Consider the following 72,089-nt stretch of genomic DNA (forward strand, 5'->3'; position numbering starts at 1 on the left):
TTTTCCTGAATATATTCAGGAAAAAACGCATAGGCGCTTTTTGGCCAACTAAGCAAACTTGCAAAGGAAATCTGCACTACAATGAAGTCTCACTTCCCCCCGGTCAAAAGGGCCATCTGAAAAAAGTGTAAAATCAAGAAAGGCAGGACAGGCCATGGAGAACTGGGAGCCTTGTTATGCTGATGGGCGGGATGTAAATTGCCAACAGACACTGGGGAGAATTGTATGGTGTTTCCTAAAACATCTAAAAAACAAAGCAACAGAGCCTAGGGCACTTCCACTTATGGTCCTATAGCTTAGGGAAATTAAAATAAAAAAGACACAGCCACCCAAATGTTTGGGACGCCTCTGTTTACAAGAACCTCGTTTACCTTACAAGTTCAATATCACAGAAAGTGAAAAATGGATAAAGAACTTGTGGTACTTACGTACAATGCAGTATCACTCAGCAATGAAATCTATGTCATTAGGCCCGTAGCAGCATAATGAGTGGATTTAGGTACGATGATTCTAATTGAAATAAGTCACACAGAAAAAGAAACATCATAAGATATCACTAATACACGGAATGTAAACTTGGCTACACAGGAACTGAATTCCAAAACAGAACAGGGTCTCAAATTTAGAAAACCAACTTATGCTTGCTTAAGGGGAAAGGTGAGTTGGGGTGCTGCATAAAACCAGAGATTGAAATGAGCACAGATAAAGTTCCTTAAGCCAAATATGGAATAGACAAGAGCTACTCCTTGCTCAACGAAATGGACTCAACACCGCATATTAAACGCCTAAGAATGTACCTGACTAGTAAGTATCTTAAAACCTATGGATTGCTATGTCTCCAACAGAGAATCAAGCATCTGTTCAGGGGCATAAACGCAGCAGTGATAGGATTGGAGAGGTTCGGTGAGCAAATGAAGACCCTTTGAAGTCATATTGCATGGTATCCAATACACGGGTCTCAACTCTCCAGGTTTAAGCTATTCTTCCTTCAGCTAAAACATGCATGTGGAACCCAGAGTATGATCAACCGTGTGAACGGGAGACGTGTTCTAATATGTCTCAGTTTTGATCCCCTGGTACTCGGGTGCAACATTCCAGACACTTTACTAACACTCTCCCCACTTGGAGAGTCAACGCCTTTAACCTCCTGTTTGGCCCAGTTTGCAATTTCTGCGGAAGATGAACAAGAATAGGGAGAACCAATGAGAGACTAGCTGGAGGTGTCTGGACAGGCAAATTTAACTCTCATTTCCCACCAGGAAGAGGAATTAACCAAAGGCTCAGCATGCCGTGCCGGAACCAGATTAGGGCCTGAAGCCATCCTGCGGTGTTGCGGCCAGCTCAAAAGAAAGCGAGTTGAAGAAAGGAGCTCAGGGGCACTGTAATGCACAAACCTGCAGAGTTATAAATGACAGCTATCGTCCAAAAATATACTGAAGTAAGGCTGCCAAGAGGACTTGAAAGCGGGGCAGAATTGCAGGAAACCGATTTCAGGAGGTAGACTGGAATTGCATTGAAAGCATAGGAAAAGAGGCAGAACGTCCACAATGATGCACTTGGCCAAAAAGGGCGTATGCGTTTTTTCCTGAATATATTCAGGAAAAAACGCATACGCCCTTTTCGGCCAACCAAGCAAGCTTGCAAAGGAAATCTGCACTACAATGAAGTCTCACTTCCCCCTGGTCAAAAGGGCCATCTGAAAAAAGTGTAAAATCCAGAAAGGCAGGACAGGCCATGGAGAACTGGGAGCCTTGTTATGCTGATGGGCGGGATGTAAATTGCCAACAGACACTCGGGAGAAGTGTATGGTGTTTCCTGAAACATCTAAAAAACAAAGCAACAGAGCCTAGGGCACTTCCACTTATGGTCCTATAGCTTAGGGAAATTAAAATCAAAAAGACATAGCCACCCCAATGTTTGGAACGGCTCTGTTTACAAGAACCTCGTTTACAGTACAAGATCAACATCGCAGAAAGTGAAAAATGGATAAAGAAGTTGCGGTATTTACTTACAAAGCAATATCACTCAGCAATGAAATCTATGTCATCAGGTCCTTAGCAGCACAATGAGTGGATTCAGGTATGATGATTCTAACTGAAATAAGTCACACAGAAAAAGAAACAACATAAGATATCAGTAATACACGGAATGTAAACTTGGCTACACAGGAACTGAATTACAGAACAGAACAGGGTCTCAAATTTAGAAAACCAACTTATGCTTGCTTAAGGGGAAAGGTGAGTTGGGGTGCTGCATCAAACCAGAGATAGAAATGAGCACAGATAAAGTTCCTTAAGCCAAATATGGAATAGACAAGAGCTACTCCTTGCTCAACGAAATGGACTCAACACCGCATATTAAACGCCTAAGAATGTACCTGACTAGTAAGTATCTTAAAACCTATGGATTGCTATGTCTCCGAAAGAGAATCAAGCGTGTGTACAGGGGCATAAACGCAGCAGTGCTAGGATTGGAGAGGTTCGGTGAGCAAATGAAGACCCTTTGAAGTCATATTGCATGGTACCCATTCCACGGGTCTCAACTCTCCAGGTTTAAGGTATTCTTCCTTCAGCTAAAACATGCATGTGGAACCTAGAGCATGATCAACCATGAGATCGGGAGACGTGTTCAAATATGTCTCACTTTTCGTACCCTGGTACTCGGGTGCAACATTCCAGACGCTTTACTAACACTCTCCCCACTTGGACAGTCAGCACCTTTAACCTCCTGTTTGGCCCAGTTTGCAATTTCTGCGGAAGATGAACAGGAATAGGGAGAACCAATGAGAGACTAGCTGGAGTTCTCTGGACGAGCAAATTTAACTCTCCTTTCCCACCAGGAAGAGGAAATAACCAAAGGCTCAGCGTGCCGTGCCGGAACCAGATTAGGGCCTGAAGCCATCCTGCGGTGTTGCAGCCAGCTCAAAAGAAAGCGAGTTGAAGAAAGGAGCTCAGGGGCACTGTAAATCACAAACCTGCAGAGTTATAAATGACAGCTACCGTCCAAAAATATACTGAAGTAAGGCTGCCAAGAGGACTTGAAAGCGGGGCAGAATTGCAGGAAACCGATTTCAGGAGGTAGACTGGAATTGCATTGAAAGCATAGGAAAAGAGGCAGAACGTCCACAATGATGCACTTGGCCAAAAAGTGCGTATGCGTTTTTCCCTGAATATATTCAGGAAAAAACGCATACGCCCTTTTTGGCCCACCAAGCAACCTTGCAAAGGAAATCTGCACTACAATGAAGTCTCACTTCCCCCCGGTCAAAAGGGCCATCTGAAAAAAGTGTAAAATCCAGAAAGGCAGGACAGGCCATGGAGAACTGGGAGCCTTGTTATGCTGATGGGCGGGATGTAAATTGCCAACAGACACTCCGGAGAAGTGTATGGTGTTTCGTGAAACATCTAAAAAACAAAGCAACAGAGCCTAGGGCACTTCCACTTATGGTCCTATAGCTTAGGGAAATTAAAATCAAAAAGACACAGCCACCCCAAAGTTTGGGATGGCTCTGTTTACAAGAACCTCGTTTACAGTACAAGTTCAACATCGCAGAAAGTGAAAAATGGATAAAGAAGTTGTGGTATTTACTTACAAAGCAATATCACTCAGCAATAAAATCTATGTCATCAGGCCCTTAGCAGCACAATGAGTGGATTCAGGTATGATGATTCTAACTGAAATAAGTCACACAGAAAAAGAAACATCATAAGATATCAGTAATACACGGAATGTAAACTTGGCTACACAGGAACTGAATTACAGAACAGAACAGGTTCTCAAATTTAGAAAACCAACTTATGCTTGCTTAAGGGTAAAGGTGAGTTGGGGTGCTGCATAAAACCAGAGATTGAAATGAGCACAGATAAAGTTCCTTAAGCCAAATATGGAATAGACAAGAGCTACTCCTTGCTCAACAAAATGGACTCAACACCGCATATTAAACGCCTAAGAATGTACCTGACTAGTAAGTATCTTAAAACCTATGGATTGCTATGTCTCCGAAAGAGAATCAAGCATGTGTACAGGGGCATAAATGCAGCAGTGATAGGATTGGAGAGGTTCGGTGAGCAAATGAAGACCCTTTGAAGTCATATTGCATGGTACCCATTCCACGGGTTTCAACTACCCAGGTTTAAGGTATTCTTCCTTCAGCTAAAACATGCATGTGGAACCTAGAGTATGATCAACCATGTGATCGGGAGACGTGTTCAAATATGTCTCAGTTTTCCTCCCCTGGTACTCGGGTGCAACATTCCAGACGCTTTACTAACACTCTCCCCACTTGGAGAGTCAGCGCCTTTAACCTCCTGTTTGGCCCAGTTTGCAATTTCTGAGGAAGATGAACAGGAATAGCGAGAACCAATGAGAGACTAGCTGGAGGTGTCTGGACGGGCAAATTTAACTCTCATTTCCCACCAGGAAGAGGAATTAACCAAAGGCTCAGCGTGCCGTGCCGGAACCAGATTAGGGCCTGAAGCCATCCTGCGGTGCTGCGGACAGGTCACAAGAAAGCGAGTTGAAGAAAGGAGCTCAGGGGCACTGTAATTCACAAACCTGCAGAGTTATAAATGACAGCTATCGTCCAAAAATATACTGAAGTAAGGCTGCCAAGAGGACTTGAAAGCGGGGCAGAATTGCAGGAAACCGATTTCAGGAGGTAGACTGGAATTGCAATGAAAGCATAGGAAAAGAGGCAGAACGTCCACAATGATGCACTTGGCCAAAAAGGGCGTATGCGTTTTTTCCTGAATATATTCAGGAAAAAACGCATACGCCCTTTTCGGCCAACGAAGCAAGCTTGCAAAGGAAATCTGCACTACAATGAAGTCTCACTTCCCCCTGGTCAAAAGGGCCATCTGAAAAAAGTGTAAAATCCAGAAAGGCAGGACAGGCCATGGAGAACTGGGAGCCTTGTTATGCTGATGGGCGGGATGTAAATTGCCAACAGACACTCGGGAGAAGTGTATGGTGTTTCCTGAAACATCTAAAAAACAAAGCAACAGAGCCTAGGGCACTTCCACTTATGGTCCTATAGCTTAGGGAAATTAAAATCAAAAAGACACAGCCACCCCAAAGTTTGGGACGCCTCTGTTTACAAGAACCTCGTTTACCGTACAAGTTCAGTATCACAGAAAGTGAAAAATGGATAAAGAACTTGTGGTACTTACGTACAATGCAGTATCACTCAGCAATGAAATCTATGTCATCAGGCCCGTAGCAGCATAATGAGTGGATTCAGGTACGATGATTCTAACTGAAATAAGTCACACAGAAAAAGAAACATCATAAGATATCACTAATACAGGGAATGTAAACTTGGCTACACAGGAACTGAATTCCAAAACAGAACAGGGTCTCAAATTTAGAAAACCAACTTATGCTTGCTTATGGGGAAAGGTGAGTTGGGGTGCTGCATAAAACCAGAGATTGAAATGAGCACAGATAAAGTTCCTTAAGCCAAATATGGAATAGACAAGAGCTACTCCTTGCTCAACGAAATGGACTCAACACCGCATATTAAACGCCTAAGAATGTAGCTGACTAGTAAGTATCTTAAAACCTATGGAATGCTATGTCTCCGAAAGAGAATCAAGCATGTGTACAGGGGCATAAACGCAGCAGTGATAGGATTGGAGAGGTTCGGTGAGCAAATGAAGACCCTTTGAAGTCATATTGCATGGTACCCATTCCACGGGTCTCAACTCTGCAGGTTTAAGGTATTCTTCTTTCAGGTAAAACATGCATGTGGAACCCAGAGTATGATCAACGGTGTGAACGGGAGACGTGTTCAAATATGTCTCAGTTTTCCTTCCCTTGTACTCGGGTGCAACATTCCAGACGCTTTACTAACACTCTCCCCACTTGGAGAGTCAACGCCTTTCACCTCCTGTTTGGCCCAGTTTGCAATTTCTGCGGAAGATGAACAAGAATAGGGAGAACCAATGAGAGACTAGCTGGAGGTGTCTGGACAGGCAAATTTAACTCTCATTTCCCACCAGGAAGAGGAATTAACCAAAGGCTCAGCATGCCGTGCCGGAACCAGATTAGGGCCTGAAGCCATCCTGCGGTGTTGCGGCCAGCTCAAAAGAAAGCGAGTTGAAGAAAGGAGCTCAGGGGCACTGTAATGCACAAACCTGCAGAGTTATAAATGACAGCTATCGTCCAAAAATATACTGAAGTAAGGCTGCCAAGAGGACTTGAAAGCGGGGCAGAATTGCAGGAAACCGATTTCAGGAGGTAGACTGGAATTGCATTGAAAGCATAGGAAAAGAGGCAGAACGTCCACAATGATGCACTTGGCCAAAAAGGGCATATGCGTTTTTTCCTGAATATATTCAGGAAAAAACGCATACGCCCTTTTTGGCCAACCAAGCAAGCTTGCAAAGGAAATCTGCACTACAATGAAGTCTCACTTCCCCCCGGTCAAAAGGGCCATCTGAAAAAAGTGTAAAATCCAGAAAGGCAGGACAGGCCATGGAGAACTGGGAACCTTGTTATGCTGATGGGCGGGATGTAAATTGCCAAAAGACACTCGGGAGAAGTGTATGGTGTTTCCTGAAACATCTAAAAAACAAAGCAACAGAGCCTAGGGCACTTCCACTTATGGTCCTATAGCTTACGGAAATTAAAATCAAAAAGACACAGCCACCCCAAAGTTTGGGACGCCTCTGTTTACAAGAACCTCGTTTACCGTACAAGTTCAACATCACAGAAAGTGAAAAATGGATAAAGAACTTGTGGTACTTACGTACAATGCAGTATCAATCAGCAATGAAATCTATGTCAGCAGCCTCGTAGCAGCATAATGAGTGGATTCAGGTACGATGATTCTAACTGAAATAAGTCACACAGAAAAAGAAACATCATAAGATATCACTAATACAGGGAATGTAAACTTGGCTACACAGGAACTGAATTCCAAAACAAAACAGGGTCTCAAATTTAGAAAACCAACTTATGCTTGCTTAAGGGGAAAGGTGAGTTGGGGTGCTGCATAAAACCAGAGATTGAAATGAGCACAGATAAAGTTCCTTAAGCCAAATATGGAATAGACAAGAGCTACTCCTTGCTCAACGAAATGGACTCAACACCCCATATTAAACGCCTAAGAATGTACCTGACTAGTAAGTATCTTAAAACCTATGGAATGCTATGTCTCTGAAAGAGAATCAAGCATGTGTACAGGGGCATAAACGCAGCAGTGATAGGATTGGAGAGGTTCGGTGAGCAAATGAAGACCCTTTGAAGTCATATTGCATGGTACCCATTCCACGGGTCTCAACTCTCCAGGTTTAAGGTATTCTTCCTTCAGCTAAAACATGCATGTGTAACCCAGGGTATGATCAACCATGTGATCGTGAGACGTGTTCAAATATGTCTCAGTTTTCGTACCCTGGTACTCGGGTGCAACATTCCAGACGCTTTACTAACACTCTCCCGACTTGGAGAGTCAGTCTCTTTAACCTCCTGTTTGGCCCAGTTTGCAATTTCTGCGGAAGATGAACAGGAATAGCGAGAACCAATGAGAGACTAGCTGGAGGTGTCTGGACGGGCAAATTTAACTCTCATTTCCCACCAGGAAGAGGAATTAACCAAAGGCTCAGCGTGCCGTGCCGGAACCAGATTAGGGCCTGAAGCCATCCTGAGGTGTTGCGACCAGGTTACAAGAAAGCGAGTTGAAGAAAGGAGCTCAGGGGCACTGTAATTCACAAACCTGCAGAGTTATAAATGACAGCTATCGTCCAAAAATATACTGAAGTAAGGCTGCCAAGAGGACTTGAAAGCGGGGCAGAATTGCAGGAAACCGATTTCAGGAGGTAGACTGGAATTGCATTGAAAGCATAGGAAAAGAGGCAGAACGTCCACAATGATGCACTTGGCCAAAAAGGGCGTATGCGTTTTTTCCTGAATATATTCAGGAAAAAACGCATACGCCCTTTTCGGCCAACCAAGCAAACATGCAAAGGAAATCTGCACTACAATGAAGTCTCACTTCCCCCCGGTCAAAAGGGCCATCTGAAAAAAGTGTAAAATCCAGAAAGGCAGGACAGGCCATGGAGAACTGGGAGCCTTGTTATGCTGATGGACGGGATGTAAATTGCCAAAAGACACTCGGGAGAAGTGTATGGTGTTTCCTGAAACATCTAAAAAACAAAGCAACAGAGCCTAGGGCACTTCCACTTATGGTCCTATAGCTTACGGAAATTAAAATCAAAAAGACACAGCCACCCCAAAGTTTGGGACGCCTCTGTTTACAAAAACCTCGTTTACCGTACAAGTTCAACATCACAGAAAGTGAAAAATGGATAAAGAACTTGTGGTACTTACGTACAATGCAGTATCAATCAGCAATGAAATCTATGTCATCAGCCTCGTAGCAGCATAATGAGTGGATTCAGGTACGATGATTCTAACTGAAATAAGTCACACAGAAAAAGAAACATCATAAGATATCACTAATACAGGGAATGTAAACTTGGCTACACAGGAACTGAATTCCAAAACAAAACAGGGTCTCAAATTTAGAAAACCAACTTATGCTTGCTTAAGGGGAAAGGTGAGTTGGGGTGCTGCATAAAACCAGAGATTGAAATGAGCACAGATAAAGTTCCTTAAGCCAAATATGGAATAGACAAGAGCTACTCCTTGCTCAACGAAATGGACTCAACACCCCATATTAAACGCCTAAGAATGTACCTGACTAGTAAGTATCTTAAAACCTATGGAATGCTATGTCTCTGAAAGAGAATCAAGCATGTGTACAGGGGCATAAACGCAGCAGTGATAGGATTGGAGAGGTTCGGTGAGCAAATGAAGACCCTTTGAAGTCATATTGCATGGTACCCATTCCACGGGTTTCAACTACCCAGGTTTAAGGTATTCTTCCTTCAGCTAAAACATGCATGTGGAACCTAGAGTATGATCAACCATGTGATCGGGAGACGTGTTCAAATATGTCTCAGTTTTCGTACCCTGGTTCTCGGGTGCAACATTCCAGACGCTTTACTAACACTCTCCCCAATTGGAGAGTCAGTCCCTTTAACCTCCTGTTTGGCCCAGTTTGCAATTTCTGCGGAAGATGAACAGGAATAGCGAGAACCAATGAGAGACTAGCTGGAGGTGTCTGGACGGGCAAATTTAACTCTCATTTCCCACCAGGAAGAGGAATTAACCAAAGGCTCAGTGTGCCGTGCCGGAACCAGATTAATGCCTGAAGCCATCCTGCGGTGTTGCGGACAGGTCACAAGAAAGCGAGTTGAAGAAAGGAGCTCAGGGGCACTGTAATTCACAAACCTGCAGAGTTATAAATGACAGCTATCGTCCAAAAATATACTGAAGTAAGGCTGCCAAGAGGACTTGAAAGCGGGGCAGAATTGCAGGAAACCGATTTCAGGAGGTAGACTGGAATTGCATTGAAAGCATAGGAAAAGAGGCAGAACGTCCACAATGATGCACTTGGCCAAAAAGGGCGTATGCGTTTTTTCCTGAATATATTCAGGAAAAAACGCATACGCCCTTTTTGGCCAACCAAGCAAGCTTGCAAAGGAAATCTGCACTACAATGAAGTCTCACTTCCCCCCGGTCAAAAGGGCCATCTGAAAAAAGTGTAAAATCCAGAAAGGCAGGACAGGCCATGGAGAACTGGGAGCCTTGTTATGCTGATGGGCGGGATGTAAATTGCCAACAGACACTCGGGAGAAGTGTATGGTGTTTCCTGAAACATCTAAAAAACAAAGCAACAGAGCCTAGGGCACTTCCACGTATGGTCCTATAGCTTAGGGAAATTAAAATCAAAAAGACACAGCCACCCCAAAGTTTGGGACGCCTCTGTTTACAAGAACCTCATTTACCGTACAAGTTCAGTATCACAGAAAGTGAAAAATGGATAAAGAACTTGTGGTACTTACGTATAATGCAGTATCACTCAGCAATGAAATCTATGTCATCAGGCCCGTAGCAGCATAATGAGTGGATTCAGGTACGATGATTCTAACTGAAATAAGTCACACAGAAAAAGAAACATCATAAGATATCACTAATACACGGAATGTAAACTTGGCTACAGAGGAACTGAATTACAGAACAGAACAGGGTCTCAAATTTAGAAAACCAACATATGCTTGCTTAAGGGGAAAGGTGAGTTGGGGTGCTGCATAAAACCAGAGATTGAAATGAGCACAGATAAAGTTCCTTAAGCCAAATATGGAATAGACAAGAGCTACTCCTTGCTCAACGAAATGGACTCAACACCGCATATTAAACGCCTAAGAATGTACCTGACTAGTAAGTATCTTAAAACCTATGGATTGCTATGTCTCCAAAAGAGAATCAAGCGTGTGTACAGGGGCATAAACGCAGCAGTGATAGGATTGGAGAGGTTCGGTGAGCAAATGAAGACCCTTTGAAGTCATATTGCATGGTACCCATTCCACGGGTCTCAACTCTGCAGGTTTAAGGTATTCTTCTTTCAGGTAAAACATGCATGTGGAACCCAGAGTATGATCAACTGTGTGAACGGGAGACGTGTTCAAATATGTCTCAGTTTTCCTTCCCTGGTACTCGGGTGCAACATTCCAGACGCTTTACTAACACTCTCCCCACTTGGAGAGTCAACGCCTTTAACCTCCTGTTTGGCCCAGTTTGCAATTTCTGCGGAAGATGAACAGGAATAGCGAGAACCAATGAGAGACTAGCTGGAGGTGTCTGGACGGGCAAATTTAACTCTCATTGCCCACTAGGAAGAGGAAATAACCAAAGGCTCAGCGTGCCGTGCCGGAACAAGATTAGGGCCTGAAGCCATCCTGCGGTGTTGCGGCCAGCTCACAAGAAAGCGAGTTGAAGAAAGGAGCTCAGGGGCACTGTAATTCACAAACCTGCAGAGTTATAAATGACAGCTATCGTCCAAAAATATACTGAAGTAAGGCTGCCAAGAGGACTTGAAAGCGGGGCAGAATTGCAGGAAACCGATTTCAGGAGGTAGACTGGAATTGCATTGAAAGCATAGGAAAAGAGGCAGAACGTCCACAATGATGCACTTGGCCAAAAAGGGCGTATGCGTTTTTTCCTGAATATATTCAGGAAAAAACGCATACGCCCTTTTTGGCCAACCAAGCAAGCTTGCAAAGGAAATCTGCACTACAATGAAGTCTCACTTCCCCCCGGTCAAAAGGGCCATCTGAAAAAAGTGTAAAATCCAGAAAGGCAGGACAGGCCATGGAGAACTGGGAGCCTTGTTATGCTGATGGGCGGGATGTAAATTGCCAACAGACACTCGGGAGAAGTGTATGGTGTTTCCTGAAACACCTAAAAAACAAAGCAACAGAGTCTAGGGCACTTCCACTTATGGTCCTATAGCTTAGGGAAATTAAAATCAAAAAGACACAGCCACCCCAAAGTTTGGGACGGCTCTGTTTACAAGAACCTCGTTTACAGTACCAGTTCAACATCGCAGAAAGTGAAAAATGGATAAAGAAGTTGTGGTATTTACTTACAAAGCAATATCACTCAGCCATGAAATCTATGTCATCAGGCCCTTAGCAGCACAATGAGTGGATTCAGGTATGATGATTCTAACTGAAATAAGTCACACAGAAAAAGAAACATCATAAGATATCAGTAATACACGGAATGTAAACTTGGCTACACAGGAACTGAATTACAGAACAGAACAGGGTCTCAAATTTAGAAAACCAACTTATGCTTGCTTAAGGGTAAAGGTGAGTTGGGGTGCTGCATAAAACCAGAGATTGAAATGAGCACAGATAAAGTTCCTTAAGCCAAATATGGAATAGACAAGAGCTACTCCTTGCTCAACGAAATGGACTCAACACCCCATATTAAACGCCTAAGAATGTACCTGACTAGTAAGTATCTTAAAACCTATGGAATGCTATGTCTCTGAAAGAGAATCAAGCATGTGTACAGGGGCATAAACGCAGCAGTGATAGGATTGGAGAGGTTCGGTGAGCAAATGAAGACCCTTTGAAGTCATATTGCATGGTACCCATTCCACGGGTTTCAACTACCCAGGTTTAAGGTATTCTTCCTTCAGCTAAAACATGCATGTGGAACCTAGAGTATGATCAACCATGTGATCGGGAGACGTGTTCAAATATGTCTCAGTTTTCCTTCCCTGGTTCTCGGGTGCAACATTCCAGACGCTTTACTAACACTCTCCCCAATTGGAGAGTCAGTCCCTTTAACCTCCTGTTTGGCCCAGTTTGCAATTTCTGCGCAAGATGAACAGGAATAGCGAGAACCAATGAGAGACTAGCTGGAGGTGTCTGGACGGGCAAATTTAACTCTCATTTCCCACCAGGAAGAGGAATTAACCAAAGGCTCAGCATGCCGTGCCAGAACCAGATTAGAGCCTGAAGCCATCCTGCGGTGTTGCGGCCAGGTTACAAGAAAGCGAGTTGAAGAAAGGAGCTCAGGGGCACTGTAATTCACAAACCTGCAGAGTTATAAATGACAGCTATCGTCCAAAAATATACTGAAGTAAGGCTGCCAAGAGGACTTGAAAGCGGGGCAGAATTGCAGGAAACCGATTTCAGGAGGTAGACTGGAATTGCATTGAAAGCATAGGAAAAGAGGCAGAACGTCCACAATGATGCACTTGGCCAAAAAGGGCGTATGCGTTTTTTCCTGAATATATTCAGGAAAAAACGCATACGCCCTTTTCGGCCAACCAAGCAAACATGCAAAGGAAATCTGCACTACAATGAAGTCTCACTTCCCCCCGGTCAAAAGGGCCATCTGAAAAAAGTGTAAAATCCAGAAAGGCAGGACAGGCCATGGAGAACTGGGAGCCTTGTTATGCTGATGGACGGGATGTAAATTGCCAAAAGACACTCGGGAGAAGTGTATGGTGTTTCCTGAAACATCTAAAAAACAAAGCAACAGAGCCTAGGGCACTTCCACTTATGGTCCTATAGCTTACGGAAATTAAAATCAAAAAGACACAGCCACCCCAAAGTTTGGGACGCCTCTGTTTACAAAAACCTCGTTTACCGTACAAGTTCAACATCACAGAAAGTGAAAAATGGATAAAGAACTTGTGGTACTTACGTACAATGCAGTATCAATCAGCAATGAAATCTATGTCATCAGCCTCGTAGCAGCATAATGAGTGGATTCAGGTACGATGATTCTAACTGAAATAAGTCACACAGAAAAAGAAACATCATAAGATATCACTAATACACGGAATGTAAACTTGGCTACACAGGAACTGAATTCCAAAACAAAACAGGGTCTCAAATTTAGAAAACCAACTTATGCTTGCTTAAGGGGAAAGGTGAGTTGGGGTGCTGCATAAAACCAGAGATTGAAATGAGCACAGATAAAGTTCCTTAAGCCAAATATGGAATAGACAAGAGCTACTCCTTGCTCAACGAAATGGACTCAACACCCCATATTAAACGCCTAAGAATGTACCTGACTAGTAAGTATCTTAAAACCTATGGAATGCTATGTCTCTGAAAGAGAATCAAGCATGTGTACAGGGGCATAAACGCAGCAGTGATAGGATTGGAGAGGTTCGGTGAGCAAATGAAGACCCTTTGAAGTCATATTGCATGGTACCCATTCCACGGGTTTCAACTACCCAGGTTTAAGGTATTCTTCCTTCAGCTAAAACATGCATGTGGAACCTAGAGTATGATCAACCATGTGATCGGGAGACGTGTTCAAATATGTCTCAGTTTTCGTACCCTGGTTCTCGGGTGCAACATTCCAGACGCTTTACTAACACTCTCCCCAATTGGAGAGTCAGTCCCTTTAACCTCCTGTTTGGCCCAGTTTGCAATTTCTGCGGAAGATGAACAGGAATAGCGAGAACCAATGAGAGACTAGCTGGAGGTGTCTGGACGGGCAAATTTAACTCTCATTTCCCACCAGGAAGAGGAATTAACCAAAGGCTCAGCGTGCCGTGCCGGAACCAGATTAGGGCCTGAAGCCATCCTGTGGTGTAGTGGCCAGGTCACAAGAAAGCGAGTTGAAGAAAGGAGCTCAGGAGCACTGTAATTCACAAACCTGCAGAGTTATAAATGACAGCTATCGTCCAAAAATATACTGAAGTAAGGCTGCCAAGAGGACTTGAAAGCGGGGCAGAATTGCAGGAAACCGATTTCAGGAGGTAGACTGGAATTGCATTGAAAGCATAGGAAAAGAGGCAGAACGTCCACAATGATGCACTTGGCCAAAAAGGGCGTATGCGTTTTTTCCTGAATATATTCAGGAAAAAACGCATACGCCCTTTTTGGCCAACCAAGCAAGCTTGCAAAGGAAATCTGCACTACAATGAAGTCTCACTTCCCCCCGGTCAAAAGGGCCATCTGAAAAAAGTGTAAAATCCAGAAAGGCAGGACAGGCCATGGAGAACTGGGAGCCTTGTTATGGTGATGGGCGGGATGTAAATGGCCAACAGGCACTCGGGACAAGTGTATGGTGTTTCCTGAAACATCTAAAAAACAAAGCAACAGAGCCTAGGGCACTTCCACTTATGGTCCTATAGCTTAGGGAAATTAAAATCAAAAAGACACAGCCACCCCAAAGTTTGGAACGGCTCTGTTTACAAGAACCTCGTTTACAGTACAAGTTCAACATCGCAGAAAGTGAAAAATGGATAAAGAAGTTGTGGTATTTACTTACAAAGCAATATCACTCAGCAATGAAATGTATGTCATCAGGCCCTTAGCAGCACAATGAGTGGATTCAGGTACGATGATTCTAACTGAAATAAGTCACACAGAAAAAGAAACATCATAAGATATCAGTAATACACGGAATGTAAACTTGGCTACAGAGGAACTGAATTACAGAACAGAACAGGGTCTCAAATTTAGAAAACCAACTTATGCTTGCTTAAGGGTAAAGGTGAGTTGGGGTGCTGCATAAAACCAGAGATTGAAATGAGCACAGATAAAGTTCCTTAAGCCAAATATGGAATAGACAAGAGCTACTCCTTGCTCAACGAAATGGACTCAACACCGCATATTAAACGCCTAAGAATGTACCTGACTAGTAAGTATCTTAAAACCTATGGATTGCTATGTCTCCGAAAGAGAATCAAGCATGTGTACAGGGGCATAAACGCAGCAGTGATAGGATTGGAGAGGTTCGGTGAGCAAATGAAGCCCCTTTGAAGTCATATTGCATGGTACCCATTCCACGGGTTTCAACTACCCAGGTTTAAGGTATTCTTCCTTCAGCTAAAACATGCATGTGGAACCCAGAGTATGATCAACCGTGTGAACGGGAGACGTGTTCAAATATGTGTCAGTTTTCCTCCCCTGGTACTCGGGTGCAACATTCCAGACGCTTTACTAACACTCTCCCCACTTGGAGAGTCAGCGCCTTTAACCTCCTGTTTGGCCCAGTTTGCAATTTCTGCGGAAGATGAACAGGAATAGCGAGAACCAATGAGAGACTAGCTGGAGGTGTCTGGACGGGCAAATTTAACTCTCATTTCCCACCAGGAAGAGGAATTAACCAAAGGCTCAGCGTGCCGTGCCGGAACCAGATTAAGGCCTGAAGCCATCCTGCGGTGTTGCGGACAGGTCACAAGAAAGCGAGTTGAAGAAAGGAGCTCAGGGGCACTGTAATTCACAAACCTGCAGAGTTATAAATGACAGCTATCGTCCAAAAATATACTGAAGTAAGGCTGCCAAGAGGACTTGAAAGCGGGGCAGAATTGCAGAAAACCGATTTCAGGAGGTAGACTGGAATTGCATTGAAAGCATAGGAAAAGAGGCAGAACGTCCACAATGATGCACTTGGCCAAAAAGGGCGTATGCGTTTTTTCCTGAATATATTCAGGAAAAAACGCATACGCCCTTTTCGGCCAACCAAGCAAGCTTGCAAAGGAAATCTGCACTACAATGAAGTCTCACTTCCCCCCGGTCAAAAGGGCCATCTGAAAAAAGTGTAAAATCCAGAAAGGCAGGACAGGCCATGGAGAACTGGGAGCCTTGTTATGCTGATGGGCGGGATGTAAATTGCCAACAGACACTCGGGAGAAGTGTATGGTGTTTCCTGAAACATCTAAAAAACAAAGCAACAGAGCCTAGGGCACTTCCACGTATGGTCCTATAGCTTAGGGAAATTAAAATCAAAAAGACACAGCCACCCCAAAGTTTGGGACGCCTCTGTTTACAAGAACCTCATTTACCGTACAAGTTCAGTATCACAGAAAGTGAAAAATGGATAAAGAACTTGTGGTACTTACGTATAATGCAGTATCACTCAGCAATGAAATCTATGTCATCAGGCCCGTAGCAGCATAATGAGTGGATTCAGGTACGATGATTCTAACTGAAATAAGTCACACAGAAAAAGAAACATCATAAGATATCACTAATACACGGAATGTAAACTTGGCTACAGAGGAACTGAATTACAGAACAGAACAGGGTCTCAAATTTAGAAAACCAACATATGCTTGCTTAAGGGGAAAGGTGAGTTGGGGTGCTGCATAAAACCAGAGATTGAAATGAGCACAGATAAAGTTCCTTAAGCCAAATATGGAATAGACAAGAGCTACTCCTTGCTCAACGAAATGGACTCAACACCGCATATTAAACGCCTAAGAATGTACCTGACTAGTAAGTATCTTAAAACCTATGGATTGCTATGTCTCCAAAAGAGAATCAAGCGTGTGTACAGGGGCATAAACGCAGCAGTGATAGGATTGGAGAGGTTCGGTGAGCAAATGAAGACCCTTTGAAGTCATATTGCATGGTACCCATTCCACGGGTCTCAACTCCTCAGGTTTAAGGTATTCTTCTTTCAGGTAAAACATGCATGTGGAACCCAGAGTATGATCAACTGTGTGAACGGGAGACGTGTTCAAATATGTCTCAGTTTTCCTTCCCTGGTACTCGGGTGCAACATTCCAGACGCTTTACTAACACTCTCCCCACTTGGAGAGTCAACGCCTTTAACCTCCTGTTTGGCCCAGTTTGCAATTTCTGCGGAAGATGAACAGGAATAGCGAGAACCAATGAGAGACTAGCTGGAGGTGTCTGGACGGGCAAATTTAACTCTCATTGCCCACCAGGAAGAGGAAATAACCAAAGGCTCAGCGTGCCGTGCCGGAACAAGATTAGGGCCTGAAGCCATCCTGCGGTGTTGCGGCCAGCTCACAAGAAAGCGAGTTGAAGAAAGGAGCTCAGGGGCACTGTAATTCACAAACCTGCAGAGTTATAAATGACAGCTATCGTCCAAAAATATACTGAAGTAAGGCTGCCAAGAGGACTTGAAAGCGGGGCAGAATTGCAGGAAACCGATTTCAGGAGGTAGACTGGAATTGCATTGAAAGCATAGGAAAAGAGGCAGAACGTCCACAATGATGCACTTGGCCAAAAAGCGCGTATGCGTTTTTTCCTGAATATATTCAGGAAAAAACGCATACGCCCTTTTTGGCCAACCAAGCAAGCTTGCAAAGGAAATCTGCACTACAATGAAGTCTCACTTCCCCCCGGTCAAAAGGGCCATCTGAAAAAAGTGTAAAATCCAGAAAGGCAGGACAGGCCATGGAGAACTGGGAGCCTTGTTATGCTGATGGACGGGATGTAAATTGCCAAAAGACACTCGGGAGAAGTGTATGGTGTTTCCTGAAACATCTAAAAAACAAAGCAACAGAGCCTAGGGCACTTCCACTTATGGTCCTATAGCTTACGGAAATTAAAATCAAAAAGACACAGCCACCCCAAAGTTTGGGACGCCTCTGTTTACAAAAACCTCGTTTACCGTACAAGTTCAACATCACAGAAAGTGAAAAATGGATAAAGAACTTGTGGTACTTACGTACAATGCAGTATCAATCAGCAATGAAATCTATGTCATCAGCCTCGTAGCAGCATAATGAGTGGATTCAGGTACGATGATTCTAACTGAAATAAGTCACACAGAAAAAGAAACATCATAAGATATCACTAATACAGGGAATGTAAACTTGGCTACACAGGAACTGAATTCCAAAACAAAACAGGGTCTCAAATTTAGAACACCAACTTATGCTTGCTTAAGGGGAAAGGTGAGTTGGGGTGCTGCATAAAACCAGAGATTGAAATGAGCACAGATAAAGTTCCTTAAGCCAAATATGGAATAGACAAGAGCTACTCCTTGCTCAACGAAATGGACTCAACACCCCATATTAAACGCCTAAGAATGTACCTGACTAGTAAGTATCTTAAAACCTATGGAATGCTATGTCTCTGAAAGAGAATCAAGCATGTGTACAGGGGCATAAACGCAGCAGTGATAGGATTGGAGAGGTTCGGTGAGCAAATGAAGACCCTTTGAAGTCATATTGCATGGTACCCATTCCACGGGTTTCAACTACCCAGGTTTAAGGTATTCTTCCTTCAGCTAAAACATGCATGTGGAACCTAGAGTATGATCAACCATGTGATCGGGAGACGTGTTCAAATATGTCTCAGTTTTCGTACCCTGGTTCTCGGGTGCAACATTCCAGACGCTTTACTAACACTCTCCCCAATTGGAGAGTCAGTCCCTTTAACCTCCTGTTTGGCCCAGTTTGCAATTTCTGCGGAAGATGAACAGGAATAGCGAGAACCAATGAGAGACTAGCTGGAGGTGTCTGGACGGGCAAATTTAACTCTCATTTCCCACCAGGAAGAGGAATTAACCAAAGGCTCAGCGTGCCGTGCCGGAACCAGATTAGGGCCTGAAGCCATCCTGTGGTGTAGTGGCCAGGTCACAAGAAAGCGAGTTGAAGAAAGGAGCTCAGGAGCACTGTAATTCACAAACCTGCAGAGTTATAAATGACAGCTATCGTCCAAAAATATACTGAAGTAAGGCTGCCAAGAGGACTTGAAAGCGGGGCAGAATTGCAGGAAACCGATTTCAGGAGGTAGACTGGAATTGCATTGAAAGCATAGGAAAAGAGGCAGAACGTCCACAATGATGCACTTGGCCAAAAAGGGCGTATGCGTTTTTTCCTGAATATATTCAGGAAAAAACGCATACGCCCTTTTTGGCCAACCAAGCAAGCTTGCAAAGGAAATCTGCACTACAATGAAGTCTCACTTCCCCCCGGTCAAAAGGGCCATCTGAAAAAAGTGTAAAATCCAGAAAGGCAGGACAGGCCATGGAGAACTGGGAGCCTTGTTATGGTGATGGGCGGGATGTAAATGGCCAACAGGCACTCGGGACAAGTGTATGGTGTTTCCTGAAACATCTAAAAAACAAAGCAACAGAGCCTAGGGCACTTCCACTTATGGTCCTATAGCTTAGGGAAATTAAAATCAAAAAGACACAGCCACCCCAAAGTTTGGAACGGCTCTGTTTACAAGAACCTCGTTTACAGTACAAGTTCAACATCGCAGAAAGTGAAAAATGGATAAAGAAGTTGTGGTATTTACTTACAAAGCAATATCACTCAGCAATGAAATGTATGTCATCAGGCCCTTAGCAGCACAATGAGTGGATTCAGGTACGATGATTCTAACTGAAATAAGTCACACAGAAAAAGAACCATCATAAGATATCAGTAATACACGGAATGTAAACTTGGCTACAGAGGAACTGAATTACAGAACAGAACAGGGTCTCAAATTTAGAAAACCAACTTATGCTTGCTTAAGGGTAAAGGTGAGTTGGGGTGCTGCATAAAACCAGAGATTGAAATGAGCACAGATAAAGTTCCTTAAGCCAAATATGGAATAGACAAGAGCTACTCCTTGCTCAACGAAATGGACTCAACACCGCATATTAAACGCCTAAGAATGTACCTGACTAGTAAGTATCTTAAAACCTATGGATTGCTATGTCTCCGAAAGAGAATCAAGCATGTGTACAGGGGCATAAACGCAGCAGTGATAGGATTGGAGAGGTTCGGTGAGCAAATGAAGCCCCTTTGAAGTCATATTGCATGGTACCCATTCCACGGGTTTCAACTACCCAGGTTTAAGGTATTCTTCCTTCAGCTAAAACATGCATGTGGAACCCAGAGTATGATCAACCGTGTGAACGGGAGACGTGTTCAAATATGTGTCAGTTTTCCTCCCCTGGTACTCGGGTGCAACATTCCAGACGCTTTACTAACACTCTCCCCACTTGGAGAGTCAGCGCCTTTAACCTCCTGTTTGGCCCAGTTTGCAATTTCTGCGGAAGATGAACAGGAATAGCGAGAACCAATGAGAGACTAGCTGGAGGTGTCTGGACGGGCAAATTTAACTCTCATTTCCCACCAGGAAGAGGAATTAACCAAAGGCTCAGCGTGCCGTGCCGGAACCAGATTAAGGCCTGAAGCCATCCTGCGGTGTTGCGGACAGGTCACAAGAAAGCGAGTTGAAGAAAGGAGCTCAGGGGCACTGTAATTCACAAACCTGCAGAGTTATAAATGACAGCTATCGTCCAAAAATATACTGAAGTAAGGCTGCCAAGAGGACTTGAAAGCGGGGCAGAATTGCAGAAAACCGATTTCAGGAGGTAGACTGGAATTGCATTGAAAGCATAGGAAAAGAGGCAGAACGTCCACAATGATGCACTTGGCCAAAAAGGGCGTATGCGTTTTTTCCTGAATATATTCAGGAAAAAACGCATACGCCCTTTTCGGCCAACCAAGCAAGCTTGCAAAGGAAATCTGCACTACAATGAAGTCTCACTTCCCCCCGGTCAAAAGGGCCATCTGAAAAAAGTGTAAAATCCAGAAAGGCAGGACAGGCCATGGAGAACTGGGAGCCTTGTTATGCTGATGGGCGGGATGTAAATTGCCAACAGACACTCGGGAGAAGTGTATGGTGTTTCCTGAAACATCTAAAAAACAAAGCAACAGAGCCTAGGGCACTTCCACGTATGGTCCTATAGCTTAGGGAAATTAAAATCAAAAAGACACAGCCACCCCAAAGTTTGGGACGCCTCTGTTTACAAGAACCTCATTTACCGTACAAGTTCAGTATCACAGAAAGTGAAAAATGGATAAAGAACTTGTGGTACTTACGTATAATGCAGTATCACTCAGCAATGAAATCTATGTCATCAGGCCCGTAGCAGCATAATGAGTGGATTCAGGTACGATGATTCTAACTGAAATAAGTCACACAGAAAAAGAAACATCATAAGATATCACTAATACACGGAATGTAAACTTGGCTACAGAGGAACTGAATTACAGAACAGAACAGGGTCTCAAATTTAGAAAACCAACATATGCTTGCTTAAGGGGAAAGGTGAGTTGGGGTGCTGCATAAAACCAGAGATTGAAATGAGCACAGATAAAGTTCCTTAAGCCAAATATGGAATAGACAAGAGCTACTCCTTGCTCAACGAAATGGACTCAACACCGCATATTAAACGCCTAAGAATGTACCTGACTAGTAAGTATCTTAAAACCTATGGATTGCTATGTCTCCAAAAGAGAATCAAGCGTGTGTACAGGGGCATAAACGCAGCAGTGATAGGATTGGAGAGGTTCGGTGAGCAAATGAAGACCCTTTGAAGTCATATTGCATGGTACCCATTCCACGGGTCTCAACTCCTCAGGTTTAAGGTATTCTTCTTTCAGGTAAAACATGCATGTGGAACCCAGAGTATGATCAACTGTGTGAACGGGAGACGTGTTCAAATATGTCTCAGTTTTCCTTCCCTGGTACTCGGGTGCAACATTCCAGACGCTTTACTAACACTCTCCCCACTTGGAGAGTCAACGCCTTTAACCTCCTGTTTGGCCCAGTTTGCAATTTCTGCGGAAGATGAACAGGAATAGCGAGAACCAATGAGAGACTAGCTGGAGGTGTCTGGACGGGCAAATTTAACTCTCATTGCCCACCAGGAAGAGGAAATAACCAAAGGCTCAGCGTGCCGTGCCGGAACAAGATTAGGGCCTGAAGCCATCCTGCGGTGTTGCGGCCAGCTCACAAGAAAGCGAGTTGAAGAAAGGAGCTCAGGGGCACTGTAATTCACAAACCTGCAGAGTTATAAATGACAGCTATCGTCCAAAAATATACTGAAGTAAGGCTGCCAAGAGGACTTGAAAGCGGGGCAGAATTGCAGGAAACCGATTTCAGGAGGTAGACTGGAATTGCATTGAAAGCATAGGAAAAGAGGCAGAACGTCCACAATGATGCACTTGGCCAAAAAGGGCGTATGCGTTTTTTCCTGAATATATTCAGGAAAAAACGCATACGCCCTTTTTGGCCAACCAAGCAAGCTTGCAAAGGAAATCTGCACTACAATGAAGTCTCACTTCCCCCCGGTCAAAAGGGCCATCTGAAAAAAGTGTAAAATCCAGAAAGGCAGGACAGGCCATGGAGAACTGGGAGCCTTGTTATGCTGATGGACGGGATGTAAATTGCCAAAAGACACTCGGGAGAAGTGTATGGTGTTTCCTGAAACATCTAAAAAACAAAGCAACAGAGCCTAGTGCACTTCCACTTATGGTCCTATAGCTTAGGGAAATTAAAATCAAAAATACACAGCCACCCCAAAGTATGGAATGGCTCTGTTTACAAGAACCTCGTTTACAGTACAAGTTCAACATCGCAGAAACTGAAAAATGGATAAAGAATTTGTGGTATTTACTTACAAAGCAATATCACTCAGCAATGAAATGTATGTCATCAGGCCCTTAGCAGCACAATGAGTGGATTCAGGTATGATGATTCTAACTGAAATAAGTCACACAAAAAAGGAAACATCATAAGATATCAGTAATACATGGAATGTAAACTTGGCTACAAAGGAACTGAATTACAGAACAGAACAGTGTCTCAAATTGAGAAAACCAACTTATGCTTGCTTAAGGGTAAAGGTGAGTTGGGGTGCTGCATAAAACCAGAGATTGAAATGAGCACAGATAAAGTTCCTTAAGCCAAATATGGAATAGACAAGAGCTACTCCTTGCTCAACGAAATGGACTCAACACCGCATATTAAACGCCTAAGAATGTACCTGACTAGTAAGTATCTTAAAACCTATGGAATGCTATGTCTCCGAAAGAGAATCAAGCATGTGTACAGGGGCATAAACGCAGCAGTGATAGGATTGGAGAGGTTCGGTGAGCAAATGAAGACCCTTTGAAGTCATATTGCATGGTACCCATTACACGGGTTTCAACTACCCAGGTTTAAGGTATTCTTCCTTCAGCTAAAACATGCATGTGGAACCTAGAGTATGATCAACCATTTGATCGGGAGACGTGTTCAAATATGTCTCAGTTTTCGTACCCTGGTACTCGGGTGCAACATTCCAGACGCTTTACTAACACTCTCCCGACTTGGAGAGTCAGTCCCTTTAACCTCCTGTTTGGCCCACTTTGCAATTTCTGCGGAAGATGAACAGGAATAGCGAGAACCAATGAGAGACTAGCTGGAGGTGTCTGGACGGGCAAATTTAACTCTCATTTCCCACCAGGAAGAGGAATTAACCAAAGGCTCAGCGTACCGTGCCGGAACCAGATTAGGGCCTGAAGCCATCCTGCGGTGTTGCGGCCAGGTCAGAAGAAAGCGAGTTGAAGAAAGGAGCTCAGGGGCACTGTAATGCACAAACCTGCAGAGTTATAAATGACAGCTATCGTCCAAAAATATACTGAAGTAAGGCTGCCAAGAGGACTTGAAAGCGGGGCAGAATTGCAGGAAACCGATTTCAGGAGGTAGACTGGAATTGCATTGAAAGCATAGGAAAAGAGGCAGAACGTCCACAATGATGCACTTGGCCAAAAAGGGCGTATGCGTTTCTTCCTGAATATATTCAGGAAAAAACGCATACGCCCTTTTTGGCCAACCAAGCAAGCTTGCAAAGGAAATCTGCACTACAATGAAGTCTCACTTCCCCCCGGTCAAAAGGGCCATCTGAAAAAAGTGTAAAATCCAGAAAGGCAGGACAGGCCATGGAGAACTGGGAGCCTTGTTATGCTAATTGGCAGGATGTAAATTGCCAACAGACACTCGGGAAAACTGTATGGTGTTTCCTGAAACATCTAAAAAACAAAGCAACAGAGCCTAGGGCACTTCCACTTATGGTCCTATAGCTTAGGGAAATTAAAATCAAAAAGACACAGCCACCCCAAAGTTTGGGACGCCTCTGTTTACAAGAACCTCGTTTACCGTACAAGTTCAGTATCACAGAAAGTGAAAAATGGATAAAGAACTTGTGCTACTTACGTACAATGCAGTATCTCTCAGCAATGAAATCTATGTCATCAGGCCCGTAGCAGCATAATGAGTGGATTCAGGTACGATGATTCTAACTGAAATAAGTCACACAGAAAAAGAAACATCATAAGATATCACTAATACACGGAATGTAAACTTGGCTACACAGGAACTGAATTCCAAAACAGAACAGGGTCTCAAATTTAGAAAACCAACTTATGCTTGCTTAAGGGGAAAGGTGAGTTGGGGTGCTGCATAAAACCAGAGATTGAAATGAGCACAGATAAAGTTCCTTAAGCTAAATATGGAATAGACAAGAGCTACTCCTTACTCAACGAAATGGACTCAACACCGCATATTAAACGCCTAAGAATGTACCTGACTAGTAAGTATCTTAAAACCTATGGATTGCTATGTCTCCGAAAGAGAATCAAGCATGTGTACAGGGGCATAAACGCAGCAGTGATAGGATTGGAGAGGTTCGGTGAGCAAATGAAGACCCTTTGAAGTCATATTGCATGGTACCCATTCCAAGGTTTTCAACTACCCAGGTTTAAGGTATTCTTCCTTCAGCTAAAACATGCATGTGGAACCTAGAGTATGATCAACCATGTGATCGGGAGACGTGTTCAAATATGTCTCAGTTTTCGTACCCTGGTACTCGGGTGCAACATTCCAGACGCTTTACTAACACTCTCCCGACTTGGAGAGTCAGCGCCTTTAACCTCCTGTTTGGCGCAGTTTGCAATTTCTGCGGAAGATGAACAGGAATAAGGAGAACCAATGAGAGACTAGCTGGAGGTGTCTGGACGGGCAAATTTAACTCTCATTTCCCACCAGGAAGAGGAATTAACCAAAGGCTCAGCGTGCCGTGTCGGAACCAGATTAGGGCCTGAAGCCATCCTGCGGTGTTGCGGCCAGGTCACAAGAAAGCGAGTTGAAGAAAGGAGCTCAGGGGCACTGTAATGCACAAACCTGCAGAGTTATAAATGACAGCTATCGTCCAAAAATATACGGAAGTAAGGCTGCCAAGAGGACTTGAAACCGGGGCAGAATTGCAGGAAACTGATTTCAGGAGGTAGACAGGAATTGCATTGAAAGCATAGGAAAAGAGGCAGAGCGTCCACAATGATGAACTTGGCCAAAAAGTGCGTATGCATTTTTTCCTGAATATATTCAGGAAAAAACGCATACGCCCTTTTTGGCCAACCAAGCAAGCTTGCAAAGGAAATCTGCACTACAATGAAGTCTCACTTCCCCCCGGTCAAAAGGGCCATCTGAAAAATGTGTAAAATCCAGAAAGGCAGGACAGGCTATGGAGAACTGGGAGCCTTGTTATGCTGATGGGCGGGATATAAATTGCCAACAGACACTCGGGAGGAGTGTATGGTGTTTCCTGAAACATCTAAAAAACAAAGCAACAGAGCCTAGGGCACTTCCACTTATGGTCCTATAGCTTAGGGAAATTAAAATCAAAAAGACACAGCCACCCCAAAGTTTGGAATGGCTCTGTTTACAAGAACCTCGTTTACAGTACAAGTTCAACATCGCAGAAAGTGAAAAATGGATAAAGAAGTTGTGGTATTTACTTACAAAGCAATATCACTCAGCAATGAAATCTATGTCATCAGGTCCTTAGCAGCACAATGAGTGGATTCAGGTATGATGATTCTAACTGAAATAAGTCACACAGAAAAAAAAACATCATAAGATATCAGTAATACACGGAATGTAAACTTGGCTACACAGGAACTGAATTACAGAACAGAACAGGGTCTCAAATTTAGAAAACCAACTTATGCTTGCTTAAGGGGAAAGGTGAGTTGGGGTGCTGCATAAAACCAAAGATTGAAATGAGCACAGATAAAGTTCCTTAAGCCAAATATGGAATAGACAAGAGCTACTCCTTGCTCAACGAAATGGACTCAACACCGCATATTAAACACCTAAGAATATACCTGACTAGTAAGTATCTTAAAACCTATGGATTGCTATGTCTCCAAAAGAGAATCAAGCATGTGTACAGGGGCATAAATGCAGCAGTGATAGGATTGGAGAGGTTCGGTGAGCAAATGAAGACCCTTTGAAGTCATATTGCATGGTACCCATTCCACGGGTTTCAACTACCCAGGTTTAAGGTATTCTTCCTTCAGCTAAAACATGCATGTGGAACCTAGAGTATGATCAACCATGTGATCGGGAGACGTGTTCAAATATGTCTCAGTTTTCGTACCCTGGTTCTCGGGTGCAACATTCCAGACACTTTACTAACACTCTCCCGACTTGGAGAGTCAGTCCCTTTAACCTCCTGTTTGGCCCAGTTTGCAATTTCTGCGGAAGATGAACAGGAATAGCGAGAACCAATGAGAGACTAGCTGGAGGTGTCTGGACGGGCAAATTTAACTCTCATTTCCCACCAGGAAGAGGAATTAACCAAAGGCTCAGCGTGCCGTGCCGGAACCAGATTAGGGCCTGAAGCCATCCTGCGGTGTTGCGGCCAGGTAACAAGAAAGCGAGTTGAAGAAAGGAGCTCAGGGGCACTGTAATGCACAAACCTGCAGAGTTATAAATGACAGCTATCGTCCAAAAATATACTGAAGTAAGGCTGCCAAGAGGACTTGAAAGCGGGGCAGAATTGCAGGAAACCGATTTCAGGAGGTAGACTGGAATTGCATTGAAAGCATAGGAAAAGAGGCAGAGCGTCCACAATGATGCACTTGGCCAAAAAGTGCGTATGCATTTTTTCTGAATATATTCAGGAAAAAACGCATACGCACTTATTGGCCAAACAAGCAAGCTTGCAAAGCAAATCTGCACTACAATGAAGTCTCACTTCCCCCCGGTCAAAAGGGCCATCTGAAAAAAGTGTAAAATCCAGAAAGGCAGGACATGCCATGGAGAACTGGGAGCCTTGTTATGCTGATGGGCGGGATGTAAATTGCCAACAGACACTTGGGACAAGTGTATGGTGTTTCCTGAAACATCTAAAAAACAAAGCAACAGAGCCTAGGGCACTTCCACTTATGGTCCTATAGCTTAGGGAAATTAAAATCAAAAAGACACAGCCACCCCAAAGTTTGGGACGCCTCTGATTACAAGTACCTCGTTTACCGTACAAGTTCAACATCACAGAAAGTGAAAAATGGATAAAGAACTTGTGGTACTTACGTACAATGCAGTATCACTCAGCAATGAAATCTATGTCATCAGGCCCTTAGCAGCACAATGAGTGGATTCAGGTATGATGATTCTAACTGAAATAAGTCACACAGAAAAAGAAACATCATAAGATATCAGTAATACACGGAATGTAAACTTGGCTACACAGGAACTGAATTACAGAACAGAACACGGTCTCAAATTTAGAAAACCGACTTATGCTTGCTTAAGGGGAAAGGTGAGTTGGGGTGCTGCATAAAACCAGAGATTGAAATGAGCACAGATAAAGTTCCTTAAGCCAAATATGGAATAGACAAGAGCTACTCCTTGCTCAACGAAATGGACTCAACACCGCATATTAAACGCCTAAGAATGTACCTGACTAGTAAGTATCTAAAAACCTATGGATTGCTATGTCTCCGAAAGAGAATCAAGCATGTGCACAGGGGCATAAAACGCAGCAGTGATAGGATTGGAGAGGTTCGGTGAGCAAATGAAGACCCTTTGAAGTCATATTGCATGGTACCCATTCCACGGGTCTCAACTCTCCAGGTTTAAGGTATTCTTCCTTCAGCTAAAACATGCATGTGTAACCCAGAGTATGATCAACCATGTGATCGTGAGACGTGTTCAAATATGTCTCAGTTTTCGTACCCTGGTACTCGGGTGCAACATTCCAGACGCTTTACTAACACTCTCCCGACTTGGAGAGTCAGAGCCTTTAACCTCCAGTTGGGCCCAGTTTGCAATTTCTGCGGAAGATGAACAGGAATAGCGAGAACCAATGAGAGACTAGCTGGAGGTGTCTGGACGGGCAAATTTAACTCTCATTTCCCACCAGGAAGAGGAGTTAACCAAAGGCTCAGCGTGCCGTGCCGGAACCAGATTAGGGCCTGAAGCCATCCTGTGGTGTTGCGGCCAGCTCACAAGAAAGCGAGTTGAAGAAAGGAGCTCAGGGGCACTGTAATTCACAAACCTGCAGAGTTATAAATGACAGCTATCGTCCAAAAATATACTGAAGTAAGGCTGCCAAGAGGACTTGAAAGCGGGGCAGAATTGCAGGAAACCGATTTCAGGAGGTAGACTGGAATTGCATTGAAAGCATAGGAAAAGAGGCAGAACGTCCACAATGATGCACTTGGCCAAAAAGGGCGTATGCGTTTTTTCCTGAATATATTCAGGAAAAAACGCATACGCCCTTTTTGGCCAACCAAGCAACCTTGCAAAGGAAATCTGCACTACAATGAAGTCTCACTTCCCCCCGGTCAAAAGGGCCATCTGAAAAAAGTGTAAAATCCAGAAAGGCAGGACAGGCCATGGAGAACTGGGAGCCTTGTTATGCTGATGGGCGGGATGTAAATTGCGAACAGACACTCAGGAGAAGTGTATGGTGTTTCCTGAAACATCTAAAAAACAAAGCAACAGAGCCTAGGGCACTTCCACTTATGGTCCTATAGCTTAGGGAAATTAAAATCAAAAAGACACAGCCACCCCAAAGTTTGGGACGCCTCTGATTACAAGAACCTCGTTTACCGTACAAGTTCAACATCACAGAAAGTGAAAAATGGATAAAGAACTTGTGGTACTTACGTACAATGCAGTATCACTCAGCAATGAAATCTATGTCATCAGGCCCTTAGCAGCACAATGAGTGGATTCAGGTATGATGATTCTAACTGAAATAAGTCACACAGAAAAAGAAACATCATAAGATATCACTAATACACGGAATGTAAACTTGGCTACACAGGAACTGAATTACAGAACAGAACAGGGTCTCAAATTTAGAAAACCAACTTATGCTTGCTTAAGGGTAAAGGTGAGTTGGGGTGCTGCATAAAACCAGAGATTGAAATGAGCACAGATAAAGTTCCTTAAGCCAAATATGGAATAGACAAGAGCTACTCCTTGCTCAACGAAATGGACTCAACACTGCATATTAAACGCCTAAGAATGTACCTGACTAGTAAGTATCTTAAAACCTATGGATTGCTATGTCTCCGAAAGAGAATCAAGCATGTGCACAGGGGCATAAAACGCAGCAATGATAGGATTGGAGAGGTTCGGTGAGCAAATGAAGACCCTTTGAAGTCATATTGCATGGTACCCATTCCACGGGTCTCAACTCTCCAGGTTTAAGGTATTCTTCCTTCAGCTAAAACATGCATGTGGAACCCAGAGTATGATCAACCATGTGATCGGGAGACGTGTTCAAATATGTCTCAGTTTTCGTACCTGGTATTCGGGTGCAACATTCCAGACGCTTTACTAACACTCTCCCCACTTGGAGAGTCAGCGCCTTTAACCTCCTGTTTGGCCCAGTTTGCAATTTCTGCGGAAGATGAACAGGAATAGGGAGAACCAATGAGAGACTAGCTGGAGGTGTCTGGACGGGCAAATTTAACTCTCATTTCCCACCAGGAAGAGGAAATAACCAAAGGATCAGCGTGCCGTGCCGGAACGAGATTAGGGCCTGAAGCATCCTGCTGTGTTGTGGCCAGCTGAAAAGAAAGCGAGTTGAAGATAGGAGCTCAGGGGCACTGTAATTCACAAACCTGCAGAGTTATAAATGACAGCTATCGTCCAAAAATATACTGAAGTAAGGCTGCCAAGAGGACTTGAAAGCGGGGCAGAATTGCAGGAAACCGATTTCAGGAGGTAGACTGGAATTGCATTGAAGGCATAGGAAAAGAGGCAGAACGTCCACAATGATGCACTTGGCCAAAAAGGGCGTATGCGTTTTTTCCTGAATATATTCAGGAAAAAACACATACACCCTTTCTGGCCAACCAAGCAAGCTTGCAAAGGAAATCTGCACTACAATGAAGTTTCACTTCCCCCCGGTCAAAAGGGCCATCTGAAAAAAGTGTAAAATCCAGAAAGGCAGGACAGGCCATGGAGAACTGGGAGCCTTGTTATGCTGATGGGCGGGATGTAAATTGCCAACAGACACTCGGGAGAAGTGTATGGTGTTTCCTGAAACATCTAAAAAACAAAGCAACAGAGCCTAGGGCACTTCCACTTATGGTCCTATAGCTTAGGGAAATTAAAATCAAAAAGAGACAGCCACCCCAAAGTTTGGGATGGCTCTGTTTACAGGAACATCGTTTACAGTACAAGTTCAACATCGCAGAAAGTGAAAAATGGATAAAGAAGTTGTGGTATTTACTTACAAAGCAATATCACTCAGCAATGAAATCTATGTCATCAGGCCCTTAGTAGCACAATGAGTGGATTCAGGTATGATGATTCTAACTGAAATTAGTCACACAGAAAAAGAAACATCATTAGATATCAGTAATACAAGGAATGTAAACTTGGCTACACAGGAACTGAATTACAGAACAGAACAGGGTCTCAAATTTAGAAAACCAACTTATGCTTGATTAAGGGGAAAGGTGAGTTGGGGTGCTGCATAAAACCAGAGATTGAAATGAGCACAGATAAAGTTCCTTAAGCCAAATATGGAATAGACAAGAGCTACTCCTTGCTCAACGAAATGGACTCAACACCGCATATTAAACGCCTAAGAATGTACCTGGCTAGTAAGTATCTTAAAACCTATGGATTGCTATGTCTCCAAAAGAGAATCAAGCGTGTGTACAGGGGCATAAACGCAGCAGTGATAGGATTGGAGAGGTTCGGTGAGCAAATGAAGACCCTTTGAAGTCATATTGCATGGTACCCATTCCACGGGTTTCAACTATCCAGGTTTAAGGTATTCTTCCTTCAGCTAAAACATGCATGTGGAACCCAGAGTATGATCAACCATGTGAACGGTAAACGTGTTCAAATATGTCTCAGGTTTCCTCCCCTGGTACTCGGGTGCAACATTCCAGATGCTTTACTAACACTCTCCCCACTTGGAGAGTCAGCGCCTTTAACCTCCTGTTTGGCCCAGTTTGCAATTTCTGCGGAAGATGAACAGGAATAGGGAGAACCAATGAGAGACTAGCTGGAGGTGTCTGGACGGGCAAATTTAACTCTCATTTCCCACCGGGAAGAGGAAATAACCAAAGGCTCAGCGTGCTGTGCCGGAACCAGATTAGGGCCTGAAGCATCCTGCTGTGTTGTGGCCAGCTGAAAAGAAAGCGAGTTGAAGAAAGGAGCTCAGGGGCACTGTAATTCACAAACCTGCAGAGTTATAAATGACAGCTATCGTCCAAAAATATACTGAAGTAAGGCTGCCAAGAGGACTTGAAAGCGGGGCAGAATTGCAGGAAACCGATTTCAGGAGGTAGACTGGAATTGCATTGAAAGCATAGGAAAAGAGGCAGAACGTCCACAATGATGCACTTGGCCAAAAAGGGCGTATGCGTTTTTTCCTGAATATATTCAGGAAAAAACACATACACACTTTTTGGCCAACCAAGCAAGCTTGCAAAGGAAATCTGCACTACAATGAGGTCTCACTTCCCCCCGGTCAAAAGGGCCATCTGAAAAAAGTGTAAAATCCAGAAAGGCAGGACAGGCCATGGAGAACTGGGAGCCTTGTTATGCTGATGGGCGGGATGTAAATTGCCAACAGACACTCGGGAGAAGTGTATGGTGTTTCCTGAAACATCTAAGAAACAAAGCAACAGAGCCTAGGGCACTTCCACTTATGGTCCTATAGCTTAGGGAAATTAAAATCAAAAAGACACAGCCACCCCAAAGTTTGGGACGCCTCTGTTTACAAGAACCTCGTTTACCGTACAAGTTCAATATCACAGAAAGTGAAAAATGGATAAAGAACTTGTGGTACTTACGTACAATGCAGATCACTCAGCAATGAAATCTATGTCATCAGGCCCGTAGCAGCACTATGAGTGGATTCAGGTACGATGATTCTAACTGAAATAAGTCACACAGAAAAAGAAACATCATAAGATATCACTAATACACGGAATGTAAACTTGGCTACACAGGAACTGAATTCCAAAACAGAACAGGGTCTCAAATTTAGAAAACCAACTTATGCTTGCTTAAGGGGAAAGGTGAGTTGGGGTGCTGCATAAAACCAGAGATTGAAATGAGCACAGATAAAGTTCCTTAAGCCAAATATGGAATAGACAAGAGCTACTCCTTGCTCAACGAAATGGACTCAACACCCCATATTAAACGCCTAAGAATGTACCTGACTAGTAAGTATCTTAAAACCTATGGATTGCTATGTCTCCAAAAGAGAATCAAGCGTGTGTACAGGGGTATAAAAGCAGCAGTGATAGGATCGGAGAGGTTCGGTGAGCAAATGAAGACCCTTTGAAGTCATATTGCATGGTACCCATTCCACGGGTCTCAACTCTCCAGGTTTAAGGTATTCTTCCTTCAGCTAAAACATGCATGTGGAACCCAGGGTATGATCAACCGTGTGAACGGGAGACGTGTTCAAATATGTCTCAGTTTTCCTCCCCTGGTACTCGGGTGCAACATTCCAGACGCTTTACTAACACTCTCCCCACTTGGAGCGTCAGTCCCTTTAACCTCCTGTTTGGCGCAGTTTGCAATTTCTGCGGAAGATGAACAGGAATAGGGAGAACCAATGAGAGACTAGCTGGAGGTGTCTGGACGGGCAAATTTAACTCTCATTTCCCACCAGGAAGAGGAGTTAACCAAAGGCTCAGCGTGCCGTGCCGGAACCAGATTAGGGCCTGAAGCCATCCTGTGGTGTTGCGGCCAGCTCAAAAGAAAGCGAGTTGAAGAAAGGAGCTCAGGGGCACTGTAATTCACAAACCTGCAGAGTTATAAATGACAGCTATCGTCCAAAAATATACTGAAGTAAGGCAGCCAAGAGGACTTGAAAGCGGGGCAGAATTGCAGGAAACCGATTTCAGGAGGTAGACTGGAATTGCATTGAAAGCATAGGAAAAGAGGCAGAACGTCCACAATGATGCACTTGGCCAAAAAGGGCGTATGCGTTGTTTCCTGAATATATTCAGGAAAAAACGCATACGCCCTTTTTGGTCAACCAAGCAAGCTTGCAAAGGAAATCTGCACTACAATGAAGTCTCACTTCCCCCCGGTCAAAAGGGCCATCTGAAAAAAGTGTAAAATCCAGAAAGGCAGGACAGGCCATGGAGAACTGGGAGCCTTGTTATGCTGATGGGCGGGATGTAAATTGCCAACAGACACTCGGGAGAAGTGTATGGTGTTTCCTGAAACATCTAAAAAAGAAAGCAACAGAGCCTAGGGCACTTCCACTTATGGTCCTATAGCTTAGGGAAATTAAAATGAAAAAGACACAGCCACCCCAAAGGTTGGGACGCCTCTGTTTACAAGAACCTCGTTTACCGTACAAGTTCAATATCACAGAAAGTGAAAAATGGATAAAGAACTTGTGGTACTTACGTACAATGCAGTATCACTCAACAATGAAATCTATGTCATCAGGCCCATAGCAGCACAATGAGTGGATTCAGGTACGATGATTCTAACTGAAATAAGTCACACAGAAAAAGAAACATCATAAGATATCACTAATATACGGAATGTAAACTTGGCTACACAGGAACTGAATTCCAAAACAGAACAGGGTCTCAAATTTAGAAAACCAACTTATGCTTGCTTAAGGGGAAAGGTGAGTTGGGGTGCTGCATAAAACCAGGGATTGAAATGAGCACAGATAAAGTTCCTTAAGCCAAATATGGAATAGACAAGAGCTACTCCTTGCTCAACGAAATGGACTCAACACCCCATATTAAACGCCTAAGAATGTACCTGACTAGTAAGTATCTTAAAACCTATGGATTGCTATGTCTCCAAAAGAGAATCAAGCGTGTGTACAGGGGCATAAATGCAGCAGTGATAGGATCGGAGAGGTTCGGTGAGCAAATGAAGACCCTTTGAAGTCATATTGCATGGTACCCATTCCACGGGTCTCAACTCTCCAGGTTTAAGGTATTCTTCCTTCAGCTAAAACATGCATGTGGAACCCAGGGTATGATCAACCGTGTGAACGGGAGACGTGTTCAAATATGTCTCAGTTTTCCTCCCCTGGTACTCGGGTGCAACATTCCAGACGCTTTACTAACACTCTCCCCACTTGGAGAGTCAGTCCCTTTAACCTCCTGTTTGGCCCAGTTTGCAATTTCTGCGGAAGATGAACAGGAATATGGAGAACCAATGATACACTAGCTGGAGGTGTCTGGACGGGCAAATTTAACTCTCATTTCCCACCAGGAAGAGGAATTAACCAAAGGCTCAGCGTGCCGTGCCGGAACCAGATTAGGGCCTGAAGCCATCCTGTGGTGTTGCGGCCAGCTCAAAAGAAAGCGAGTTGAAGAAAGGAGCTCAGGGACACTGTAATTCACAAACCTGCAGAGTTATAAATGACAGCTATCGTCCAAAAATATACTGAAGTAAGGCTGCCAAGAGGACTTGAAAGCGGGGCAGAATTGCAGGAAACCGATTTCAGGAGGTAGACAGGAATTGCATTGAAAGCATAGGAAAAGAGGCAGAACGTCCACAATGATGCACTTGGCCAAAAAGGGCGTATGCGTTTTTTCCTGAATATATTCAGGAAAAAACGCATACGCCCTTTTTGGCCAACCAAGCAAGCTTGCAAAGGAAATCTGCACTACAATGAAGTCTCACTTCCCCCCGGTCAAAAGGGCCATCTGAAAAAAGTGTAAAATCCAGAAAGGCAGGACAGGCCATGGAGAACTGGGAGCCTTGTTATGCTGATGGGCGGGATGTAAATTGCCAACAGACACTCGGGAGAAGTGTATGGTGTTTCCTGAAACATCTAAAAAACAAAGCAACAGAGCCTAGGGCACTTCCACTTATGGTCCTATAGCTTAGGGAAATTAAAATCAAAAAGACACAGCCACCCCAAAGTTTGGGACGCCTCTGTTTACAAGAACCTCGTTTACCGTACAAGTTCAACATCACAGAAAGTGAAAAATGGATAAAGAACTTGTGGTACTTACGTACAATGCAGTATCACTCAGCAATGAAATCTATGTCATCAGGCCCGTAGCAGCATAATGAGTGGATTCAGGTACGATGATTCTAACTGAAATAAGTCACACAGAAAAAGAAACATCATAAGATATCACTAATACACGGAATGTAAACTTGGCTACACAGGAACTGAATTCCAAAACAGAACAGGGTCTCAAATTTAGAAAACCAACTTATGCTTGCTTAAGGGGAAAGGTGAGTTGGGGTGCTGCATAAAACCAGAGATTGAAATGAGCACAGATAAAGTTCCTTAAGCCAAATATGGAATAGACAAGAGCTACTCCTTGCTCAACGAAATGGACTCAACACCCCATATTAAACGCCTAAGAATGTACCTGACTAGTAAGTATATTAAAACCTATGGATTGCTATGTCTCCAAAAGAGAATCAGGCGTGTGTACAGGGGCATAAACGCAGCAATGATAGGATTGGAGAGGTTCGGTGAGCAAATGAAGACCCTTTGAAGTCATATTGCATGGTACCCATTCCACGGGTCTCAACTACCCAGGTTTAAGGTATTCTTCCTTCAGCTAAAACATGCATGTGGAACCCAGAGTATGATCAACCGTGTGAACGGGAGACGTGTTCAAATATGTCTCAGTTTTCCTCCCCTGGTACTCGGGTGCAACATTCCAGACGCTTTACTAACACTCTCCCCACTTGGAGAGTCAGTCCCTTTGACCTCCTGTTTGGCCCAGTTTGCAATTTCTGCGGAAGATGAACAGGAATACGGAGAACCAATGAGACACTAGCTGGAGGTGTCTGGACGGGCAAATTTAACTCTCATTTCCCACCAGGAAGAGGAATTAACCAAAGGCTCAGCGTGCCGTGCCGGAACCAGATTAGGGCCTGAAGCCATCCTGCGGTGTTGCGGCCAGCTCAAAAGAAAGCGAGTTGAAGAAAGGAGCTCAGGGGCACTGTAATTCACAAACCTGCAGAGTTATAAATGACAGCTATCGTCCAAAAATATACTGAAGTAAGGCTGCCAAGAGGACTTGAAAGCGGGGCAGAATTGCAGGAAACCGATTTCAGGAGGTAGACTGGAATTGTATTGAAAGCATAGGAAAAGAGGCAGAACGTCCACAATGATGCACTTGGCCAAAAAGGGCGTATGCGTTTTTTCCTGAATATATTCAGGAAAAAACGCATACGCCCTTTTTGGAAAACCAAGCAAGCTTGCAAAGGGAATCTGCACTACAATGAGGTCTCACTTCCCCCCGGTCAAAAGGGCCATCTGAAAAAAGTGTAAAATCCAGAAAGGCAGGACAGGCCATGGAGAACTGGGAGCCTTGTTATGCTGATGGGCGGGATGTAAATTGCCAACAGACACTCGGGAGAAGTGTATGGTGTTTCCTGAAACATCTAAGAAACAAAGCAACAGAGCCTAGGGCACTTCCACTTATGGTCCTATAGCTTAGGGAAATTAAAATCAAAAAGACACAGCCACCCCAAAGTTTGGGACGCCTCTGTTTACAAGAACCTCGTTTACCGTACAAGTTCAATATCACAGAAAGTGAAAAATGGATAAAGAACTTGTGGTACTTACGTACAATGCAGATCACTCAGCAATGAAATCTATGTCATCAGGCCCGTAGCAGCACTATGAGTGGATTCAGGTACGATGATTCTAACTGAAATAAGTCACACAGAAAAAGAAACATCATAAGATATCACTAATACACGGAATGTAAACTTGGCTACACAGGAACTGAATTCCAAAACAGAACAGGGTCTCAAATTTAGAAAAGCAACTTATGCTTGCTTAAGGGGAAAGGTGAGTTGGGGTGCTGCATAAAACCAGAGATTGAAATGAGCACAGATAAAGTTCCTTAAGCCAAATATGGAATAGACAAGAGCTACTCCTTGCTCAACGAAATGGACTCAACACCCCATATTAAACGCCTAAGAATGTACCTGACTAGTAAGTATCTTAAAACCTATGGATTGCTATGTCTCCAAAAGAGAATCAAGCGTGTGTACAGGGGCATAAACGCAGCAGTGATAGGATCGGAGAGGTTCGGTGAGCAAATGAAGACCCTTTGAAGTCATATTGCATGGTACCCATTCCACGGGTCTCAACTCTCCAGGTTTAAGGTATTCTTCCTTCAGCTAAAACATGCATGTGGAACCCAGAGTATGATCAACCGTGTGAACGGGAGACGTGTTCAAATATGTCTCAGTTTTCCTCCCCTGGTACTCGGGTGCAACATTCCAGACGCTTTACTAACACTCTCCCCACTTGGAGAGTCAGTCCCTTTAACCTCCTGTTTGGCGCAGTTTGCAATTTCTGCGGAAGATGAACAGGAATAGGGAGAACCAATGAGAGACTAGCTGGAGGTGTCTGGACGGGCAAATTTAACTCTCATTTCCCACTAGGAAGAGGAGTTAACCAAAGGCTCAGCGTGCCGTGCCGGAACCAGATTAGGGCCTGAAGCCATCCTGTGGTGTTGCGGCCAGCTCAAAAGAAAGCGAGTTGAAGAAAGGAGCTCAGGGGCACTGTAATTCACAAAACTGCAGAGTTATAAATGACAGCTATCGTCCAAAAATATACTGAAGTAAGGCAGCCAAGAGGACTTGAAAGCGGGGCAGAATTGCAGGAAACCAATTTCAGGAGGTAGACTGGAATTGCATTGAAAGCATAGGAAAAGAGGCAGAACGTCCACAATGATGCACTTGGCCAAAAAGGGCGTATGCGTTTTTTCCTGAATATATTCAGGAAAAAACGCATACGCCCTTTTTGGTCAACCAAGCAAGCTTGCAAAGGAAATCTGCACTACAATGAAGTCTCACTTCCCCCCGGTCAAAAGGGCCATCTGAAAAAAGTGTAAAATCCAGAAAGGCAGGACAGGCCATGGAGAACTGGGAGCCTTGTTATGCTGATGGGCGGGATGTAAATTGCCAACAGACACTCGGGAGAAGTGTATGGTGTTTCCTGAAACATCTAAAAAACAAAGCAACAGAGCCTAGGGCACTTCCACTTATGGTCCTATAGCTTAGGGAAATTAAAATGAAAAAGACACAGCCACCCCAAAGGTTGGGACGCCTCTGTTTACAAGAACCTCGTTTACCGTACAAGTTCAATATCACAGAAATTGAAAAATGGATAAAGAACTTGTGGTACTTACGTACAATGCAGTATCACTCAACAATGAAATCTATGTCATCAGGCCCATAGCAGCACAATGAGTGGATTCAGGTACGATGATTCTAACTGAAATAAGTCACACAGAAAAAGAAACATCATAAGATATCACTAATATACGGAATGTAAACTTGGCTACACAGGAACTGAATTCCAAAACAGAACAGGGTCTCAAATTTAGAAAACCAACTTATGCTTGCTTAAGGGGAAAGGTGAGTTGGGGTGCTGCATAAAACCAGGGATTGAAATGAGCACAGATAAAGTTCCTTAAGCCAAATATGGAATAGACAAGAGCTACTCCTTGCTCAATGAAATGGACTCAACACCCCATATTAAACGCCTAAGAATGTACCTGACTAGTAAGTATCTTAAAACCTATGGATTGCTATGTCTCCAAAAGAGAATCAAGCGTGTGTACAGGGGCATAAACGCAGCAGTGATAGAATCGGAGAGGTTCGGTGAGCAAATGAAGACCCTTTAAAGTCATATTGCATGGTACCCATTCCACGGGTCTCAACTCTCCAGGTTTAAGGTATTCTTCCTTCAGCTAAAACATGCATGTGGAACCCAGGGTATGATCAACCGTGTGAACGGGAGACGTGTTCAAATATGTCTCAGTTTTCCTCCCCTGGTACTCGGGTGCAACATTCCAGACGCTTTACTAACACTCTCCCCACTTGGAGAGTCAGTCCCTTTAACCTCCTGTTTGGCCCAGTTTGCAATTTCTGTGGAAGATGAACAGGAATATGGAGAACCAATGAGACACTAGCTGGAGGTGTCTGGACGGGCAAATTTAACTCTCATTTCCCACCAGGAAGAGGAATTAACCAAAGGCTCAGCGTGCCGTGCCGGAACCAGATTAGGGCCTGAAGCCATCCTGTGGTGTTGCGGCCAGCTCAAAAGAAAGCGAGTTGAAGAAAGGAGCTCAGGGACACTGTAATGCACAAACCTGCAGAGTTATAAATGACAGCTATCGTCCAAAAATATACTGAAGTAAGGCTGCCAAGAGGACTTGAAAGCGGGGCAGAATTGCAGGAAACCGATTTCAGGAGGTAGACTGGAATTGCATTGAAAGCATAGGAAAAGAGGCAGAACGTCCACAATGATGCACTTGGCCAAAAAGGGCGTATGAGTTTTTTCCTGAATATATTCAGGAAAAAACACATACACCCTTTTTGGCCAACCAAGCAAGCTTGCAAAGGAAATCTGCACTACAATGAAGTCTCACTTCCCCCCGGTCAAAAGGGCCATCTGAAAAAAGTGTAAAATCCAGAAAGGCAGGACAGGCCATGGAGAACTGGGAGCCTTGTTATGCTGATGGGTGGGATGTAAGTTGCCAACAGACACTCGGGAGAAGTGTATGGTGTTTCCTGAAACATCTAAAAAACAAAGCAACAGAGCCTAGGGCACTTCCACTTATGGTCCTATAGCTTAGGGAAATTAAAATCAAAAAGACACTGCCACCCCAAAGTTTGGGACGCCTCTGTTTACAAGAACCTCGTTTACCATACAAGTTCAATATCACAGAAAGTGAAAAATGGATAAAGAACTTGTGGTACTTACGTACAATGCAGTATCACTCAGCAATGAAATCTGTGTCATCTGGCCCATAGCAGCATAATGAGTGGATTCAGGTACGATGATTCTAACTGAAATAAGTCACACAGAAAGAGAAACATCATAAGATATCACTAATACACGGAATGTAAACTTGGCTACACAGGAACTGAATTCCAAAACAGAACAGGGTCTCAAATTTAGAAAAGCAACTTATGCTTGCTTAAGGGGAAAGGTGAGTTGGGGTGCTGCATAAAACCAGAGATTGAAATGAGCACAGATAAACTTCCTTAAGCCAAATATGGAATAGACAAGAGCTACTCCTTGCTCAACGAAATGGACTCAACACCCCATATTAAAAGCCTAAGCATGTACCTGACTAGTAAGTATCTTAAAACCTATGGATTGCTATGTCTCCAAAAGAGAATCAGGCGTGTGTACAGGGGCATAAACGCAGCAATGATAGGATTGGAGAGGTTCGGTGAGCAAATGAAGACCCTTTGAAGTCATATTGCATGGTACCCATTCCAAGGGTCTCAACTACCCAGGTTTAAGGTATTCTTCCTTCAGCTAAAACATGCATGTGGAACCCAGAGTATGATCAACCGTGTGAACGGGAGACGTGTTCAAATATGTCTCAGTTTTCCTCCCCTGGTACTCGGGTGCAACATTCCAGACGCTTTACTAACACTCTCCCCACTTGGAGAGTCAGTCCCTTTGACCTCCTGTTTGGCCCAGTTTGCAATTTCTGCGGAAGATGAACAGGAATACGGAGAACCAATGAGACACTAGCTGGAGGTGTCTGGACGGGCAAATTTAACTCTCATTTCCCACCAGGAAGAGGAATTAACCAAAGGCTCAGCGTGCCGTGCCGGAACCAGATTAGGGCCTGAAGCCATCCTGTGGAGTTGCGGCCAGCTCAAAAGAAAGCGAGTTGAAGAAAGGAGCTCAGGGGCACTGTAATTCACAAACCTGCAGAGTTATAAATGACAGCTATCGTCCAAAAATATACTGAAGTAAGGCTGCCAAGAGGACTTGAAAGCGGGGCAGAATTGCAGGAAACCGATTTCAGGAGGTAGACTGGAATTGTATTGAAAGCATAGGAAAAGAGGCAGAACGTCCACAATGATGCACTTGGCCAAAAAGGGCGTATGCGTTTTTTCCTGAATATATTCAGGAAAAAACGCATACGCCCTTTTTGGAAAACCAAGCAAGCTTGCAAAGGGAATCTGCACTACAATGAGGTCTCACTTCCCCCCGGTCAAAAGGGCCATCTGAAAAAAGTGTAAAATCCAGAAAGGCAGGACAGGCCATGGAGAACTGGGAGCCTTGTTATGCTGATGGGCGGGATGTAAATTGCCAACAGACACTCGGGAGAAGTGTATGGTGTTTCCTGAAACATCTAAGAAACAAAGCAACAGAGCCTAGGGCACTTCCACTTATGGTCCTATAGCTTAGGGAAATTAAAATCAAAAAGACACAGCCACCCCAAAGTTTGGGACGCCTCTGTATACAAGAACCTCGTTTACCGTACAAGTTCAATATCACAGAAAGTGGAAAATGGATAAAGAACTTGTGGTACTTACGGACAATGCAGATCACTCAGCAATGAAATCTATGTCATCAGGCCCGTAGCACCACTATGAGTGGATTCAGGTACGATGATTCTAACTGAAATAAGTCACACAGAAAAAGAAACATCATAAGATATCACTAATACACGGAATGTAAACTTGGCTACACAGGAACTGAATTCCAAAACAGAACAGGGTCTCAAATTTAGAAAACCAACTTATGCTTGCTTAAGGGGAAATGTGAGTTGGGGTGCTGCATAAAACCAGAGATTGAAATGAGCACAGATAAAGTTCCTTAAGCCAAATATGGAATAGACAAGAGCTACTCCTTGCTCAACGAAATGGACTCAACACCCCATATTAAACGCCTAAGAATGCACCTGACTAGTAAGTATCTTAAAACCTATGGATTGCTATGTCTCCAAAAGAGAATCAAGCGTGTGTACAGGGGCATAAACGCAGCAGTGATAGGATCGGAGAGGTTCGGTGAGCAAATGAAGACCCTTTGAAGTCATATTGCATGGTACCCATTCCACGGGTCTCAACTCTCCAGATTTAAGGTATTCTTCCTTCAGCTAAAACATGCATTTGGAACCCAGGGTATGATCAACCGTGTGAACGGGAGACGTGTTCAAATATGTCTCAGTTTTCCTCCCCTGGTTCTCGGGTGCAACATTCCAGACGCTTTACTAACACTCTCCCCACTTGGAGAGTCAGTCCCTTTAACCTCCTGTTTGGCGCAGTTTGCAATTTCTGCGGAAGATGAACAGGAATAGGGAGAACCAATGAGAGACTAGCTGGAGGTGTCTGGACGGGCAAATTTAACTCTCATTTCCCACCAGGAAGAGGAGTTAACCAAAGGCTCAGCGTGCCGTGCCGGAACCAGATTAGGGCCTGAAGCCATCCTGCGGTGTTGCGGCCAGCTCAAAAGAAAGCGAGTTGAAGAAAGGAGCTCAGGGGCACTGTAATTCACAAACCTGCAGAGTTATAAATGACAGCTATCGTCCAAAAATATACTGAAGTAAGGCAGCCAAGAGGACTTGAAAGCGGGGCAGAATTGCAGGAAACCGATTTCAGGAGGTAGACTGGAATTGCATTGAAAGCATAGGAAAAAAGGCAGAACGTCCACAATGATGCACTTGGCCAAAAAGGGCGTATGCGTTTTTTCCTGAATATATTCAGGAAAAAACGCATACGCCCTTTTTGGTCAACCAAGCAAGCTTGCAAAGGAAATCTGCACTACAATGAAGTCTCACTTCCCCCCGGTCAAAAGGGCCATCTGAAAAAAGTGTAAAATCCAGAAAGGCAGGACAGGCCATGGAGAACTGGGAGCCTTGTTATGCTGATGGGCGGGATGTAAATTGCCAACAGACACTCGGGAGAAGTGTATGGTGTTTCCTGAAACATCTAAAAAACAAAGCAACAGAGCCTAGGGCACTTCCACTTATGGTCCTATAGCTTAGGGAAATTAAAATGAAAAAGACACAGCCACCCCAAAGGTTGGGACGCCTCTGTTTACAAGAACCTCGTTTACCGTACAAGTTCAATATCACAGAAAGTGAAAAATGGATAAAGAACTTGTGGTACTTACGTACAATGCAGTATCACTCAGCAATGAAATCTGTGTCATCTGGCCCATAGCAGCATAATGAGTGGATTCAGGTACGATGATTCTAACTGAAATAAGTCACACAGAAAGACAAACATCATAAGATATCACTAATACACGGAATGTAAACTTGGCTACACAGGAACTGAATTCCAAAACAGAACAGGGTCTCAAATTTAGAAAAGCAACTTATGCTTGCTTAAGGGGAAAGGTGAGTTGGGGTGCTGCATAAAACCAGAGATTGAAATGAGCACAGATAAACTTCCTTAAGCCAAATATGGAATAGACAAGAGCTACTCCTTGCTCAACGAAATGGACTCAACACCCCATATTAAAAGCCTAAGCATGTACCTGACTAGTAAGTATCTTAAAACCTATGGATTGCTATGTCTCCAAAAGAGAATCAGGCGTGTGTACAGGGGCATAAACGCAGCAATGATAGGATTGGAGAGGTTCGGTGAGCAAATGAAGACCCTTTGAAGTCATATTGCATGGTACCCATTCCAAGGGTCTCAACTACCCAGGTTTAAGGTATTCTTCCTTCACCTAAAACATGCATGTGGAACCCAGAGTATGATCAACCGTGTGAACGGGAGACGTGTTCAAATATGTCTCAGTTTTCCTCCCCTGGTACTCGGGTGCAACATTCCAGACGCTTTACTAACACTCTCCCCACTTGGAGAGTCAGTCCCTTTGACCTCCTGTTTGGCCCAGTTTGCAATTTCTGCGGAAGATGAAGAGGAATACGGAGAACCAATGAGACACTAGCTGGAGGTGTCTGGACGGGCAAATTTAACTCTCATTTCCCACCAGGAAGAGGAATTAACCAAAGGCTCAGCGTGCCGTGCCGGAACCAGATTAGGGCCTGAAGCCATCCTGTGGAGTTGCGGCCAGCTCAAAAGAAAGTGAGTTGAAGAAAGGAGCTCAGGGGCACTGTAATTCACAAACCTGCAGAGTTATAAATGACAGCTATCGTCCAAAAATATACTGAAGTAAGGCTGCCAAGAGGACTTGAAAGCGGGGCAGAATTGCAGGAAACCGATTTCAGGAGGTAGACTGGAATTGTATTGAAAGCATAGGAAAAGAGGCAGAACGTCCACAATGATGCACTTGGCCAAAAAGGGCGTATGCGTTTTTTCCTGAATATATTCAGGAAAAAACGCATACGCCCTTTTTGGAAAACCAAGCAAGCTTGCAAAGGGAATCTGCACTACAATGAGGTCTCACTTCCCCCCGGTCAAAAGGGCCATCTGAAAAAAGTGTAAAATCCAGAAAGGCAGGACAGGCCATGGAGAACTGGGAGCCTTGTTATGCTGATGGGCGGGATGTAAATTGCCAACAGACACTCGGGAGAAGTGTATGGTGTTTCCTGAAACATCTAAGAAACAAAGCAACAGAGCCTAGGGCACTTCCACTTATGGTCCTATAGCTTAGGGAAATTAAAATCAAAAAGACACAGCCACCCCAAAGTTTGGGACGCCTCTGTATACAAGAACCTCGTTTACCGTACAAGTTCAATATCACAGAAAGTGGAAAATGGATAAAGAACTTGTGGTACTTACGGACAATGCAGATCACTCAGCAATGAAATCTATGTCATCAGGCCCGTAGCAGCACTATGAGTGGATTCAGGTACGATGATTCTAACTGAAATAAGTCACACAGAAAAAGAAACATCATAAGATATCACTAATACACGGAATGTAAACTTGGCTACACAGGAACTGAATTCCAAAACAGAACAGGGTCTCAAATTTAGAAAACCAACTTATGCTTGCTTAAGGGGAAAGGTGAGTTGGGGTGCTGCATAAAACCAGAGATTGAAATGAGCACAGATAAAGTTCCTTAAGCCAAATATGGAATAGACAAGAGCTACTCCTTGCTCAACGAAATGGACTCAACACCCCATATTAAACGCCTAAGAATGCACCTGACTAGTAAGTATCTTAAAACCTATGGATTGCTATGTCTCCAAAAGAGAATCAAGCGTGTGTACAGGGGCATAAACGCAGCAGTGATAGGATCGGAGAGGTTCGGTGAGCAAATGAAGACCCTTTGAAGTCATATTGCATGGTACCCATTCCACGGGTCTCAACTCTCCAGGTTTAAGGTATTCTTCCTTCAGCTAAAACATGCATTTGGAACCCAGGGTATGATCAACCGTGTGAACGGGAGACGTGTTCAAATATGTCTCAGTTTTCCTCCCCTGGTACTCGGGTGCAACATTCCAGACGCTTTACTAACACTCTCCCCACTTGGAGAGTCAGTCCCTTTAACCTCCTGTTTGGCGCAGTTTGCAATTTCTGCGGAAGATGAACAGGAATAGGGAGAACCAATGAGAGACTAGCTGGAGGTGTCTGGACGGGCAAATTTAACTCTCATTTCCCACCAGGAAGAGGAGTTAACCAAAGGCTCAGCGTGCCGTGCCGGAACCAGATTAGGGCCTGAAGCCATCCTGCGGTGTTGCGGCCAGCTCAAAAGAAAGCGAGTTGAAGAAAGGAGCTCAGGGGCACTGTAATTCACAAACCTGCAGAGTTATAAATGACAGCTATCGTCCAAAAATATACTGAAGTAAGGCAGCCAAGAGGACTTGAAAGCGGGGCAGAATTGCAGGAAACCGATTTCAGGAGGTAGACTGGAATTGCATTGAAAGCATAGGAAAAGAGGCAGAACGTCCACAATGATGCACTTGGCCAAAAAGGGCGTATGCGTTTTTTCCTGAATATATTCAGGAAAAAACGCATACGCCCTTTTTGGTCAACCAAGCAAGCTTGCAAAGGAAATCTGCACTACAATGAAGTCTCACTTCCCCCCGGTCAAAAGGGCCATCTGAAAAAAGTGTAAAATCCAGAAAGGCAGGACAGGCCATGGAGAACTGGGAGCCTTGTTATGCTGATGGGCGGGATGTAAATTGCCAACAGACACTCGGGAGAAGTGTATGGTGTTTCCTGAAACATCTAAAAAACAAAGCAACAGAGCCTAGGGCACTTCCACTTATGGTCCTATAGCTTAGGGAAATTAAAATGAAAAAGACACAGCCACCCCAAAGGTTGGGACGCCTCTGTTTACAAGAACCTCGTTTACCGTACAAGTTCAATATCACAGAAAGTGAAAAATGGATAAAGAACTTGTGGTACTTACGTACAATGCAGTATCACTCAGCAATGAAATCTGTGTCATCTGGCCCATAGCAGCATAATGAGTGGATTCAGGTACGATGATTCTAACTGAAATAAGTCACACAGAAAGACAAACATCATAAGATATCACTAATACACGGAATGTAAACTTGGCTACACAGGAACTGAATTCCAAAACAGAACAGGGTCTCAAATTTAGAAAAGCAACTTATGCTTGCTTAAGGGGAAAGGTGAGTTGGGGTGCTGCATAAAACCAGAGATTGAAATGAGCACAGATAAACTTCCTTAAGCCAAATATGGAATAGACAAGAGCTACTCCTTGCTCAACGAAATGGACTCAACACCCCATATTAAAAGCCTAAGCATGTACCTGACTAGTAAGTATCTTAAAACCTATGGATTGCTATGTCTCCAAAAGAGAATCAGGCGTGTGTACAGGGGCATAAACGCAGCAATGATAGGATTGGAGAGGTTCGGTGAGCAAATGAAGACCCTTTGAAGTCATATTGCATGGTACCCATTCCAAGGGTCTCAACTACCCAGGTTTAAGGTATTCTTCCTTCACCTAAAACATGCATGTGGAACCCAGAGTATGATCAACCGTGTGAACGGGAGACGTGTTCAAATATGTCTCAGTTTTCCTCCCCTGGTACTCGGGTGCAACATTCCAGACGCTTTACTAACACTCTCCCCACTTGGAGAGTCAGTCCCTTTGACCTCCTGTTTGGCCCAGTTTGCAATTTCTGCGGAAGATGAAGAGGAATACGGAGAACCAATGAGACACTAGCTGGAGGTGTCTGGACGGGCAAATTTAACTCTCATTTCCCACCAGGAAGAGGAATTAACCAAAGGCTCAGCGTGCCGTGCCGGAACCAGATTAGGGCCTGAAGCCATCCTGTGGAGTTGCGGCCAGCTCAAAAGAAAGCGAGTTGAAGAAAGGAGCTCAGGGGCACTGTAATTCACAAACCTGCAGAGTTATAAATGACAGCTATCGTCCAAAAATATACTGAAGTAAGGCTGCCAAGAGGACTTGAAAGCGGGGCAGAATTGCAGGAAACCGATTTCAGGAGGTAGACTGGAATTGTATTGAAAGCATAGGAAAAGAGGCAGAACGTCCACAATGATGCACTTGGCCAAAAAGGGCGTATGCGTTTTTTCCTGAATATATTCAGGAAAAAACGCATACGCCCTTTTTGGAAAACCAAGCAAGCTTGCAAAGGGAATCTGCACTACAATGAGGTCTCACTTCCCCCCGGTCAAAAGGGCCATCTGAAAAAAGTGTAAAATCCAGAAAGGCAGGACAGGCCATGGAGAACTGGGAGCCTTGTTATGCTGATGGGCGGGATGTAAATTGCCAACAGACACTCGGGAGAAGTGTATGGTGTTTCCTGAAACATCTAAGAAACAAAGCAACAGAGCCTAGGGCACTTCCACTTATGGTCCTATAGCTTAGGGAAATTAAAATCAAAAAGACACAGCCACCCCAAAGTTTGGGACGCCTCTGTATACAAGAACCTCGTTTACCGTACAAGTTCAATATCACAGAAAGTGGAAAATGGATAAAGAACTTGTGGTACTTACGGACAATGCAGATCACTCAGCAATGAAATCTATGTCATCAGGCCCGTAGCAGCACTATGAGTGGATTCAGGTACGATGATTCTAACTGAAATAAGTCACACAGAAAAAGAAACATCATAAGATATCACTAATACACGGAATGTAAACTTGGCTACACAGGAACTGAATTCCAAAACAGAACAGGGTCTCAAATTTAGAAAACCAACTTATGCTTGCTTAAGGGGAAAGGTGAGTTGGGGTGCTGCATAAAACCAGAGATTGAAATGAGCACAGATAAAGTTCCTTAAGCCAAATATGGAATAGACAAGAGCTACTCCTTGCTCAACGAAATGGACTCAACACCCCATATTAAACGCCTAAGAATGCACCTGACTAGTAAGTATCTTAAAACCTATGGATTGCTATGTCTCCAAAAGAGAATCAAGCGTGTGTACAGGGGCATAAACGCAGCAGTGATAGGATCGGAGAGGTTCGGTGAGCAAATGAAGACCCTTTGAAGTCATATTGCATGGTACCCATTCCACGGGTCTCAACTCTCCAGGTTTAAGGTATTCTTCCTTCAGCTAAAACATGCATTTGGAACCCAGGGTATGATCAACCGTGTGAACGGGAGACGTGTTCAAATATGTCTCAGTTTTCCTCCCCTGGTACTCGGGTGCAACATTCCAGACGCTTTACTAACACTCTCCCCACTTGGAGAGTCAGTCCCTTTAACCTCCTGTTTGGCGCAGTTTGCAATTTCTGCGGAAGATGAACAGGAATAGGGAGAACCAATGAGAGACTAGCTGGAGGTGTCTGGACGGGCAAATTTAACTCTCATTTCCCACCAGGAAGAGGAGTTAACCAAAGGCTCAGCGTGCCGTGCCGGAACCAGATTAGGGCCTGAAGCCATCCTGTGGTGTTGCGGCCAGCTCAAAAGAAAGCGAGTTGAAGAAAGGAGCTCAGGGGCACTGTAATTCACAAACCTGCAGAGTTATAAATGACAGCTATCGTCCAAAAATATACTGAAGTAAGGCAGCCAAGAGGACTTGAAAGCGGGGCAGAATTGCAGGAAACCGATTTCAGGAGGTAGACTGGAATTGCATTGAAAGCATAGGAAAAGAGGCAGAACGTCCACAATGATGCACTTGGCCAAAAAGGGCGTATGCGTTTTTTCCTGAATATATTCAGGAAAAAACGCATACGCCCTTTTTGGTCAACCAAGCAAGCTTGCAAAGGAAATCTGCACTACAATGAAGTCTCACTTCCCCCCGGTCAAAAGGGCCATCTGAAAAAAGTGTAAAATCCAGAAAGGCAGGACAGGCCATGGAGAACTGGGAGCCTTGTTATGCTGATGGGCGGGATGTAAATTGCCAAAAGACACTCGGGAGAAGTGTATGGTGTTTCCTGAAACATCTAAAAAACAAAGCAACAGAGCCTAGGGCACTTCCACTTATGGTCCTATAGCTTAGGGAAATTAAAATGAAAAAGACACAGCCACCCCAAAGGTTGGGACGCCTCTGTTTACAAGAACCTCGTTTACCGTACAAGTTCAATATCACAGAAAGTGAAAAATGGATAAAGAACTTGTGGTACTTACGTACAATGCAGTATCACTCAACAATGAAATCTATGTCATCAGGCCCATAGCAGCACAATGAGTGGATTCAGGTACGATGATTCTAACTGAAATAAGTCACACAGAAAAAGAAACATCATAAGATATCACTAATATACGGAATATAAACTTGGCTACACAGGAACTGAATTCCAAAACAGAACAGGGTCTCAAATTTAGAAAACCAACTTATGCTTGCTTAAGGGGAAAGGTGAGTTGGGGTGCTGTATAAAACCAGAGATTGAAATGAGCACAGATAAAGTTCCTTAAGCCAAATATGGAATAGACAAGAGCTACTCCTTGCTCAACGAAATGGACTCAACACCCCATATTAAACGCCTAAGAATGTACCTGACTAGTAAGTATCTTAAAACCTATGGATTGCTATGTCTCCAAAAGAGAATCAAGCGTGTGTACAGGGGCATAAACGCAGCAGTGATAGGATCGGAGAGGTTCGGTGAGCAAATGAAGACCCTTTGAAGTCATATTGCATGGTACCCATTCCACGGGTCTCAACTCTCCAGGTTTAAGGTATTCTTCCTTCAGCTAAAACATGCATGTGGAACCCAGGGTATGATCAACCGTGTGAACGGGAGACGTGTTCAAATATGTCTCAGTTTTCCTCCCCTGGTACTCGGGTGCAACATTCCAGACGCTTTACTAACACTGTCCTCACTTGGAGAGTCAGTCCCTTTAACCTCATGTTTGGCCCAGTTTGCAATTTCTGTGGAAGATGAACAGGAATATGGAGAACCAATGAGACACTAGCTGGAGGTGTCTGGACGGGCAAATTTAACTCTCATTTCCCACCAGGAAGAGGAATTAACCAAAGGCTCAGCGTGCCGTGCCGGAACCAGATTAGGGCCTGAAGCCATCCTGTGGTGTTGCGGCCAGCTCAAAAGAAAGCGAGTTGAAGAAAGGAGCTCAGGGACACTGTAATTCACAAACCTGCAGAGTTATAAATGACAGCTATCGTCCAAAAATATACTGAAGTAAGGCTGCCAAGAGGACTTGAAAGCGGGGCAGAATTGCAGGAAACCGATTTCAGGAGGTAGACTGGAATTGCATTGAAAGCATAGGAAAAGAGGCAGAACGTCCACAATGATGCACTTGGCCAAAAAGGGCGTATGAGTTTTTTCCTGAATATATTCAGGAAAAAACGCATACGCCCGTTTTGGCCAACCAAGTAAACTTGCAAAGGAAATCTGCACTACAATGAAGTCTCACTTCCCCCCGTCAAAAGGGTCATCTGAAAAAAGTGTAAAATCCAGAAAGGCAGGACAGGCCATGGAGAACTGGGAGCCTTGTTATGCTGATGGGCGGGATGTAAATTGCCAACAGACACTCGGGAGAAGTGTATGGTGTTTCCTGAAACATCTAAGAAACAAAGCAACAGAGCCTAGGGCACTTCCACTTATGGTCCTATAGCTTAGGGAAATTAAAATCAAAAAGACACAGCCACCCCAAAGTTTGGGACGCCTCTGTTTACAAGAACCTCGTTTACCGTACAAGTTCAATATCACAGAAAGTGAAAAATGGATAAAGAACTTGTGGTACTTACGTACAATGCAGTATCACTCAGCAATCAAATCTATGTCATCAGGCCCATAGCAGCACAATGAGTGGATTCAGGTACGATGATTCTAACTGAAATAAATCACACAGAAAAAGAAACATCATAAGATATCACTAATACACGGAATGTAAACTTGGCTACACAGGAACTGAATTACAGAACAGAACAGGGTCTCAAATTTAGAAAACCAACTTATGCTTGCTTAAGGGGAAAGGTGAGTTGGGGTGCTGCATAAAACCAGAGATTGAAATGAGCACAGATAAAGTTCCTTAAGCCAAATATGGAATAGACAAGAGCTACTCCTTGCTCAACGAAATGGACTCAACACCCCATATTAAACGCCTAAGAATGTACCTGACTAGTAAGTATCTTAAAACCTATGGATTGCTATGTCTCCGAAAGAGAATCAAGCATGTGTACAGGGGCATAAACGCAGCAGTGATAGGATTGGAGAGGTTCGGTGAGCAAATGAAGACCCTTTGAAGTCATATTGCATGCTACCCATTGCACGGGTCTCAACTATCCAGGTTTAAGGTATTCTTCCTTCAGCTAAAACATGCATGTGTAACCTAGAGCATGATCAACCATGTGATCGGGATACGTGTTCAAATATGTCTCAGTTTTCGTACCCTGGTACTAGGGTGCAACATTCCAGACGCTTTACTAACACTCTCCCCAATTGGACAGTCAGCACCTTTAACCTCCTCTTTGGCCCAGTTTGCAATTTCTGCGGAAGATGAACAGGAATAGGGAGAACCAATGAGAGACTAGCTGGAGGTGTCTGGACGGGCAAATTTAACTCTCATTTCCCACCAGGAAGAGGAATTAACCAAAGGCTCAGCGTGCCGTGCCGGAACCAGATTAGGGCCTGAAGCCATCCTGCGGTGTTGCGGCCAGCTCACAAGAAAGCGAGTTGAAGAAAGGAGCTAAGGGGCACTGTAATTCACAAACCTGCAGAGTTATAAATGACAGCTATCGTCCAAAAATATACTGAAGTAAGGCTGCCAAGAGGACTTGAAAGTGGGGCAGAATTGCAGGAAACCGATTTTAGGACGTAGACTGGAATTGCATTGAAAGCATAGGAAAAGAGGCAGAACGTCCACAATGATGCACTTGGACAAAAAGGGCGTATGCGTTTTTTCCTGAATATATTCAGGAAAAAACGCATACGCCCTTTTTGGCCAACCAAGCAAATTTGCAAAGGAAATCTGCACTACAATGAAGTCTCACTTCCCCCCGGTCAAAAGGGCCATCTGAAAAAAGTGTAAAATCCAGAAAGGCAGGAGAGGCCATGGAGAACTGGGAGCCTTGTTATGCTGATGGGCAGGATGTAAATTGCCAACAGACACTCGGGAGAAGTGTATGGTGTTTCCTGAAACATCTAAAAAACAAAGCAACAGAGCCTAGGGCACTTCCACTTATGGTCCTATAGCTTAGGGAAATTAAAATCAAAAAGACACAGCCACCCCAAAGTTTCGGACGCCTCTGTCTACAAGAACCTCGTTTACCGTACAAGTTCAACATCGCAGAAAGTGAAAAATGGATAAAGAAGTTGTGATATTTACTTACAAAGCAATATCACTCAGCAATGAAATCTATGTCATCAGGACCTTAGCAGCACAATGAGTGGATTCAGGTACGATGATTCTAACTGAAATAAGTCACACAGAAAAAGAAACATCATAAGATATCAGTAATACACGGAATGTAAACTTGGCTACACAGGAACTGAATTACAGAACAGAACAGGGTCTCAAATTTAGAAAACCAACTTATGCTCGCTTAAGGGGAAAGGTGAGTTGGGGTTCTGCATAAAACCAGAGATTGAAATGAGCACAGATAAAGTTCCTTAAGCCAAATATGGAATAGACAAGAGCTACTCCTTGCTCAACGAAATGGACTCAACACCCCATATTAAACGCCTAAGAATGTACCTGACTAGTAAGTATCTTAAAACCTATGGATTGCTATGTCTCCAAAAGAGAATCAGGCGTGTGTACAGGGGCATAAACGCAGCAATGATAGGATTGGAGAGGTTCGGTGAGCAAATGAAGACCCTTTGAAGTCATATTGCATGGTACCCATTCCAAGGGTCTCAACTACCCAGGTTTAAGGTATTCTTCCTTCAGCTAAAACATGCATGTGGAACCCAGAGTATGATCAACCGTGTGAACGGGAGACATGTTCAAGTGTCTCAGTTTTCCTCCCCTGGTACTCGGGTGCAACATTCCAGACGCTTTACTAACACTCTCCCCACTTGGAGAGTCAGTCCCTTTAACCTCCTGTTTGGCCCAGTTTGCAATTTCTGCGTAAGATGAACAGGAATAGGGAGAACCAATGAGAGACTAGCTGGAGGTGTCTGGACGGGCAAATTTAACTCTCATTTCCCACCAGGAAGAGGAAATAACCAAATGCTCAGCGTGCCATGCCGGAACCAGATTAGGGCCTGAAGCCATCCTGCGGTGCTGCGGCCAGCTCAAAAGAAAGCGAGTTGAAGAAAGGAGCTCAGGGGCACTGTAATTCACAAACCTGCAGAGTTATAAATGACAGCTATCGTCCAAAAATATACTGAAGTAAGGCTGCCAAGAGGACTTGAAAGCGGGGCAGAATTGCAGGAAACCGATTTCAGGAGGTAGACTGGAATTGCATTGAAAGCATAGGAAAAGAGGCAGAACGTCCACAATGATGCACTTGGCCAAAAAGGGCGTATGCGTTTTTTCCTGAATATATTCAGGAAAAAACGCATACGCCCTTTTTGGCCAACCAAGCAAGCTTGCAAAGGAAATCTGCACTACAATGAAGTCTCACTTCCCCCCGGTCAAAAGGGCCATCTGAAAAAAGTGTAAAATCCAGAAAGGCAGGACAGGCCATGGAGAACTGGGAGCCTTGTTATGCTGATGGGCGGGATGTAAATTGCCAACAGACACTCGGGAGAAGTGTATGGTGTTTCCTGAAACAACTAAAAAACAAAGCAACAGAGCCTAGGGCACTTCCACTTATGGTCCTATAGCTTAGGGAAATTAAAATCGAAAAGACACAGCCACCCCAAAGTTTGGGACGCCTCTGTTTACAAGAACCTCGTTTACCGTACAAGTTCAATATCACAGAAAGTGAAAAATGGATAAAGAACTTGTGGTACTTACGTACAATGCAGTATCACTCAGCAATGAAATCTATGTCATCAGGCCCGTAGCAGCATAATGAGCGGATTCAGGTACGATGATTCTAACTGAAATAAGTCACACAGAAAAAGAAACATCATAAGATATCACTAATACACGGAATGTAAACTTGGCTACACAGGAACTGGATTACAAAACAGAACATGGTCTCAAATTTAGAAAACCAACTTATGCTTGCTTAAGGGGAAAGGTGAGTTGGGGTGCTGCATAAAACCAGAGATTGAAATGAGCACAGATAAAGTTCCTTAAGCCAAATATGGAATAGACAAGAGCTACTCCTTGCTCAACGAAATGGACTCAACACCCCATACTAAACGCCTATGAATGTACCTGACTAGTAAGTATCTTAAAACCTATGGATTGCTATGTCTCCAAAAGAGAATCAAGCGTGTGTACAGGGTCATAAACGCAGCAGTGATAGGATTGGAGAGGTTCGGTGAGCAAATGAAGACCCTTTGAAGTCATATTGCATGGTACCCATTCCACGGGTCTCAACTCTCCAGGTTTAAGGTATTCTTCCTTCAGCTAAAACATGCATGTGGAACCCACAGTATGATCAACCGTGTGAACGGGAGACGTGTTCAAATATGTCTCAGTTTTCCTCCCCTGGTACTCGGGTGCAACATTCCACACGCTTTACTAACACTCTCCCCACTTGGAGAGTCAGCGCCTTTAACCTCCTGTTTGACCCAGTTTGCAATTTCTGCGGAAGATGAACAGGAATAGGGAGAACCAATGAGAGACTAGCTGGAGGTGTCTGGACGGGCAAATTTAACTCTCATTTCCCACCAGGAAGAGGAAATAACCAAACGCTCAGCGTGCCGTGCCGGAACCAGATTAGGGCCTGAAGCTATCCTGCGGTGTTGCGGCCAGCTCACAAGAAAGCGAGTTGAAGAAAGGAGCTCAGGGGCACTGTAATTCACAAACCTGCAGAGTTATAAATGACAGCTATCGTCCAAAAATATACTGAAGTAAGGCTGCCAAGAGGACTTGAAAGCGGGGCAGAATTGCAGGAAACCGATTTCAGGAGGTAGACTGGAATTGCATTGAAAGCATAGGAAAAGAGGCAGAACGTCCACAATGATGCACTTGGCCAAAAAGGGCGTATGCGTTTTTTCCTGAATATATTCAGGAAAAAACGCATACGCCCTTTTTGGCCAACCAAGCAAGCTTGCAAAGGAAATCTGCACTACAATGAAGTCTCACTTCCCCCCGTCAAAAGGGTCATCTGAAAAAAGTGTAAAACCCAGAAAGGCAGGACAGGCCATGGAGAACTGGGAGCCTTGTTATGCTGATGGGCGGGATGTAAATTGCCAACAGACACTCGGGAGAAGTGTATGGTGTTTCCTGAAACATCGAAGAAACAAAGCAACAGAGCCTAGGGCACTTCCACTTATGGTCCTATAGCTTAGGGAAATTAAAATCAAAAAGACACAGCCACCCCAAAGTTTGGGACGCCTCTGTTTACAAGAACCTCGTTTACCGTACAAGTTCAATATCACAGAAAGTGAAAAATGGATAAAGAACTTGTACTTACGTACTATGCAGTATCACTCAGCAATGAAATCTATGTCACCAGGCCCATAGCAGCACAATGAGTGGATTCAGGTACGATGATTCTAACTGAAATAAGTCACACAGAAAAAGAAACATCATAAGATATCACTAATACACGGAATGTAAACTTGGCTACACAGGAACTGAATTCCAAAACAGAACAGTGTCTCAATTTTAGAAAAAAAACTTATGCTTGCTTAAGGGTAAAGGTGAGTTGGGGTGCTGCATAAAACCAGAGATTGAAATGAGCACAGATAAAGTTCCTTAAGCCAAATATGGAATAGACAAGAGCTACTCCTTGCTCAACGAAATGGACTCAACACCGCATATTAAACACCTAAGAATGTACCTGACTAGTAAGTATCTTAAAACCTATGGATTGCTATGTCTCCGAAAGAGAATGAAGCATGTGTATAGGGGCATAAACGCAGCAGTGATAGGATTGGAGAGGTTCGGTGAGCAAATGAAGACCCTTTGAAGTCATATTGCATGGTACCCATTGCACGGGTCTCAACTATCCAGGTTTAAGGTATTCTTCCTTCAACTAAAACATGCATGTGTAACCTAGAGCATGATCAACCATGTGATCGGGAGACGTGTTCAAATATGTCTCAGTTTTCGTACCCTGGTACTCGGGTGCAACATTCCAGACGCTTTACTAACACTCTCCCCACTTGGACAGTCAGCACCTTTAACCTCCTGTTTGGCCCAGTTTGCAATTTCTGCGGAAGATGAACAGGAATAGGGAGAACCAATGAGAGACTAGCTGGAGGTGTCTGGACGGGCAAATTTAACTCTCATTTCCCACCAGGAAGAGGAAATAACCAAAGGCTCAGCATGCCGTGCCGGAACCAGATTAGGGCCTGAAGCCATCCTGCGGTGTTGCGGCCAGCTCACAAGAAAGCGAGTTGAAGAAAGGAGCTCAGGGGCACTGTAATTCACAAACCTGCAGAGTTATAAATGACAGCTATCGTCCAAAAATATACTGAAGTAAGGCTGCCAAGAGGACTTGAAAGCGGGGCAGAATTGCAGGAAACCGATTTCAGGAGGTAGACTGGAATTGCATTGAAAGCATAGGAAAAGAGGCAGAACGTCCACAATGATGCACTTGGCCAAAAAGGGCGTATGCGTTTTTTCCTGAATATATTCAGGAAAAAACGCATACGCCCTTTTTGGCCAACCAAGCATGCTTGCAAGGGAAATCTGCACTACAATGAAGTCTCACTTCCCCCCGGTCAAAAGGGCCATCTGAAAAAAGTGTAAAATCCAGAAAGGCAGGACAGGCCATGGAGAACTGGGAGCCTTGTTATGCTGATGGGCGGGATGTAAATTGCCAACAGACACTCGGGAGAAGTGTATGGTGTTTCCTGAAACATCTAAAAAACAAAGCAACAGAGCCTAGGGCACTTCCACTTATGGTCCTATAGCTTAGGGAAATTAAAATCAAAAAGACACAGTCACCTCAAAGGTTAGGACGGCTCTGTTTACATGAACCTCGTTTACGGTACAAGTTCAATATCGCAGAAAGTGAAAAATGGATAAGGAAGTTGTGGTTTTTACGTTCAATGCAATATCACTCAGCAATGAAATCTATGTCATCAGGCCCGTAGGAGCATAATGAGTGGATTCAGGTATGATGATTCTAACTGAAATAAGTCACACAGAAAAAGAAACATCATAAGATATCACTAATACACGGAATGTAAACTTGGCTACACAGGAACTGAATTACAAAACAGAAGAGGGTCTCAAATTTAGAAAACCAACTTATGCTTGCTTAAGGGGAAAGGTGAGTTGGGGTGCTGCATAAAACCAGAGATTGAAATTAGCACAGATAAAGTTCCTTAAGCCAAATATGGAATAGACAAGAGCTACTCCTTGCTCAATGAAATGGACTCAACACCCCATATTAAACGCCTAAGAATGTACCTGACTAGTAAGTATCTTAACACATATGGATTCCTATCTCTCTGAAAGAGAATCAAGCGTGTGTTCAGGGACATAATCGCAGCAGTGATAACATTGGAGAGGTTCGGTGAGCAAATGAAGACGCTTTGAAGTCGTATTGCAGGGTACCCATTCCACGGGTGTCAACTCACCAGGTTTAAGGTATTCTTCCTTCAGCTAAAACATACATGTGGAACTCACAGTATGATCAACCGTGTGATCGGGAGACGTGTTCAAATATGACTCAGTTTTCTTCCCCTGGTACTCGGGTGCAACATTCCAGACGCTTTACTAACACTCTCCCCACTTGGAGAGTCAGTGCCTTTAACCTCCTGTTTGGCCCAGTTTGCCATTTCTGCGGAAGATGAACAGGAAATGGGAGAACCAATGAGAGACTAGCTGGAGGTGTCTGGACGGGCAAATTTAACTCTCATTTCCCACCAGGAAGAGGAATTAACCAAAGGCTCAGCGTGCCGTGCCGGAACCAGATTAGGGCCTGAAGCCATCCTGCGGTGTTGCGGCCAGCTCAAAAGAAAGCGAGTTGAAGAAAGGAGCTCAGGGGCACTGTAATTCACAAACCTGCAGAGTTATAAATGACAGCTATCGTCCAAAAATATACTGAAGTAAGGCTGCCAAGAGGACTTGAAAGCGGGGCAGAATTGCAGGAAACCGATTTCAGGAGGTAGACTGGAATTGCATTGAAAGCATAGGAAAAGAGGCAGAACGTCCACAATGATGCACTTGGCCAAAAAGGGCGTATGCGTTTTTTCCTGAATATATTCAGGAAAAAACGCATACGCCCTTTTTGGCCAACCAAGCAAGCTTGCAAAGGAAATCTGCACTACAATGAAGTCTCACTTCCCCCCGGTCAAAAGGGCCATCTGAAAAAAGTGTAAAATCCAGAAAGGCAGGACAGGCCATGGAGAACTGGGAGCCTTGTTATGCTGATGGGCGGGATGTAAATTGCCAACAGACACTCGGGAGAAGTGTATGGTGTTTCCTGAAACATCTAAAAAACAAAGCAACAGAGCCTAGGGCACTTCCACTTATGGTCCTATAGCTTAGGGAAATTAAAATTAAAAAGACACAGCCACCCCAAAGTTTGGGACGCCTCTGTTTACAAGAACCTCGATTACCGTACAAGTTCAACATCACAGAAAGTGAAAAATGGATAAAGAACTTGTGGAACTTACGTACAATGCAGTATCACTCAGCAATGAAATCTATGTCACTAGGCCCGTAGCAGCATAATGAGTGGATTCAGGTATGATGATTCTAACTGAAATAAGTCACACAGAAAAAGAAACATCATAAGATATCACTAATACACGGAATGTATACTTGGCTACACAGGAACTGAATTACAAAACGGAACAGGGTCTCTAATTTAGAAAACCAACTTATGCTTGCTTAAGGGGAAAGGTGAGTTGGGGTGCTGCATAAAACCAGAGATTCAAATGAGCACCGATAAAGTTCCTTAAGCCAAATATGGAATAGACAAAAGCTACTCCTTGCTCAACGAAATGGACTCAACACCCCATATTAAACGCCTAAGAATGTACCTGACTAGTAAGTATCTTAAAACCTATGGATTGCTATGTCTCCAAAAGAGAATCAAGCGTAAGTACAGGGGCATAAACGCAGCAGTAATAGGATTGGAGAGGTTCGGTGAGCAAATGAAGACCCTTTGAAGTCGTATTGCATGGTACCCATTCCACAGGTCTCAACTCTCCAGGTTTAAGGTATTCTTCCTTCAGCTAAAACATGCATGTGGTACCCAGAGTATGATCAACCGTGTGATCGGGAGAAGTATTCAAATATGTCACAGTTTTCAACGCCTGGTACTTGGGTGCAACATTCCAGACGCTTTACTAACACTCTCCCAACTTAGAGAGGCAGTGCCTTTAACCTCCTGTTTGGCCCAGTTTGCAATTTCTGCGGAAGATGAACCGGAATAGGGAGAACAAATGAGAGACTAGATGGAGGTGTCTGGACGGGCAAATTTAACTCTCATTTCCCACCAGGAAGAGGAATTAACCAAAGGCTCAGCGTGCCGTTCCGGAACCAGATTAGGGCCTGAAGCAATCCTGCGGTGTTGCGGCCAGCTCACAAGAAAGCGAGTTGAAGAAAGGAGCTCAGGGGCACTGTAATTCACAAACCTGCAGAGTTATAAATGACAGCTATCGTCCAAAAATATACTGAAGTAAGGCTGCCAAGAGGACTTGAAAGCGGGGCAGAATTGCAGGAAACCGATTTCAGGAGGTAGACTGGAATTGCATTGAAAGCATAGGAAAAGAGGCAGAACGTCGACAATGATGCACTTGGCCAAAAAGGGCGTATGCGTTTTTTCCTGAATATATTCAGGAAAAAACGCATACGCCCTTTTTGGCCAACCAAGCAAGCTTGCAAAGGAAATCTGCACTACAATGAAGTCTCACTTCCCCCCGGTCAAAAGGGCCATCTGAAAAAAGTGTAAAATCCAGAAAGGCAGGACAGGCCATGGAGAACTGAGAGCCTTGTTATGCTGATGGGCGGGATGTAAATTGCCATCAGCCACTTGGCAGAAGTGTATGGTGTTTCCTGAAACATCTAAAAAACAAAGCAACAGAGCCTAGGGCACTTCCACTTATGGTCCTATAGCTTAGGGAAATTAAAATGAAAAAGACACAGCCACCCCAAAATTTGGGACGGCTCTGTTTACAAGAATCTCGTTTACGGTACAAGTTCAATATCGCAGAAAGTGAAAAATGGATAAAGAAGTTGTGGTACTTACGTACAATGCAATATCACTCAGCAATGAAATCTATGTCATCAGGCCCGTAGCAGCATAATGAGTGCATTCAGGTATGATGATTCTAACTGAAATAAGTCACACAGAAAAAGAAACATCATAAGATATCACTAATACACGGAATGTATACTTGGCTACACAGGAACTGAATTACAAAACAGAACAGTGTCTCAAATTTAGAAAACCAACTTATGCTTGCTTAAGGAGAAAGGTGACTTGGGGTGCTGCATAAAACCAGAGATCGAAATGAGCACAGATAAAGTTCCTTAAGCCAAATATGGAATAGACAAGAGCTACTCCTTGCTCAACGAAATGGACTCAACACCGCATATTAAACGCCTACGAATGTACCTGACTAGTAAGTATCTTAAAACCTATGGATTGCTGTGTCTCCAAAAGAGAATCAAGCGTATGTACAGGGGCATAAACGCAGCAGTGATAGGATTGGAGAGGTTCGGTGAGCAAATGAAGACCCTTTGAAATCATATTGCATGGTACCCATTCCACAGGTCTCAACTCTCCAGGTTTAAGGTATTCTTCCTTCAGCTAATACATGCATGTGGAACCCAGAGTATGATCAACCATGTGATCGGGAGACGTGTTCAAATATGTCACAGATTTCGTCGCCTGGTACTCGGGTGCAACATTCCAGACGCTTTACTAACACTCTCCCGACTTGGAGAGTCAGTGCCTTTAACCTCCTGTTTGGCCCAGTTTGCAATTTCTGCGGAAGATGAACAGGAATAGGGAGAACCAATGAGAGATTAGCTGGAGGTGTCTGGACGGGCAAATTTAACTCTCATTTCCCACCAGGAAGAGGAATTAACCAAAGGCTCAACATGCCGTGCCGGAACCAGATTAGGGCCTGAAGCAATCCTGCGGTGTTGCGGCCAGCTCACAAGAAAGCGAGTTGAAGAAAGCAGCTCAGGGGCACTGTAATTCACAAACCTGCAGAGTTATAAATGACAGCTATCGTCCAAAAATATACTGAAGTAAGGCTGCCAAGAGGACTTGAAAGCGGGGCAGAATTGCAGGAAACCGATTTCAGGAGGTAGACTGGAATTTCATTTGAAGCATAGGAAAAGAGGCAGAATGTCGACAATGATGCACTTGGCCAAAAAGGGCGTATGCGTTTTTTCCTGAATATATTCAGGAAAAAACGCATACGCCCTTTTTGGCCAACCGAGCAATCTTGGAAAGGAAATCTGCACTACAATGAAGTCTCACTTCCCCCCGGTCAAAAGGGCCATCTGAAAAAAGTGTAAAATCCAGAAAGGCAGGACAGGCCAGGGAGAACTGGGAGCCTTGTTATGCTGATGGGCGGGATGTAAATTGCCAACAGTCACTAAGGAGAAGTGTATGGTGTTTCCTGAAACATCTAAAAAACAAAGCAACAGAGCCTAGGGCACTTCCACTTATGGTCCTATAGCTTAGGGAAATTAAAATCGAAAAGACACAGCCACCCCAATGTTTGGGACAGCTCTGTTTACAAGAATCTCATTTACGGTACAAGTTCAATATGCGCAGAATGTGAAAAATGGATAAAGAAGTTGTGTTACATACGTACAATGCAATATCACTCAGCAATGAAATCTATGTAATCAGGCCCGTAGCAGCATAATGAGTGGATTCAGGTATGATGATTCTAACTGAAATAAGTCACACAGAAAAAGAAACATCATAAGATATCACTAATACACGGAATGTAAACTCGTCTACACAGGAACTGAATTACAAAACAGAACAGGGTCTCAAATTCAGAAAACCAACTTATGCTTGCTTAAGGGGAAAGGTGAGTTGGGGTGCTACATAAATCCAGAGATTGAAATGAGCACAGATAAAGTTCCTTAAGCCAAATATGGAATAGACAAGAGCTACTCCTTGCTCAACGTAATGGACTCAACACCCCATATTAAACGCCTAAGAATGTACCTGACTAGTAAGTATCTTAAAACCTATGGATGGCTATTTCTCTGAAAGAGAATCAGGCCTGTGTACCGGGGCATAAACGCAGCAGTGGTAACATTGGAGAGGTTCGGTGAGCAAATGAAGACCCTTTGAAGTCATATTGCATGGTACCCATTCCACGGGTCTCAACTCTCCAGGTTTAAGGTATTCTTCCTTCAGCTAAAACATGCATGTGGAACCTAGAGTATGATGAACCATGTGATTGGGAGACGTGTTCAAATATGTCTCAGTTTTCGTCCCCTGGTACTCGGGAGCAACATTCCAGACGCTTTACTAACCCTCTCCCGACTTGGAGAGTCAGTGCCTTTAACCTACTGTTTGGCCCAGTTTGCAATTTCTGTGGAAGATGAACAGGAATAGGGAGAACAAATGAGGGACTATCTGGAGGTGTCTGGATGGGCAATTTAACTCTCATTTCCCACCAGGAACAGGAATTAACCAAAGGCTCAGCATGCCGTGATGGAACAAGATTAGGGCCTGAAGCAATCCTGCGGTGTTGCGGCCAGCTCACAAGAAAGCGAGTTGAAGAAAGGAGCTCAGGGGATCTGTAATTCACAAACCTGCAGAGTTATAAATGACAGCTATCGTCCAAAAATATACTGAAGTAAGGCTGCCAAGAGGACTTGAAAGCGGGGCAGAATTGCAGGAAACCGATTTCAGGAGGTAGACTGGAATTGCATTTAAAGTTAGGAAAATAGGCAGAACGTCCACAATGATGCACTTGGCCAAAAAGTGCGTATGTGTTTTTTCCTGAATATATTCAGGAAAAAACGAATACGCCCTTTTTGTCCAACCAAGCAAGCTTGCAAAGGAAACCTGCACTACAATGAAGTCTCACTTCCCCCCGGTCAAAAGGGCCATCTGAAAAAAGTGTAAAATCCAGAAAGGCAGGACAGGCCATGGAGAACTGAGAGCCTTGTTATGCTGATGGGTGGATGTAAATTGCCAACAGCCACTTGGGAGAAGTGTATGGTGTTTCCTGAAACATCTAAAAAACAAAGCAACAGAGCCTAGGGCACTTCCACTTATGGTCCTATAGCTTAGGGAAATTAAAATCAAAAAGACACAGCCACCCCAAAGTTTGGGACGGCTCTGTTTACAAGAACCTTGTTTACGGTACAAGTTCAATATTGCAGAAAGTGAAAAATGGATAAAGAAGTTGTGGTACTTACGTACAATGCAATATCACTCAGCAATGAAATCTATGTCATCAGGCCCATAGCAGCATAATGAGTGGATTCAGGTATGATGATTCTAACTGAAATAAGTCACACAGAAAAAGCAACATCATGAGATATCACTAATACACGGAATGTAAACTTGGCTACACAGAAACTGAATTACAAAATAGAACAGGGACTCAAATTTAGAAAACCATCTTATGCTTGCTTAAGGGGAAAGGTGAGTTGGGGTGCTGCATAAAAGCAGAGTTTGAAATTAGCACAGATACTGTTCCATAAGCCAAATATGGAATAGACAAGACCTACCCCTTGCTCAACGTAATGGATTCAGCAATGAGGTATCACCTCACACCTGGTAGAATAGGCATCATAGAAAATCTACAAACAAAAAATGCTGGAAAGGGTATGGAGAAAAGGAACCCTCTTCCACTATTGTTGGGAATATAAATTGATACAGTCATTATGGAGAACAATATGGAATTTCTTAAGTAACTAACAATAGAATTACCATATGATACAGCAATCCCAGTACTGGACATATACCCAGACAAAACCATAAATCAAAAAGAGACATTCACCGCAATGTTCATTGCATCACTATTTACAATATCGAGGTAATGGAAGCAACCTAAATGCCCACAGACAGACGAATGCATAAAGCCGTGGTACATATATAAAATGGAATATTACTAAGCCATGAAAAGGAATGAAATTGGGTCATTTGTAGAGACGTCGATGGATCCAGAGACTGTCATACAGAGTGAAGTAAGTCAGAAAGAGAAAAACAAATCTTGTATATTCATGCATATATGTGGAACCTAGAAAAACTGTACAGATTAACCATTTTGCAAGGCATAAATAGAGCAACAGATGTAGACAACAAACGTATGGACAACAAGGGGGGAAAGCTGTTGGGGGGGGTGGTGGTGGGAGGAGTTGAGAGACTGGGATTGGCATGTATACATTTATATGTATAAAATAGATAACCAATAAGAACCTGCTGTATAAAAATATAAAATAAAATTCAAAATTAAAAAGAAATAAAATTTAAAAAATAAAACAGAAAAAACAATTATTCCCTGCACATACATGTATTTATATGAATAATTTATTTCCATGCTTATATCTGTAAATACAAAAAAGAGGAATAAAATCTACCTTGAACCAAAAACGAAAAAGAGAAAAAAAACACAGAACCCACCAGTTACACAGAGGAAAACCGTATCAGGGCACTTGCTCCAGTTGTAAACAATTCTGAAGTTGGTCAGTGGTGGGGAATCGTCTCCCATTCAGCCAGCAGCCCCCACGCAACAAGCGTCCTCATTGCAAAGCTGGGGCACCGTGCCAGGGCATCTGTGAGTAAACGTGAGCTGAGCCCCAGGCCAGTTGCTGCTGAACTATTCCCACCCGTCCCAGGTAAAACACCTGAATATATACAAGGACTTGAAAGCCTAGAGGAAGGGCCATGGAGCCACACGAGTGACAGCATGCCGGCCGACTTGGTGCCTGCAGGCCAGCCAGGATGGTCCTGGCCCTGGGTGCTCTTCTGGAAGATTTCCATTTCCCTGCCTGAGATACCCGTCCTGTCCCTGCCCCCACTGCTTTTTTCCTTCCTCACCTCTGCCCAGGGAGAAATTCCAGCAGCAGGTATGGGTGACACATCCTCTTCTTTAGCAGGTGGCAGCCTGGCAACTGCTGCAGAAAGTCCAGCAGAGCCCCACTCACACTGGGCCACCCACAAAGCCGTGGCCTCTCCCTCCCTCCCACCAGCCCAGCCCCGAGACTGCTGACAGGGCAGAGAAAATGGCGTCAGGCACGGCTGCAGGGGCTCTTGCTGCCTGGAGTGGTATTTATATTGATCTCAACCCAGGCACACCTGGGGAGGGCTGGCCAGCACGGTAAGTCTGCCCAGGTCAGCCAATCATCACCCCTCAGGGGCTCACAGTTGCAGAAAATGGAACTTGCTGAAGCGGCTAGGTCCAAGGAACAGGTGTGGGCTCCCGAGAGTCAGGATAGACAAGGGGCTGCAGCTTTGGCTTGTTTTCTAATCATTTTATCTGGCCCATGAGTGGGAGACAACTTCAAGAAAACCCTCTCCTAATGAGAGGAACCCAGGAGTCAGGGAGAGGAGGGGTGGGTGGTGGTTGGAGACAGAGGCCTGGTGCCCCGGGTGCAGTGGAAGTCTCTGGAAGACCAGGTGGAGGGAGGCCGCACGGAGTGATGCCCAGGGTCACAGACCTGTCACAGCTGCTGTTTGTTAGTTCAAGTCCTGCTCTGAGGTGCTCTGTGTCAGCTCTGAGCGACAGGTGAGCTGGGGGTGCTCTGCAATGAGGGCTATGTGCACGGTTCCTGTGTGCCCAGCCCTGCCACAGTATCTGCAAGGGTAGCTCTGTATCCTGGGAGGGGCCTGACCACGAGAGCCCCGTGGGCTGGGGTGGGGGTGGGGTACCTGCCCAGGTGAGCTCCATATTCTGGGATTGGTCTGACCACGAGAGTCCCATGGGCTGCTGGGGACCTGGTAAAGGATGTCAGGACAGTCAGTGAAGCCACCGAGGATATACCTCCAGTTGCTCCTAATTCCTACACCCTGCTGGTCATTCTACCAACCACCAGGACATGGTATTCTGTATTAGTCTTCAATGATGCCTTCTTTTGTATTCCATTAGTCCCAGAGTCACAAGAAATTTTGGCTTGTGAGTGGCAGGACTCAACATACAACTAAAACAATACTTCCGGGCCGTTCGGCCCCAAGGGTGCAAAAATTCCCACACCATCTTTGGGGAAAGCTTAGCTAAAGACCTAAAAGTTCTACCTCTGGAAAAGGAAACCCTCCTTCAATATGCAGGTGACATTCTGATCGCTAGCCCTACTAAGGAGGCCTCTGAACTACCAAGCCAATAAAGGATAGAAGTTGTCCAAGAAAAAGCTCAAATATCACAGACTGCAGTGACCTGCCTGGGCTTCATTCTCACAGAAGGTCGGAGAAGCCCATCCCAGGAAAGGGAAGAAACCATTTTCAGCCTTACCCCTTTCTAAAACTAGAAGACAGCTTAGGGGTTCCTGGGGAGGCCAGGGTTTGCTGCTTCTGGATCCCTAACTACAGTCTACTAGCTGGGCCTCTATATGAAACACTGAAAGGAAAAGATGATGATCCTTTTGAATAGAATCCAGAAGTGGCCTTTCAAGAATGGAAAGAGCAGTCAATTCAGACCCTTGCCCTGGAACTCCCTAATTTAGCTAAACCCTTTGACCTTTACATTCCCGGTGAAAGGTGAATCGCCATTGGAGAATTAGTGTAAAAACTGGGACCACTTGAAATGGAACAATGCAAGAATGCCATCCAGGTAGGATAAACTACGGTCACTAAGGGGCTTGGCCCACTGCCACATCTGGCCAAGATACTGGCGGTATCTAAAAACCTGGAAATCAGCAGCCCAAAAGGCCACCTCCCTCCTAAGGGAAAAGGACCCCACATGGTGATCCTAACCACCAACCATGCCCTGAAGTTGCAGGGTTCGCTCCGTGGGCACACTGACCTCGAGTGAGGAGGCCCTCCAACTCCAACATCCAGAGAGATAACCGGGGGCAACAGGGCACCATGACGACTCGTGTGAACATCACTTGACCTGGAGTTTCTCTCATAAAACAACAAGAGTGTGTCCCAAAAGAGTAGACTACTGCTTGCAGGACTTACTGCACCCAGAGGGGAGCTAATAATCTTGGCGGGGGAACAGTATACCACACTGTCACCATAGAAAAGCCTACAGACACCGTGATGATGGTGGCCAATAAGACCGGCTGGACTCCTGTTTACTTCAAAAGGCTGTTGACTCAGTGGCCATCATGGTCCTTGATCACCACTGACCCTGGACTGTCTGGGAGTTGAGCGGGCAGGGCTCTGACACCTGGTGCTGTTTGTACGTTAATTCAGGGGCCTAATTGAAGAAAGCGCAGACTACTGGTCAGAGCATCTAGGCTGGCAGAAACGGTCAGCCTAAGGTGGCCAAACAAATGTGGGGCGGGATGAAACCAGCCCCCACAGCGTCTCTGCACATCTCTTTCCTGGACCCTTAAAGGTCATTAGAATCTATAACACTTCCAATGCTGGTGCTCAGGTGGACGAGCAGGGAGGCAGGGGTCCTGGGGACAATCAACGTCACCGGGAGGCTGCTGGGGAGAAGCTCTGACCCTCGCCCCAGGGTATGAGGGCTCCCAACTCAGCACTCAGCAGTTACAGAAGAAGGGTCTGCACCCTCAGCACTCCAAGAATGAGGAACGGGACAAAAAGCAGAGGAGGGGTTTGTCCCCAGCAAAGCCCATTAAAAATCCCTGGGAGATAAAAATAGAATCTGGGCAATAAAGTCAAGTCTAACCTTTTTTATCCTTTGTGCTTTGTCTAATTTCACGTGCTCCTAGGGTCCCGCATGCAGAGGTTCCACACCCGGCACTTCAGACCAGATTTCCTAGTGCAGAATGGCTGGGTCGACACCTCAGCTCCTGGGGCCCAGTGCAGACTCCACGATATAGAGCCTGAGCTACAGCCAACCCGGCCCTCGAGAGCTCTGCCCCCTCCCTCCCTCCCACTGACTCTGACAGGATCTCTACACAGCAGCCCAGCCCACAGCCCACGGGGTAGTGCATGCTCTCACCTCTCCATTCTCTGATCAAAATATAAAGTTTCCTTTGCTTGTGAACCAAACTCAGTCTCGATCTTTTGGCCCCAATGACACTGGGCAGGGGGACACTTGTTGGGGTCCACTCTGGAGGATCAGTAACAGAAATTGAGACTATTGTAACCTCAATGAACAGATGTGTGAGCCAAACTGTAGTTAACATAGAACAGTGTATAAGGCTCGGGTAAAATAAGATGTTTTTAACACTTCCATTTGATATTTCCATCACTTTTTATAAGCAAGTTCAGTGAAAAGGTTTGTCTTATTTGTCAGGTCAATATTAGAGAAACGAAGTGATTTCTTTCCAAGGATGTACATCTAATAATCTTGGTTAAACCTTCAATCCTGTTTTAAATGCTTTTCCATTGAAAATGATACCTCTCTTTCAGCTCCCCCATTTCTGAGAAGTATAAAATCTTATAATTTATTATTACCAAAGGGGAAAGGTGGGAGGAGGGATAAATTAACAGTTTGGAATTAACACATACACACTGCTATGTATAAAATAGATCATCAACAAGGAACTACTGTATAGCACAGGGAACTACACTCAACATTTTGCAATAACCTATAAGGGGAAATAATCTGAAAAAGAATAGATATTTTTATTGACATCATCTATCAATGACAGTTAAAGTGTAGCCTAAGGGAAGCTGGTGGTGAGTGCTTCTGACCCTGAAGACTTCAATTATCTAAAGTTTGGACTCTGCCTACTTCCCAAGGCCCTTAATGAACATATGTGTAGCCGTAGCTTAAAAACTTCCCCAGTTTGGGTTTCGGGGAGACACTGATTTTGAAAAAGCCCTGGTGTTCTCCTTACATGAATGGGACTCTTCCTACTGCTAAAACATGTCTGTCACACCCAGAGGATGGTATACCGTCTGATCGGGAAGAGTTTGGAAAAGGCATCTCATCTCCTCATCTCCTGGTGCTCGGGTTCACCCCTCCAGCGTCTTTACTAACAGTCTCCCCACTTGGAGATGTCAGCACTGTCAACATCCTGTTGCGTACAGTTTGGAATTTGTCCAGAGGATGAAGCGGAAGGATGAGGAACAATGAGAGACAAGTCCTAGGTGTTCAGACAGGCACATGTCACTCTAATTTCCAATCAGGAAGACGAATTGACCAAAGGCTAGGGTTGCCCATGGAAACAGTATAGGGCTTGAGGAAATCCCGCTGCTTTGTGGCCAGTTCCCATAAACACAAGTTGAACAATGGAACTCAGGGGCAGTAAAATTCACAAAACTGCAGAGTTGAAAATATCCATCACTGAAAAATGTCTTGAGGAAAGTCAAAGAAAAGGACTTGTAAGCAAGGGAGAATGGCAGGAAAGGGATTTGAGGAGGTAGAAAGGACTCGCCATTAAGCACAAGAAAAGGAGCTGAACATTGCCAACATTGCAGTTGGCCAAAAAGGGTGTATGCGTTTTTTTCTGTATATATTCAAGAAAAGGGCATACACTTTTTTAGCCAACCAAACAGGTGGGCACTGGAAGTCAATACTACAAAAGATATCACTTCGCATCAGTCAGAAGAGCCATCCTCATAAAGCGTAAACAACAGAAATGCAGGACAGGGCAACGAGAAGAGGGAGCCCTGTGAGACTTATAGTGGAAATGTATATTGCCAACGGCCATTCTGGAGAAGTGTATTGTGTTTACTAAAGCATCTAAAAAATGAGCTACAGAGCATAGGGCACTTGCACTCATGGGCGTATATCTTGGGAAAAACAAAAATCGAGAGGACACAGGCACCCCAGTGTTTACCCCCTCTCTGTTTAAAAGATCCTCAACTAGGATATAACTTAAATGTCTCTGGAGGGAAAAAATGGATAGAGATGTGGTACTTAGGTAGAGTGGAATATTATTCAGCCTGGAAATCAATGAAATATGGCCAGTTGTAACAACTCCCGAGGAGTTACGTATGATCATTCTAAGTGACAGAATTCAAAAAGAAAAAGACACATATCATAAGCTATCACTTAAAGGTGGAATCCAAAATGGCTACACATGAAATAAATTACAAAACAAAAACATAGTCAAATATGTAGAAAACACGCATAAGGCTGCTAAGCGGGAAAGGTGGGGAGGGGTGAGGCATCATCCAGGAGGTTGAAATTAGCAAAGATACCATTCCAAATACCAAACTGATAATCAACAAGGCCTACACGGTAGCTAAAAGAACTGCACTCAGCACACTCAAGTCACCGGAAAAGAATATATACGACTGGTAAGAATCTGAAAAAGAATTTATTGATGTCTCTCTGTATGTGAATCAAGTGGATGTACAGCAGCAAGAAACAGAGCTTTGAAAATCAGCTGTAACCAATATAGTAATAAATTGAAAAAAATAAACGACAGAGAGACAGAGAAAACCTCTTACAACTTTTCCTCAGGGACGGTGATGCAACATGGATTGAACACATCTAGACCCACAGCAGGATGAGACATAAGGCTGGAAACTGTTTGCGCTAAGAGAAATGTGAGGTTGGGTGAGGAAATGCACACCCTTTAAAGTAATACTACCTGGTACCCATTCAATGGGTCCCAAATCTGCAGGTTCAAGGGATCTTCCTACAGCTAAAACATGCATGGAAAACCCAGAGGACTGTACACCATGTGATCGGGAGATGTGTCTAAAATGCACCTCATTTATCCTCTCCTGGTGCTCCTGTTCACCATTCCAGCCACGCTACTTAGAATCTCCCCACTTGGAGAATCAGCACATTTAAACTTCTGTTTCACACATTTTGCAAATTGTGAGGAGGATGAACGGGAAGAGGGGGAACCAATGAGAGAATAGTTGTAGGGGTTTGGACGGGCACATATCACTCTAATTTCCCATTAAGAATAAGAATTAAAGAAAGGCTCAGCCTGCCTCGCCGGAGCCAAAATAGGGCCTGAAGCAATCCTGCGGGTTTGAGGCCAGCTCACAAAAGAGCAACTTAAAAAATGGAGCTCAGGGTCACTGCAATTCACAAACCTGCAGAGTTATAAATGAAAACTAACGTCCAAAAATATGTTGAGGTAAGGCAAAGAAGAGGATCTGAATGCAAGACAGAATTGCAAGAAACAGATTTCAAGAGATAGATTGGACTCGTCTTTAACGCACATGAAAAGCGGCAGAATTTCGACAATGATGCAGTTGGTCCAAAAGGGCGTATGCATTTTTTCCTGATTATATCCAGGAAAAAAACGCATACGCACTTTATGGGCAACGAAGCAAGCAAGCAATGCAAATGTGCACAACAAAGAAGTCTCATTTCCCACCAGTCAAAAGGGCCATCCTAAAAAATTGTAAAAACCAGAAATGCAGGACAGGCCATGGAGAACAGGGAGCCTTTATACGCTGATGGGCAGTGTGTGAACTGCCGAGAGCCACTCTGGAGAAGTGTATGGTGGTTCCTAAATCATCTAAAAAACAGAGCTACAGAGCATAGGACACTTCCAATCATGGGAGTATATCTAGGGAAGTCTAAAATCAACAAGACACAAGCACACCACAGTTTAGGGCTACTCTGTTTACAAGAACCTCAACTTCAGTACACCTTAAATATCCCAGGAAAGAGAACAATGGATAAAGAAGATGTGGTACTTATGTACAATGGAATATCTCTTCACCATGAAATCAATGTAATAAGGCTAGTAGAAGGATAAAGAGTGGATTTAGGTCCGATAATACTACTTGAAATAAGTCAAACAGAAAAAGAAACATATCATAAGATATCACTTATAGAGGGAGGGTAAATATGGCTGCACAAGAAATGAATTACAGAACAGAACAGTGTCTCACATTT

The sequence above is a fragment of the Pseudorca crassidens genome, chromosome 6 (assembly GCF_039906515.1).
Source record: "Pseudorca crassidens isolate mPseCra1 chromosome 6, mPseCra1.hap1, whole genome shotgun sequence".
NCBI classification, from domain to species: domain Eukaryota; kingdom Metazoa; phylum Chordata; class Mammalia; order Artiodactyla; family Delphinidae; genus Pseudorca; species Pseudorca crassidens.